The following is a 57,714-nucleotide window of genomic DNA, read 5'->3' as shown; positions in this document are numbered from 1 at the left end:
TTGATCCAAATACCCTCATTATGATCATTTCTAGTACAAGATTCATTCTCATTTTGATTGTTTTTGTACAAGATTCAATGCCAACACCAATATCACCTTGATCTCCAATGTTTTCATCAACTATTTTGTTAGATAAAAGCACTATAGACCATTTTGTACTTGTCGGATCATTGACATAGAACACTTGTTTAGCTTGAGAGGCTAGAATGAAAGGCTCATCTTTGTACCCCACCCTATTGAGATCCACTTGCAAAAATCTTGACTTATCCATTCGTATGCCATTATTATTTTCAACCCACTTGCAACCAAATACAGCAATCTGAAACTTCGCGTAATCAAACACCAAAATGCGCTCGATAACCCCAAAATATGACAAATTTGCAAATTTCGGATTTAAGTCATTCGAACTTGATATGTGCATTGCTTCAGCTACCAAGGTAACACCGCTATTTTGCATAGTACTTTTGTCATCCTGTTCTTTGGTATAAAATGTGTATCCATTAATTGCGTATGCGCTATAAGAAAACACAATTATACTTGGACCATATGCTAAACATCTCAACCTTTCTGTTACTGAAGCAGGATCTGAATGATACTTTGAATAAATATGTTCCCTAAACCACGGTATGAAACTTCGATTGTGCTCTCGTACTATCCAATTCTCATTTCTATTCGGATTTAAATCTCGGAGAACAACCTTGTGCATTTCAACATACGGCTCAACCTCAATCTCATTGTGCAGAACATACAAGTGCGCTTGATCCCGCTCGACCATTGATATTGTCACAACTTTATTTCCAATTAGCCTTTTTCCTTCTTTTTTTTCAACAATATGAGATTTGGGGAGTCCAATTGATTGAACATTTGACAAAAAATCAGTACAAAGCTCAACCGCTTCTTCAACAATGTATCGTTCGGAAATACAACCCTCCGGTCGACTTCTGTTTTTCACGTACCCTTTTAATATTTTCACATAACGTTCAGCAGGGTACATCCATCTCATATAAGCTGGTCCGCACAATTGTGTCTCTTTCACAAGATGAACGACTAGATGAACCATTATGTCAAAAAACGAGGGAGGAAAATACATTTCAAGATCACATAAAGTAACAACTATCTCTTTTTGCAATGTTGGTAAGATCGAGGGATCGATCACCTTACTACAAATTGACCTGAAGAAAAAACACAGTTTAGTTATTGTGCTTCTTACTTTTCTGGCAGAATAGAATGTATACCTATTGGTAAAAGATGTTCCATTATAACATGGCAATCACGCGTCTTCAAACTCTTTAACTTGGGGTCTTTCATGGACACAAGTGTTCTAATATCTGAAGAGTAGCCTTCTGGAACTTTAACTTCACTGAGGAACTTACACAATGTTTTCTTCTCCTTTCAAAATAGAGTGTAAACAGGAGTTGGCAGATATGTTCGTCTTCCTTTCGTCACGGGTCCCAATTCAGTTCTCATTCCCATGTTTACCATGTCCTTCCTAATGCTAAGGCCATCCTTAGACTTTCCTTGTATATTGAGTAACGTACCTATAATGCTGTCAAATACATTTTTTTCAATATGCATAACATCCAGGAAATGTCTTACGTACAACGACTTCCAATATGGAAGTTCAAAAAAAATTGACTTCTTCTTCCACCCACCCTTGACAAGTGAATGTGCAAAAGGCTTGCCAAACTGAGTGCTCACATCTTTCACCTTTTCAAAAATTTGATCACCTGACAAAAAAGGCGGGGTTGTACGATGTTCGGCCTTCCCATTGAATGCTTTTCTCCACCCACAGTAGTGATGATTAGAATTTAAGAATCTACAATGGCCGAGAAAGACATTCTTCTGACAAAGATCTAATCGTGTCGTATCGGTTTCATCTTCACAAACAGGACACGCTTTTTGACCTTTATTGCTGTACCCGGATAGATTTCCGTATGCTGGAAAATCATTAATTGTTCCAAACAACATCGCCCTCAAGTTGAAACTTTCTTTCCTATACCCATCGTAAACCTCCACACCGTTCTCCCACAAAAACTTTAAATCTTCGATTAAGGGTGCCAAGTATATGTCTATGTCATTCCCTGGTTGTTTAGGCCCAGAAATTAACATAGATAACATCATGTACTTACGCTTCATACATAGCCACAGAGGTAGGTTATAAATCATAAGAATCACAGGCCAGGTGCTATGCGAGATACTTTGAATACCATGCAGGTTCATTCTATCAGTAGACAATGACAAGCGAAGGTTTCTTGCTTCTTTTCCAAAATCAGGATAATCACTGTCAACTTTCATCCACTGTGATGAGTCTTCCGGATGTTGCAACTTTCCATCAATAATTCTTTCATCTGCATGCCAAGTCAAGTGTCTTGAATCGGTTTCACTATAATACATGCGTCTAAATCTCGGAATTATAGGAAAATACCATAAGACTTTGGCCGGAGACAACTTTTTCTTATATCGCGGGGCACCACATTTAGGACACTCATTCAACGCTGCATACTCGTTTAGAAACAAAACGCAATCATTTGGACATGCATATCGCCCTCAAGTTGAAACTTTCTTTTCTATACCCATCGTAAACCTCCACACCGTTCTCCCACAAAAACTTTAAATCTTCGATTAAGGGTGCCAAGTATACGTCTATGTCATTCCCTGGTTGTTTAGGCCCATAAATTAACATAGATAACATCATGTACTTACGCTTCATACATAGCCACAGAGGTAGGTTATAAATCATAAGAATCACAGGCCAGGTGCTATGCGAGATACTTTGAATACCATGCAGGTTCATTCTATCAGTAGACAATGACAAGCGAAGGTTTCTTGCTTCTTTTCCAAAATCAGGATAATCACTGTCAACTTTCATCCACTGTGATGAGTCTTCCGGATGTTGCAACTTTCCATCAATAATTCTTTCATCTGCATGCCAAGTCAAGTGTCTTGAATCGGTTTCACTATAATACATGCGTCTAAATCTCGGAATTATAGGAAAATACCATAAGACTTTGGCCGGAGACAACTTTTTCTTATATCGCGGGGCACCACATTTAGGACACTCATTCAACGCTGCATACTCGTTTAGAAACAAAACGCAATCATTTGGACATGCATATCGCCCTCAAGTTGAAACTTTCTTTTCTATACCCATCGTAAACCTCCACACCGTTCTCCCACAAAAACTTTAAATCTTCGATTAAGGGTGCCAAGTATACGTCTATGTCATTCCCTGGTTGTTTAGGCCCATAAATTAACATAGATAACATCATGTACTTACGCTTCATACATAGCCACAGAGGTAGGTTATAAATCATAAGAATCACAGGCCAGGTGCTATGCGAGATACTTTGAATACCATGCAGGTTCATTCTATCAGTAGACAATGACAAGCGAAGGTTTCTTGCTTCTTTTCCAAAATCAGGATAATCACTGTCAACTTTCATCCACTGTGATGAGTCTTCCGGATGTTGCAACTTTCCATCAATAATTCTTTCATCTGCATGCCAAGTCAAGTGTCTTGAATCGGTTTCACTATAATACATGCGTCTAAATCTCGGAATTATAGGAAAATACCATAAGACTTTGGCCGGAGACAACTTTTTCTTATATCGCGGGGCACCGCATTTAGGACACTCATTCAACGCTGCATACTCGTTTCGAAACAAAACGCAATCATTTGGACATGCATGTATCTTATCATAGCTCATGCCAATAGAGGACAACATCTTTTTGGCCTCATACGTTCGATTGGGAAGAACATTATCATCTGGTAGCATATCTTTCATAAGGGCTAATAACTCTGTGAAACTTTTATCCGACCATCCATTGTCCGCTTTAAGTTGTACGACTTTAACACCACAGACAATCTTGTGAATTTTGTACAACCATCATACAACGGTTTCTCTGCATCGCTTACCAACCTCTCGAACATTTTGGGACAATCCTCAAGATCTTCTTCAAGCGCTTCTGCAATCTCTTCGACTCGATCATAATCGTATGTGTCTGTGCAATCGTCGTTTGAAGCATACTTCGTATTACACCTCGACTCAACATTCCCGTTACTTTTCTCACCATGCATTGTCCAACATGTATAACTTCTATCAATTCCAAACCGTAGTAAATGCGATGCCAACTGATTCCCGTCAACCTTAGCCCCAAAACAGCAACCCAAGCAAGGACACGCCATTCGAATCGGGTCTTCAGCGTGCGCAACCGCAAACTTAACGAATTCCCATACCCCTTTCTCGTACTCTTTCGACAATCGGTTTGAATTCATCCATGTTTTATCCATGTCTTAATTAAGCTAAACAAATGCTTTTGCTTCTTGGTTTCTCTATCAGGTACTAAGGAATTCTGTCAAGATAAGAAATAGCCATCATCATTATGTCTTGATCAGAATACCTAATGAGATCCTATAAAGTGTGAATAATAGAAATAAATCTTGTCAAACCACTCAAGTCTTGAAATAGAATGTTATGCAACTATAGTACAAAAATATACTACTGTGAATAAGCAACACTTAAGCAATACCTAATGAGATCCTATAGCTTTCATATTGGTTAAGTTGGTAGTTAGCTAAAGGTAGGAAGTTATAGTTGTCTCGATTGTTTGAGTCTCTAAAAGAAGACAGTACCTTATTTCAGCCTACCCCAGATTTCTTAAAGAAGACATTACCTTATTTCAAGGTAATATAAGTCCACAAACCAAAAAACTGATTGAGAGACACTAAATTGAAATTAAATAGAACCATAAACAATAAACTATAAGCAGAAAACAACAAACTATAAGCAAGAAGAAAGGGCTAGTAACCTGAGTTGGACTTGATGTGGGAGACGGGTAGGTTTGAATCGGCGTTGTACAAGTAGAAACCAGAGGCTTCAAAGTAACTGTAAAATTAAACACACACGATGCAATTAAATACACCACTACTAACACAATATCAAAAAAACCCCAATCTAGAACTCAATTTTTTAAAATGATATGAAATCAATTATCAATTAGCTAGTAACTACAAACACCCGAATTTACAAAACCGAAATGCTCAAATATGTTCTAGACTCAATTAGCTAGAACTCGATTTTTGAAAAATGCAGTAAGTAGTTCATATGTTCTAGACTTTTCGAATTTACAAAACCAAAATGCTCAAATATTTGGTTCTAGAAAAGTATGCTTAAAATGATTTTATTACGTGTTAGATTGAACATATTAAAGTTAGTTTCTATACTGCAAAATATCTAGATGCTTTGGCTAGAGTTTTCCTTTCAACATATTATAACCTCCTCCTTAAACTTGAGACCGGTACACAATTAGAACTTATCAAATTCAAGAAAATCACACTGTTTCATAAACCTTTTATTGCAAATAAAATTCTGAATATGCCTGGGTATGAGACAGCAATTTTGATCCTCACAGACTGTAAAATCTATCAAAACATATCCCACAGACCCTAATATACAAACAAAGCAAAACTTACAAGGCTTTGACTATTTCAACTATTTCAACTATTTCAATATTTCAATATTAGAAACTTGTAATACATTTAGTTTTTATATTCTAATTTTATACGTTGTTTTTTTATTTCAGGTGATTCCGACATCATTAAGTCAATTCCCGAGCATTGAGTAATTTTGTCTATGCAATTTGTTTCATTGCGTTGAACAGAGCAAACAAAGCAAAACTCAGCAAAACAATGTATCAAAACATATCCCACAGACCCTAATATACAAACAAAGCAAAACAGGGTTTGAAACCTCACTCTCATCTTTGCTACCTCACTTTCATCTTCAACCTCACATCAGAATTAGGGTTTCAAATAACAACAAAATAGTGAAAGATGATAGAAGATTTACCTCCAAACGAATTCAAAGTTGTTGTTTTTGAGAGGAGATGTTGAGAACGAACGGCGCCGGCTGTGAAGGAAGAAGAAAACGAACGGCTACGGCGAACAGAAGGCAAAAAGAACGATGAAGAACGAACGACGACGGCCCTGTGGAGGTTGGCGGCATCGGCGTCTTGTGAAGAACAGTGACGGCGTCTTTGTGAAGAAAAACAGTGCAACGACAAGAAGAAACAATGAAGAATAATGAAAGACAAAACGCGTTTGTTTTAATTTGTTTTAAAAAATTTAATTTTAAAATGAGCTACTAAAGCGCTTTTCAAAAGCGCTTTCATAGGTACCCTATACCAGCGCTTTTATAAAGCGCTTTCTTATTGTGCCATATACCAGCGCTTTTAGAAAGCGCTCTCGTACCCACCCTTTAACAGCGCTTTTTAGAAAGCGCTCTCGTACCCCCCCCCCTTTACCAGCGCTTTTTAGAAAGCGCTCTCGTACCCCCCCCTTTACCAGCGCTTTTTAGAAAGCGCTCTCGTACCCCCCCTTACCAGCGCTTTTTTCCCTTGTTTTTAAGTTTTGTTTTACGCAACCTATAGCAGCGCTTTTCCCAAAAGCGCTTTCGTAGATGCGCTGCTAAAAGACAAATTTGTTGTAGTGACATTTTTTAAAATTTAGTTTGGAATTGCATTTTCATACTAACCCGATGCGAATTGTGGCTATTTTAATATACTGTTACGTCTGTTTCAAATGCCACAATTGACCAAAAACAAAATTGTGGCATTAATTTGTTAGCGTTTCAAAGGATTAAAACTCTATATTGATTTAATCATAATTTATTAGGCCTTAGGACAGGACCGGAACATTTTTCATCAACCAAACCAATATAAAAAAAATCAATTAAATTCCTTATAGAAAATATCGACTAAGTTAGATCCATCAACTGATTCTAACTAATTTAATGTGCCAATATTTCTAACACTACAAGAAAATTGACTTTTCGTGACACTCATAATTCGTCACTAAAAGTCAAATATCTGTAGGTAGAAATATAAAAAACTTTTAGTGACACCTCCTTTTAGCGTCGACTTTAAGGGGGTGTGTTGTGATGCTAAACTGATTGTCACTATAACTTTTAGTGACAGACAATATAAAACGTTTGTCACTATATCTTATACTAGTTTAATAAGTAGCAAAAGTTATACCTACGACTTTGTGGGTGTCACTAAAGCTTATATAAATATAATTTTAATATTTTTAAATTTTATTTTTAAAATACAATAAATTCAAAATTTATTTTTTAATATTATTATTATTAAAATAAAATTATTCACTAAACATACTTTACAATACATTCTCAACTATGACAAAACTAAATAACTTAATCTAAACATTTATGCAAATTTTTATTAAATTCAAACATTAAGATTCATTTCATATAATGTAAATTAGAACTACTTACAAAAAAAAATTATATACTTAAAATTTTACAATCGAACTTTTCATGTTCTTATTTTTTAGATTCTTACAATTTGGACTTAGCAATTTCTATATAGTCTCACCAAGCAAGTCACCATAACCAACAATTCTTGAATCATGTCTCCAAAGCTCACTCAAAAATAATAATCCTTGTTGAAACATAATGGACACCTAAATGTTGAGGCACGAGACTCTTGGCACTGTTAAAAATCTGTGGCCAAGGCTCCCTCTTGAAGTCAACTACTCCCCTCAAAATCGCCAAAGCAACCTCTTGTTCAGTCTCTGAAATCAAAAACCAATCCAAAAATCTTAGCACACACAAATAACCAGTTAACTAGTAAGTATGATTATATATGATTATCAGCACTCATAATTTATTGCAATTTCCATCAACTCGTCGCTAAAACCACTTGAAAATTAATATCACCATCTAATTAAATTGTGCTTCCCTTCCATATAAGAACAAACCTTCGAGAAATCCTGAAATATTCTTGGTGGATTATACAAAAAAGCAATAGCAAGCCTTTCTAGATAATTTTTTACGGTCATCAGTGAGCGAAATAGTAAAATTTCAAATCTAATTTTATACTAGATTGGAACAGGGGTGGATGCGGCTTGGTTTTAGCACCTAAATTTAAATTGATTTTCATTCCTTAACTTGAGTAATAATTTGTTTGCAAAATGTGAATAATATCACGAGCAGTTTTAATAGCAATGTTTGTGCTAAATGAAAATCCTGTGAAGTCTATCAACCATGACATTTGTTCTTGACCATCAGAAAGATTAACTACAACATTTTCCAACAGATAGACTAAATGCTTGATATTATTTTCTGCTGATGTTGTGTTCTGACAGAAGGAAACAAATTGAACAGAGTAAGTTAACCTGTTATGTACAGAGAAGCCTTCATAATTAACTACATATATAGCCTTAATAACAATGAATGTACATCTTAGTTCAAACCTGCATCCCTGGTCTCATAATAAGTACTCTCATAATAAGTATTGTCCTCCCAAGTCTATCATGAAAGTTAGCTCAGGAAACTTTCCCCGTCTCGCCCTCATGTGCTACTGCAGCCTGAATTTAGAAAACCATTTAGTCTGATGATGACTTCATTAAGTCCTAGCAGGCTTCGTAGATATTAAACTCATGCAGAAACACGCCATCCTAAATGTATTCATTAAAACATACTCCATTATGCATCAAATTGAACTAAAGCACCAACCTGGATAATGATATTGGCACACTCATATTATCCATCAAATTGAACTAAAGCACCAACCTGGATAATGATCCTGGCACACTCATTGCAACGAAACATAGTCACATACAACCACTGCATTGATCAAAAAAAGAAAATAGGAAATTTCTTTTAGATGCTAACAGGTATAAGCAGTACATGCTATATGTGTGCTAATGGCATAGCCCAGGGTGAAAGTTGCAAAAGCAACGTGATAAATAAAGTATCATTGAAAAAACTATCCATTGTAAGAGGTTCTTAGGGAGAAAAACACATCTTTCGTGATCGATATATCTAAAAATATACATCAACTATCCGTACGTAAATTAGTCTACATTTAAAAAGAAAAGATTGAGGAAAACCTCTACAATGGCAACAAGAGAAGCAACAATCATTGTGAAAATATCACCGGCGTTAAAAGAAGGGGTTCCCCATTGCAACTAATTCAGGAGACTTATCCTGCACAAATGTGCAAAAACCTAATTAAAATGGTTACTATCTATTGTAAGAGGTGCAAAACTATTAAGGACTGACCAACGAGCTGCAGTGATCAACCCAGACCGGTCAGTGCAGCAACTGAATTGAGTCAATTGTGGTTTTTATTATATGCACCAGCCGCGGTAAAAATTTTAGCAAATAGCCATGAAATTCCAATTGTAACTATGATTGCAACGTGGTTGACGCCTTTTGATCCCATCTTTTGTGGAATGTACTGCAAGGAGATTCGATTACCGAAAGTTTCGTTAAATGATCAATTTAAAATGTTGAGCTATTTCAAAATGACAAAAGCAAATATCAAAGAATAACACAATATATCCACAATTACAAATGGAATACCCACCAATGATATTAGGAACATACAGGTAGACAGATGATTTATTGGATCTTGGTGCAGGTTTTTTGGCCATTGAAGCTTCTTCTTATACTCTAAAACTTTCCTATAAAGAATATGGAATTTCCAATCAAATGCTTACCTGCACAAATAATTTCCAATAAAAAATCCAAGCTACACAGTCCCATCACATTTCATGCATATGTAAGAAAACCCATAACAGAAACACTCATCAACAGAGCATGTTAATAACTGCTAAATTTATCAGCTATATTTGATAATTAAAAATACGATGCAAAAAGGTCATTGTAACATGGAATCTTTAAATTATCTAATGCTATGTCATCAATAGTACCGCTATGGCGCTCAATGGATATTTATCATTACCGCAACAAGAGTACAATCGGAAGAGCCACTAACAAGAAGATATGGTGCATGATCACTCCAAGCAACTCTGAATGCATTTAAGGAAATGTCAATCCTCATCGCCTCAGTTGAATTTTATTTGGCCACAAATCACGCAAACACATGATGGACAAAATCAGTCACCATCAGGGACATCCTATAAAGGAAAAACGAATTCCAATTATTGGTGCGGAAGAATTAAACTGAAGTAAAAATGAGAATAATAAATATACCATGTACTAGAATGAAAATGGTTAACCTACCTCCACACCAAGGCACGTCGCCATGACAGAAGCACATGTTCTATCAGTCAACTTGCTTCAATGTGAAATTTAAAAAAGAAAGCCTAAAAGCGAATAAAATCAATATATGAATATCCCTTTAATTGAATACACATACCAAAATTACCGAACAAAATTCCGAAATTCAATTCAAACTCGTTCAAAATTACAACTAACGGTCAAAAGGAGCACACTCTAGGAAGTTCATGATGAACAATGTTCAACAAGTTGAATTTGACGAAAATAATCGTAGGTAAAACCCTAGTTTTCTGTCTTTGATAAACGAATATCCCTGTAAGATAAAAGCAATCGAAGATTAAGAACATTTCAAAACAATTCATGAAACGAAATGATAACTATATAAAATCAGTGACGACGAATTGTAACAAAATTCAGTGACGAGAACAAGATTAGAAATGAAAGTACTATGTGTTGAAATGAGAGAAATCAGAGAAAAATTGAAAATAGGTAAGAATGATTGAATTACCGAAGAGAAAGAAGATGAAAATTGGTTGGTTTGTTGACGCTTTGGGAAGATCGCAGACGAATTTTCGATGTTAGGGTTTGAAAGTTGGGGGAAATAAAATGGTTTCGAAACGGTGAAAATGGATGTTCTGTGTTTTGATTAAAAGATTAGATAGATCAATATATGTGGATGAGGGGGATCTTAAACTTAGTTTGCAAAAATTTAAGTGTTAATTTTTTAATTAGTATGTAATTAGTAAAGTTAAGTTTTGAGAGTGAAAAAAAAGTTAAGTTTTGTGTTTTTTAGTGAAAATAATAATTTTATAACTTTTATTAAAATGTTATTTGTTCATAATATAAAAAGTGGTAGAAAAAATTTATGGAAAAAGTTATACAAGTGTAGGTAAATGTAACATCTAGTGACAAAAATCTAGACGTCACTAAATATGAGTGTCACAGTAGGTCCTTTTTCTTGTAGTGTAATCATGTGAAACCATGTAGAATTAGAAGGCATTAAATGGAAGCTGGAAAGGGACAACCCCTGATTACTTTTCCACACCATCATTTAAATTCATGTCCAACATTTTTAGTGAATAACCACACATCCCAGCAAAAAAAATCCAACACCCACATATTATTTCAAAAAAGATATTGGCGGTGTGATGTGAACGAAAAGCAAGACAAACATATAACACAAAGCAATCAAAGGTTTATGTTGCACAAGGGAAGTATTGTATATTTTGTGAAACAAAGGTGCATGGAATCCATCATGTTCTACAATAATACTGTGTTTGGGAAACTGCCACAATTCTCTACTTTTTTTTTTTAAATTGTGGCATTTGAAACCGGCGTAAGAGCACCCTGAAACCGCCATAACTTGCATCGGGTATTCGAAAACGCATATTCGAACTAACCTTTTTAAGAATTCAGATTTGCATTTCTGGTTTGGTCTATGGATAGGCGAACAAATTTTGTGTTTCAAGTTTCCGGATTTATTTGAAATCTCTTCTAATAAGTTCTGTACAGTGGCTGATTTGGTTTCTTGGGAGGATGATGAGGCTGTATGGCAAACAGCCAGTATTTTCTGTGCTGCATTTTTGGAGCTGTTACCCGCGGCCAGCAGCACCATCAAAGATTAGTGGCTGCAGCTGCTGGCCCTGCTGCAGTCGGTCAACCTAGAGAAGGAAGGAGTTGACGAATTCCGGTGGAGATTGAATCCGGACAGGTGTTTCTCGGTGGCTAGCGTTTCAATGTTGCTGGCTGATAGTAAAGAGATGTCGTGGATGCCCTCTATGGTGAAGTTATTAAAGATTTTTTGTAATTCGTTTGTCCCGTTCAAAACTCAGATTTTTATGTGGAGGGTGTGTATCAATAGACTACCTACAAAAGACTCTTTGAGTAAAAGAGGAGTTCTTGATATTTCTTCTAACCTTCTTTGCGACTTTTGCAAGATTCATTTGGAGACTTCTACTCATTTGTTTTTTCTATGTAATGTGGCGAAGGCTTTTTGGAGGTGGATCTATCTTTGGTTAGGGGAGGATCTCCCTTTCACGTTAGCGGAGTTTTTGGATTTCGGTATAATTCAAGAGAAGGTGAAAAATGTGAAAGCTAGGAAGAAAATTAACTCTATTTGGATTGCTACTGTTTGGAGTCTTTGGATCATGAGAAATGCCATGATTTTTGACAACGTTGCTTATAGTTTCGATAAGATGTGTTTCAATGTTATGTTTCTTTCTTGGAGTTGGTTAGCTTCTTATAATCCGCTTTTGTCGTGTAGTTTTTATGACTGCTATAAATTACCATTGGATTGTTTCAATTCTTTATAGGTTGTCCGGCTTGTAAGGGTTGCACCCCTAGTGCGAGTTCTTATAATCAACTTTTTGATGCTTTCGGATATATATATCTGAACTCAAGAGGGCATTTTCAATATTTCGTCAAGGGCCTAGTAGAAATTGCAAGGATGAAAATATTTAATTAATATTATGTGGTTATTTTGGTTTTAAAAAAATACTTTATCATAGACGAAAAAAATTATTAATTTCTTCAATAATGGTGAATAGTAAAGTTCTTGAAACTTTTGATTGTCAACAGAACACTTTCACATATTAGCACAAACTCGCCAAATATTATATACTATGGGCCTTTATAATATAGACTTAACAAGCTGACTGAGCGGGTGTAGGCTGTTGGTCCAGGGTTCGATCCTTGGCAGCAGCAATGTAGTATTTTCTTTGTAAACAAGTTGGTGGTACTTATAAACCATCAACTTTTTGTTAAAAAAAAAAAAAATATAGACTTAACACGTTCTTATAGAAAAATCCTATAAGATGGAAAAAGTTTTAAAACTAATTTAAATAGAAATTATATTAAAAAATTAATTTAAAATAGGAAAATTATATAACATAGAAAGTTATTTCAAAAAATTAATTTAAGATAGGAAATTATATAAGAGGGGGGAATTAATTTAAAAGGGAAAAATGAAATAAGATAGAAAAAATATAAAAACATTAAATTTCGTTAGAAAATTACGTAAGGTAGAAAAATTATTTTAAAATTTTAACGTTAAAGTAATAATATCTCTAAATTGTTTCCTTACTTGCACCTTCTTTTGCTGATATTTATATTCATTCTGCTCTCTTTAGTTTTAGCCAATTTCATATCATTTCAGTTGTCTCTAATCCAAGCCAGTACGAGGAAGCCAATTTCAAATCATTTCTGTTGTCTCTAGTCCAAGCCAGTACGAGGAAGAAAATCACAAAGGAAGGTGCTTGTATCTACATTGGTTATGGTATGCAACATTTTATTTTGCACCTATATTTTGTTCTGATCTGAGTAGTTTCAATTTCTTTGATTTTAAAAAGAATATATAATATATATTGACATCATTAATATGTATATTTTTATTACATGCATGCTTACTGATCATGTCGCAGGAGTTGTAGACTGAGAAGAACAAATATTACTCTGATCAGGGAGCTTATCATCTTCAACAACTCACACTAATAATTCATTATATCTCTAACTTTGTCTCTCGTTTCATTGAAATGGCTGCTTTTCTTCCACCTGGTGTTGTTTTCATTCCTAATGATGAGATTCTTATTGGCTATTACCTTGCCAACAAAAATAATGAAGACCTCCATATTTTCAATGGCGCTCACATGATTAAAGAGATGAACCTATATGAGTCTGATCCCTTCGAATTGTCTCCCGCGTCATCCTATTCAATCTACAATGGTAGGCACTGGCACTGGTATTGTTTTACTGCAAAAATTAACGAGGAAAGAAGATATTGCAAGACCGGATTTTGGAAGAAGAAAGGAAATGTTTGTAATATTACTAATGCAGATAACGTAGTTTTAGGAACTAAAACTCTCTTTGTTTTCTATCTTGGAAAATCCCCGAATGATTCAGAAAAAACTAATTGGACTATGTATGAATATGCTTTGGTAGACAATCCGCAGGTATGATATTTGGGAAAACTAACTCTTTTTTTACTTTTGTAACTTTTGTTAACTTCTAACAACTTTCAATTAAATATTTTGCAGGATGGTTTTGTTCTTTGTAGAATATTTGATTGCCCAATAGAGATGAACGTGGATAATGAATTTGGGCCTTTATCTGATGTTGATGAAACTGATTGTGATGAAAGTTATAATGAGCTTGAGAAATTCTCCGTATGAATGCATTCAAAGAGAGATATGTTGTAGTTGAATAAAAGCATGGCTTTCCAATTTGTTTTTGTGGATTTTAAGTAATAATAAATATCTAAATTATTACACAGTTCTAAACTATTCAGTTGTAATCTCTATTGTATATTTTATTCTTCTTTTGCATTTTTTTTTATATTTTTTTCTTGTTTATGTTTATATTTTGATAGTTGCAACTTATTTCTTTGACACTTTCTACACTTATTTTACTTTGGGATCTAAAATTTTACTTTGGAGTCTAAAATTTATGAATTGTCTATCAGCAATATCGAATACCATATAATAAATACCATATAATAAGGTTGTCAAAATTTTATATCATTCAAATGTAAATTTTATTCTCATTTTTATATCTTCAATAAATAAATCATTTCCTACATTTCTCACGAGTATCTGATTACAAGACGCATAGTTTGGCCACTTGATACACACCCACTTTTAAAGAGTTAAAGACTAAACCCGTCTCGCTCTTTTCAAAAAAATGATTAAACTGGTGAGCTGGATGAATTTCCAATCTTTCCGAAAGTGTTTGAATACAGGCGGTATAGCTTGGACATTTGACAATTATATCCGTATAAAATCAATTCAACTCCTCAAACTTCTTTTTTTGCCCTTACGCAACTCTAGAAAACCTTTTTAGAAACGAGTATGCTTTATCCATTTCAAAGTGAATAAACAAAGGCTTCAGCCTCCAAGAGTGAGCAACAAGCAAATGTTTAATCAAGAAGACCTCTTGGAGACATGACTGGTCCAGCATTCGACCAAACTTGTATAAATCTATGGTTCAATATTTCTAACCCTATCCTTTTTTTTTTGTAATATATTTTCATTATTTTACTTCAAGTGCAAATTACTCACTTAAAATTACTAATATGATCTTAATCGAGAAAGATATAAAATTAGTCACAAATTTTGAATACTGCATTTCACCCCTCCGCGTGCTTAAAGTCACTTGTTCAACAAGTGGCATCAGAGCCTAACTTTTGTTAAGGACTAATATCCTCCGGAGGAAAAATGTCTTTAAGATATTCACTAAAAAAACCTACATCCTTCATGGAGAAGGGAATTGTTTGAGGAAAGAGTAAATGAAATTTTTCATAGAAGGGACGGATCGTGATATGTGGAAATCTTTGAAAGAATTACCATTTGTCCCTTCATTACTCGAATCATGCCTATTTGTGACTCGAATTAGAGTCATAAAAATGCATGATTGATCCCTTGATTCAAATTTCAAACCCTTTGATTTGTATCAATAAACTAGAATCCGGATCTTTCACAATAATTCAACACATAAGCTTCAAAGATCACACATTTTCATTATAAAACATTATGGTATCAACTAAACACAATTATGGTCATCATATCATAAATTTATCATAGAAAACATGTTATCACAATCAACAATCACACGGTTTCATGTGTTATAAACAATCATGCCTAAATATAGCCAAAATTTGTAACACAAAAAACTCAACATTTTAACACCAAAATCTTTAGGACACGCATGATTAAGGTTTGTGTAATCAATACACATTATCCAAATGATCGGGGCCTTTTAAATAAGAACATAATTAGACAGCCATTTAACATACTTTACTTCTAAAATAAAGTTGGCGCCTAATAGACCTCCCACTATTTTCTCAGTAGCTTCAGATTTTTCAAGAGATTGTTTTCTTTGTCATTTGGATATGTACTTGGACCCGACGTCTAGGTTCAATTGGTGACAAGCCACTTGTGGATCAATATCGGGGATTTCGTGTGGGGAGATAGCGAAGATGTCGGCCTCTTTGTTGATGCGATAAAGCAGCAAGCAAAAGATTTAGAAGTATTTCGGGTTTTATAGAATAAATGGAAATTTGATATTGAAAGGATATAATATTCGATAATATTTTTCAAAACACTAGGTTTGTTTGCAAAACAGAAGCCAAGGCAGGAAAAGAAAGAAAAGCAATAGAAGGAAGCTGAAGCCATCTACGTGGCGCGTTGTATGACCAGCAGAGCAAAATGGTAATTTTCAAATCAATAAACTATCTTATATGTTAGATGATAGAGAGATGCTCTTTCATACTCTCTATTTTTGGAGTCAATGTGAACTTCTCTCGTTATCCAAAAACAATTAGTGCATCCGACCGCTAAGATCCATGGAAGACAAAATAATTAAATTTAAGCATAATTCAGAATCTTTCTGCTTAGTTTTCTATACATGTTACAACGAATTTTCACATTATGTATGATTCTCTCACTCAGAGTACGATCTATGCTTTTCTGCGAAAAACACATATCATTTTTGCCACGCCAAATCTCGTAAATTGTCTCAGCTAGGGCTATCTTTCAAACTATATTTCTTTCCTTACATCTACTACGCCAAAAAGGCCTTTAGACAGCGCACCTTAGACAGCGCTTTTATACAAAAGCGCTGCTATAAGTAAAATAAAAATTAAAACACGGAAATTGTATACAAAAATGAGTAAAAGCGCTGCTAAAAACCCGACCTTAGACAGCGCTTCTGAAAAGCGCTGCTAAAAGGGTTGCTTTAAAAAGCGCTTTTTAAAAAGCGCTGGTAAAAAACCACATTAGCCAGCACTTCTAAATAGCGCTGTCTAAAGTCAAATAAATTTTAAAAAAATATATCTTAAAAGCGCTGCCTAAACAGTGAAGTAAACAAAAGACCTTATAAACGAGGTCGTTGAAATTGTCATTTCTCTGCGAACAAAAAATAGGAAAACCAAACCCAAAAAAATATTTCAACAACTCTAAGAAGCTTCTTCCAAGATCTGATCAGATCTATTCAAACCCTCCTTCTCTCTCTCTCTCTCTCTCTCTCTCTCTCTCTCTCTCTCTCTCCACTTTCTCTCTCTAATTGTTTCTCTCTCTAACTCTATCTCTCTACAATTCACCGATCAACTTCTCCGTTTCTGAAATCGCTTTCACCATCGCCGCCGGTTAGGGTTTCATCAACTTCTCCTCGAAATGTGTGGGATCCAGACACACGGTTCGTACATGATGGGGATTAGGGTTCCGATGAGTAAGTACGTGATGGGGATTCATAAGGCCATTGTTGAAGTTATGGGTGCGTGTTTGAAGGAGATGAGGAAGACGAATAAGGTTGATGTTTGTTCATTGCTGTTCGTTCTTTCATTGCATCTGTATTATTCTATTTGAAGTATCTTTAATTATTGCATTTGATATAGGTTTCAAAAGGTTTTGTTAAATTCTGCAGAATTTCTTATTGGTTTGATTTTGATATTGCAGTAGGGTTTACGGCATGATGAAAGAAGGGAGCGGAAATCGGATTTTGAGAATTCCGAAGACGATAGGAGGACGAGAATTGGGAGTTTGAAAAAGTAAGCGATTAATGCTTCCAGTAAGTTTCGGCATTCTCTCAGGAAGAAAAGCCGGAGAAAGAATGCGAGCCGGAGTAATTCGCTTGCCATTGAGGATGTTCGAGATGTTAAGGAGCTGCAAGCTGTGGATGCTTTTCGACATTTTCTTATTTTGGAGAATTTGTTGCCGCCTAGACACGATGACTATCATACTTTATTGAGGTTACTGAGATTTTTTGATTCATTGTTGATTTAACTATGTGAATTGGATGAGATAGATTATCATATATAAATTGCCTCTTTTTCTCTACTAGTTTAGTTATAGAGATTGCAGTGATCTTTACTAATGCATGGTTAATGATTTCGTCATTGATTTAGTCATCTATGTAGTTTGGTTTGAATCACAACATTCATACTTCAAATTACACATACAAGATATGGCATTTTGTGCTTTGCATAGAGGGTATCTTAGCATGTTTAAACTGGAGATTTTACAGATGACATGTTTAACTTGGATTATAATTTAAAATTTGAATTACCTGACTTTATTGCAGATTTTTGAAAGCAAGAAAGTTTGACGTCGAGAAGGCAAAGCACATGTGGGCTAACATGATCCAATGGAGGAAAGAGTATGGTACTGATACAATTATGGAGGTGAGTAATCCAATCTAAAAATATATCCAACCTTTTTTTGTTGGGTTTTATTCTTTGGTTAATCGTGTTTAAATTGATCCTCCATATGTTTTAGTCTTCTTGAAATTGTTGTTCATACTTTCCCTCCTTTGATTTCCTCTAGGATTTTGAGTTCAGTGAGTTTGATGAAGTCCTACAATACTATCCACATGGTTATCATGGCGTTGATAAGGAAGGAAGACCTATTTATATTGAGAGGCTAGGTAAAGTTGATCCCAATAAGCTTATGCAAGTAACTACCATGGAAAGGTATTTAAAATACCATGTACAGGGTTTTGAGAAAACGTTTGCTGTTAAGTTTCCTGCTTGTTCTATTGCTGCAAAGAGACACAATGATTCAAGTACAACCATTTTGGATGTTCATGGTGTGGTATGTTTATTGTCTAAATGATCTTGACTTGAAAATTTTCTTGGCACCGATTTGACTTAAATTTAGTCAATAACTGGTTTGCATTATTCTTCCTTATGCTCTGTAGGGTTTCAAAAACTTCTCAAAGACCGCAAGGGATCTCATCATGCGGCTGCAGAAAATTGATGGTGACTACTATCCTGAAGTATGTTGTTTTCATCATGAGTTTTTTTTTATAGTTTTCAATTCTTTGTGGTTTCTGAATTTATTGTTCTATTAGCTCTTCTAACTTGTTGTAAATGATTCAATGCAGACATTATGCTGAATGTTCATAATCAATGTTGGACCTGGTTTCAAGCTTCTTTGGAACACAATGAAAACATTTCTTGATCCCAAAACTAGTTCAAAGATAAACGTATGTATTAATTATTGAGTTATTAGTTATGTTTGTTTATTTTTGAAGTACTTCCATCAAATAATAATATTTCACAGTTGATAGACTATATATATGGGATTAATTAAATAATTTAATGTTCAATTAGGTTCTAGGAAACAAGTTCCAGAATAAGTTATTTGAAATTATTGACGTCAGGTAACTATACATTGATGTTCTTAATCATGTTATTTCTCAGTCAACTTGTATTATCAATAAGACATTCTCACTATCTTTGTGATTTTCAATGAGCTGCCAGATTTTCTTGGTGGTAGTTGTACTTGCGCAGAACAAGGCGGTTGTATGAGGTCTGATAAAGGACCATGGCAAGATCCAAACATTATGAAGGTTTGATTATGTAAATATTAGGCTTTGTTTTTACCAAAATATATATGCTAGTTATCTTGTTTTTGCTTCTGCTATCGCATCTCAGCTAAGACAGTTTTATGAATGCAGATGGTTCTAAATGGGGAAATACAATGCTCTAGACAAATAGTAACTGTTACTAATGATGAGGGGCGAGTAATTGAATGTGATAAGGTGTCTTATCCAATGGTATAGTTTCTAATACCATCTTAGTTACTTCATAAATTAATAGCAGAAGAATTCAAAGTTTAGGCTTTGTTTTAGGCTTTGTTTTTACCAAAATATATATGCTAGTTGACTGGACCATAGAGAAACTATACATTTGACTGGGCGAGTAATTGATTAGATATTAATTTGGATTTTTCAATTATATATTTGACTGGATCATAGAGAAGAATTCAAAGTTTTCATTTACTTTCCGACACAATCTTTTAAGAATTTGTCATCAATTAACTTTTTTTGTTTGTTGGCTGTTGGTAGGTGGGAAAAGGATTGTGTAAAGATGATAAAGCACACAAATTAGCACTTAGACATTGGCTTGAAGCTGTAAGTTCATATCTCTAATTATTGACTTTAATTAAGAAGCTGGTTAAATTAAAACAAAATTAACATTCATTCACATTTATTTATCAAATTAATCTCATTAATTGAAAATTAAAATTTTCTTGTAATTTGCAGATTGATCCTCGACATCGATATGGACACAACTTGCACTTATACTATAATGTTTGGTTTCATAGCCAGAGCACTCAACCTTTTTTCTACTGGTAAAATTTTTAAACCATTCTAATTCAAATACTAAATCATGTATTAACATTTAACATAACTTTGATCATTGATTTTATAATTTGATTTTGTGACATAAAGGTTGGATGTTGGAGATGGAAAAGAAGTAAATCGCGACGAATGTCCAAGAATTGATTTACAGAAGCTGTTTATAAAATACCTTGGACCAGTAAGTGCTTTCACTTTCATCTAATACAAACACATAATATATAATTTGATTGGACTTTATATTATAATTTTTTCATATTGATCATGATGGAATTCAATCCAAGTACTATGTAATTTGGTCAATTATAGAGTGCAAGTGGTGCATCTTAGGACTTAATTATATTAAATTAAATTTGTGTTTAGTGTGTTCAATGCAATAAACCATACTTTATGAATATAATATTTGAGCAGCCACTAAAATATTCTCTCTATTATAAGTGGTTTAACTTATTTTTTTTTGGTTACTTATGCAGAAAGAAAGGGAGGTTTATGAAGTGATTATGGAGGAAGGAAAGTTTGTTTATAGAAAAAGCATGAACTTTGTACACACTTGTGAAGGATCTAAGTGGATATTTGGTCTACCTTCATAGGATATTTCCAGGTAGTTTTACTTAATTTGGCTTCAATCACAATAATATCAGGTCCTATATTGGATGACATATTTGATTTATCTACATAGATTATTTAGTGATATGTAGGCCGTTTGAAATACATTCGTGGCAAATGTAGAATGGTTTTATGGACACTAATGCAGAATGTTTTTCACCTTTATATTATTTTGTTTTTGGTTTTTTTTTTATTCTGTTTTGTGATTGTAATGGTTTGATGCAATTGCAGGACATTGAATGGTAAAAAGGTTACAGTTGCTGGCAAGAAGAAAAAGTAGATATTTAGCATCCTTTTGACTTGTGTAAAAAAATAACAATGTTTTGGATGATGCAATTGTTTTCATTGAATTGGATGTAATTTTGTTGTTTATTAGTATATATATATATATATATATATATATATATATATATATATATATATATATATATATATATATATATATATATATATATATATATATATATATATATATATATATATATATATATATCTTAGCATCTTAGCATATAAAAAATACAAAGTTTATTAGTATATATATATTCTTAGCATCTTAGCTCTGAAAAATAGAGTTTTTTGTGGTTGTTTATATGGTGTTGGGTTTGATGTTTATATTTGAAATTTGTAATGCTAATTACAGGTGCAAAATGTGGTGAAAACCTAGGGCAAGCCTTTTTTAAATAGATACATTTTAAAATTTCGTGGACATTAGACAACGCTTTAAAAGAGAAGCGCTGCCTAAAAGCTCTTTAAAAATTTTGTTCAGAAAAGCGCTGCCTAAAGAGGGCCTTTAACAGCGCTTTTAAGACAAAAGCGCTGGCTAAAGTTGGCCTTTAGCAGCGCTTTTAAGAGGCTTTTTCTTAAACATTGTTTCAGAAAAGCGCTGTCTAAAGGGAGCCGTTAGCAGCGCTTTTAAGAGGCTTTTTCTTAAACATTGTTTTAGAAAAGCGCTGTCTAAAGGGAGCCGTTAGCAGCGCTTTTAATAAAAAAGCGCTGTCTAAAGGGGGCCTTTAGCAGCGCTTTATAGGTAAAAGTGCTGGCTAAAGGGTGCCTTTAGCAGCGCTTTTAAGGTGAAAAAAAGCGCTGCCTTTACCTACGGCAGCGGGGGAATAGACAGCGCTTTAAAGCGCTGCCTAAAGCCAAAAAAATCGCTGTCTTTTTCCTTGTTTGGCGTATGTTTATATATATAGGGAGTGACTATGATGGAAACATTTTTATTTGATAAAATTTTAATACTAATTTTAATAATTCATAAATTTAATTCTTTTATTCTTGCTAATAATGAGTTGTCATGTCTCATACGTTAATATTTAATATATATTTTAAGTTAAGTATATTTTAGATTTTTTTTAATAGATATACTTTTTTAAATCAATTTTTTATAAAAAAAAAATCAACTTTCAATTCATTTAAAATTATTTTTATCAAGTTTAACCCTGCTTTTTTTTAACGTATTTTCACATTGCATTTCTAAGTATTTTTGTATGGGATATTATTGAAATAATTTTAAAATTTCATTAGTTTAATATATTAATTATTTAATATTTAATCTTTATTAATCTATTTATAGGTTTAAATTTAAGAAGAAACTATTAAAAAATTAATGATTAATTTATTAAGTAAAAAAACTATTTGAAGTATTAAAAATAAAATAATATTAAAAAAAAGATAATAAATTTTTAATTAAAATATCAAATTATCAAAATTCATAAGAAAAATCAACAATAAAAATTCATATTTAGAAGAAATATAACTTATTATCTTCTTCTTCTTCTTTTAAAAATTTAGGTTGTTTTTTTCTCAATATATTATATTACCATAATCATTAAAATTAAGCTACGCAATTTATTGTATCAAATTAAGCTATAAAATTCGTGGAGACTTTTAATATTTTATTTATAAGTTGTTGGTACCAAATATTCTTAATTATTATGATAATCATAAATTTATTCAAAATATTACAGGAAATACAATGTGAAAATCACTTACAAAAATTAAATAACAATTACCTAAAAATAATTTATATAAAAAATTAGAGACGTAATATATAATGCATATTTTTTAATATTTCATGTAATAGTTTGAATAAATTTATGATTATTATAATAGAAATTATTTGGTACCAGTAATTTGGTAATAGAATATTAAAAACTTGTGGTAATAAATAGAAACAAGATTATATTTGATAATAAATATTTTTTAAAAATTTATTTTTAATGCTTTGGTAATATAATATATTAAGAAAAAAATCATAATTTGAAAAAAAGAAAATAATGACAATGATAAAATATACTGTTTTTCTTCTAAATATAAATTTTTAATATACATCGTACACATTACATTCATCTCTCCTATTTTCTTTCATTATACTTTCTTTTTCTTTCCAAAAACACCAGTAGTACTGATGGTAAATTTAACATTTCAAAGACGTTCTTTTCAATGAGATACATTTTTCGTAGTCGACATTTGCACATGTATATCGGATAAATCCAACAAAGCTTAACCAAATCCTCTTGTATTGATCACCTGGCAACGTAATAAATTCAGTGAGGAAATTATTCTTTGGCAAAAAAATTGATTAAATAAGATTTTTCTTGTATTGAAATACCAATAGTTAAAAAGTTTTTTTTTTTAATCCAACAAAAAGGAAATCCAATCATTTAATTCAAATAAATGTATCGTTTTAAGTTCAAAAAAAAGAAGAGAATTTTAATAACTTAACTTCTATAAATTCTAAACCATAAAGTAATTTACTTATATATCTTTATCTTAAAATGTTGTTTTTTTCAAAATAAGAAACATATAGTAAAGAGAATTCATTATTGGGATTTAATAAAACCAACAAAATTTAAAACTGACGTCAAAGCTACTTTACACGATTTCCTTTCATGCAAAATTTCAAATATTCAAATATAAATCAAATCCCCACTCATGTTTTTCGACGTTAAAGTAATAATATCACTAAACATATTGCAAGTATTTATATTCATTCTGCTCTCCTTATTTTTAGCCAATTTCAAATTATTTCTTTTGTCTCTAATCCAAGCCAGTACGAGTAAGAAAATAATTAACATAGGAAGGTGCTTGTATCTACATTGGTTATGGTGAGCAACATTTTATTTTGCATCTATATTTTGTTCTGATCTTGGTAGTATCGATTTCTTTGATTTTAAAACAATGTATAATATATTCATTGAGATCATTAATATGTACTCCCTCCGTCCCAAATTATAAGAGAAATTCACTTTTTAGATTCATTGAATAATTAATGTATCAGGTCAATATATAGACCAGATACATTATAATATATTCATTAATTATTTAACGGATGTCGCAACTTTCCATCAATAATTCTTTCATCTGCATGCCAAGTCAAGTGTCTTGAATCGGTCTCACTACGATACATGCGTCTAAATCTCGGAATTATAGGAAAATACCATAAGACTTTAGCAGGAGACAACTTTTTCTTATATCGAGGGGCACCACATTTAGGACACTCATTCAACGCTGCATACTCGTTTCGAAACAAAACGCAATCGTTTGGACATGCATGTATCTTATCATAGCTCATGCCAATAGAGGACAACATCTTTTTGATTTTAAAACAATATATAATATATTCATTGAGATCCTTAATATGTATACTTTTAACGATCATGTTGCAGGAGTTGTAGACTGAGATGAACAAATATTAATTGGAGTATCGGACCTGCTCTGATCAGGGAGTTTATGATCTTCAACAACTCACACTAAGAATTCATAATAACTCTAACTTTGTCTCTCGTTTCATTGAAATGGCTGCTTTTCTTCCACCTGGTGTTGTTTTCATTCCTAATGATGAGATTCTTATTGGCTATTACCTTGCCAACAAAAATAACGAAGACCTCCATATTTTCAATGGCTCACACATGATTAAAGATATGAACCTATATGACTCTGATCCCTTTGAATTGTCGTCATCCTACTCAATCTACAATGGTAGGCACTGGCACTGGTATTGTTTTACTGCAAAAATTAACGAGGAAAGAAGACATTGCAAGACCGGGTTTTGAAAAAAGAAAGGAAATGTTCGTAATATTACTAATACAGATAACGTAGTTTTAGGAACTAAAACTCTCTTTGTTTTTTATCTTGGAAAATCTCCAAATGATTCAGAAAGAACTAATTGGACTATGTATGAATATGCTTTGGCAGACAATCCGCAAGTATGATATTTGGGAAAACTAACTCTTTTCTTTGTTTGGTAACATTTGTTTTTTTTTTTTAATAATCAATGGTATATTATAATTTGTACTCAAGGTACACCCAACAATACATTTACAGAAGCAAAAGATATATCCTTCAAGGACAGAAGCAACAGCATATGCAACCTATCAACAGAAATCTATAGGAGAGTGAAACCAATCATACCAGTTAGATTTGTTAACTTCTAACGAATTTCAATTAATTATTTTGCAGGCTCGTTTTGTTTTTGTAGAGTATTTGATTGCCCAATAGAGATGGACGTGGATAATGAGTTTGGGCTATCTGATGTTGATGAAACTGATTGTGATGAAAGTGATAATCAGCTTGAGAAATTCTACATATGAATGCATTCAAAGAGAGATATGTTGTAGTTGAATAAAAGCATGGCATTCAGTTTGTTTTTATATGATTTTTATAATGTTTTGTGGATTTTGAGTAATAATAAATTTGTCAATTATGACATAAAGTTTTTGGATTATTCAATTGTGATCGCTATTATAGTATATTTTATTCTTCTTTTGCAAATTTTTTTTTTCTTTTTTTTTTCCTTTTTGTTTATGTTTGATTGTTGCAACTTATTTCTCTGATACTTTCTACACTTATTTTACTTTGGGGTCTAAAATTTATGAATTCCCTATCAGCAATATTGAATACCATATATTAAAGTTGTCAAAAATTTATACCATTCAAAAGTAAATTTTAGTTTAATTTTTATATCTTAAATGAATAAATGTAAAAATATACTTTTTTTTCATATAAATATTTAATAAAAAAGTTACCTATTTTTAGTTTAAGGTTTAATTTGGTTTTGCTGTTTAATTTTCTTCTTTATGCCTTTAGATCTTTTGTAGCCTTATGGCATTTATTGTGATTCATGACTATTTTTGTTGTATTTTGGTTATTCTTTACCCCAGTTTTTTTAATAAATTATTATTTTCCCTTAAAAAGAAAACATAGAATTTTAGATAATTTATGTGAGACTTATGCAATATAAACAGAAGATACTGATGATCAAATATGAAAATATAAAATTTTAACTCCCATAAAAACTAACCCAGTATTAATAATAAAACCAAAAAAAAATATTGTGAATTTTATTTTATGATGAAGGAAAGACTTAATTCTATTGAGTCGCAAAAAGGAAAATATTTTTCATTGACAATTTTAAATGGAAAATATTAGTCAAGGAATTTTCTTTATGGATTGATGGTTGTTGATTACATGGATTCATGAATTTGATTTTGTAATACCCTAATCTTCTAATCATATATCATCACATCTTCACTAATACAAAAACGCGTAAACAACAACGTCATGGTCACCACAGTTCTTCATTACACCATGGTAACATCACTAAAATAAAGCACTACTATATTATTTTTGTTTTTTTATTAATTATAAAAGCAGGATAATATTGGTTAATTATAAAAAAAATTAACAACGGTTATAGTCATAACCGTTATTATAATATCTCGCGCGCTGTCTAGAAAAAAATAATTATCAAAACGGCGTAGCTGGAAATCAAACCCAAGACCATTAATTTTATCACAACGGTCTTTTGGAAAATCGTTGTAATATTGTTACCCTAAGATTTTCGACTTACTAATAATGGCAATTGGTCTTTAAAAATGGGCAGAAGTATCAAACATTCTCTCAGTCGAGACAGTTCGACTAAGAAGTGTTTTTTAGTCGAGACTGTTCGACTAAAAGTTTGTAGTTGCCATGGTCGTTCGACTAAAGTATGCAATGACTTATGCGTTTTTGCAAAGTTTTGAGTCAAGGTCGGAAGATATTAGCAGTTGAAGATGACGGTTTTCAGCAGTTCCTGAAGGACACATGGAGCGTTCACAGACGAAGATGTTGCATGTAGTGGACACGTGTTGGCTAGTAATTAGTCGACCGTTAGTAGTAGTTATTTTATTTTACTATTTAAGCAAGTTCAGATGAAGAGTCTAGGGTCCGCATTTTTTACATAACACAAGAAAACTCAATCTCTGTACAAAATGAGTAACGAGTGCAACTTTGGAATGTATGCAATCATTTCTTTTATGCTTTACTTTCAGTGCACATTTACTGCATTTTATAGTCTTTATTTACTTTTAAAACTTTAATTTCAGTGTGTTCTTTTACTTTATGTTTATTACTGCATTTAATGCAAGTTAAATTCACATAAACAACAAAGAAAAGCAATTAGTCCTGGAATATTCTAGTTGATTCCGCAGAAGTAACCTTTAAAAAGGAAACTAGCGATTGTTTACCATTTTTCTGGGTAAACAAATTGGCACGCCCAGTGGGACACGTCAATTGCTATTTGTTTTATTTTGTATTTTTGTTGTTGAAAACTATGTATGATATTAAGAAGTGGTAGACAATTAACCAATATGTCTGATGGTACTAATTCTGACCCTTCTAGAAATCAAGAAGTTGTTCCGACTAGAACAACACCACAAAATGCTGCAATTTTGTCCCCAACTAGGACAACAAATGTCGGCGGATCGACGGTAGCAGCCAAGGTGTCATCTGGTCGCCGTTCAATCCGGCAAGACCATTTCAAGGGGTAATACCTCCATCAGGTTTTAATCCTCAATATGGAATGCCTACGTCGATGATGCATGGTTTGCAAACTAGCCCTTCATCATATTCTGATAATATGATGGCGATAGGCACATCATTAAATCCAAGAGGTCGACCTATAGGGATGGGCTATATACCCCAAACTTCGCCATCCCTAAATACTACGTCGATGTTGTCAATCAGATAGCAGATAGACGAAAGTTACCATGAAATGGTGAATGCCCTTACACAACAAATGGGGACTATATTCACTCCCATGATAACTAATACAAACCAGAGTTATGAAATATTGGCTGGACAAATGGCTAGGATAGCAGATTTCTTTGGGGCACCCCCACAGCCAAACCGACCTACTCCCCATGTGTCGAATGCAAGAGCAGTCGAAACACCAGGAAATGGGTTTAGAATTGAGGCTCAAAGACGAACCACAGAAAGGGATGAAGGGGAACATATTGAAGAAAATATCCCTAGGGTAGTACAAAGGCATCAAGATGCTGATCAAGTTCTTAGAACTGTCCAACAGGATGCTCATTTCATAATCATGTTGTGGGTTGTATCCCTTATGGTGGTGGGACAGCGGTAGCTAATTCCCATTGTGTGGAACTGGTGAGAGAAGTAGCCGAATCTTTATGGTGGTGGATCGGTGAGATGGGTTATCCCGTGTTTGGTACCACATGCATTTAGTTGCATTGCATTAGGTTGTTGTGTATAATTGTAACATGAATGGAAGTTGTCCAATGTTATAATTTGTGTGTATTTTGGTATGAATGTTGCTATATTATCTGAATGTAATTGACTTGGGTGAATAATGTATGGATGAAGTTGTATTGTTTATATACCCATAACATTTGTTAATGCGAATGAAACTCACCCTTACTGTTGTTATTTTTCAGATTGAGGAGTAGCTTGTGTACTTGGTGAGGATTAGCTCGTCAAGTAGTTCGTTAGAGTCAGTTGGGTCTGTGTCATGCTCTGGTCGTGTAACACCGGGAACGTTATTTTAGAATTGGCTGATAAACTTCTGTTTTGTTTATGGTTTATGGTTGAATTATGAGTCTTCGACTCCAGATGTTTGATTATTCAGTTGTTAAGAATATTCCGCTGTGTTAAAATGCTACCTGAATAATTTTTGGTTTATCGTTCCTTTATGGCATGACATTGAATATTGTTTATTTTGTTGGCGTTGTAATACTCTTCTTCATGTTTTACTCTGATTTTAATGTTAATTTCCGCGGGGTTTAGAAGGGTGTTACATTAAAGGCTGGAAAAGCTAGGGTTAGTAAGTATCATAAGAAAGAAAGAGTAGCTTATGTTACTACCAATGAGTTTGACTCTGATAGTGATAGTGATTATGAGGAAAGTGAGGTCAATGTGGCTGAATTAAAGCCAAGACCACCATATGTTTGTAAATTACTTAAACCCTCAAAAGATAAAAATCTTGTCGAAAGCAAGAATGAAAAGTTTTCTAATAAAACATATGCGTTTGATATAACGAAATGTGATGAAATATTTGATTTGTTAGTAACTGATGGGAAAATCATAGTACTCCCAGGACTTAAAAACCCTCCTCTTGAACAAAAGAAAAAGAGAGGATTCTGTAAATTTCATAATTTCTTGGGTCATAAAACATCTCAATGTGTCCTTTTCAGGGATTTGGTGCAAAAAGCTTTGAAAGAAGGAAGACTTCAGGTTGGTGAAAAGCCAAAGTCATCAATGCAAGTCGATGTTGATACTTTGTTGGTCGGAGAGGCCAACTATACTGAGCTTTTTGATGTGATGATGGTCGATGCTGCTGATGGTTTCGACGAGAAGAAAGATGTTGCTACTGATGGTAAAGTCTTGAACATGGTTTACCCTCAACCAAAGGAATGCCTTTTGAAGTTCCTTGAGAGGTGTCACAATAACAATTCTCAGGTTGGATTGTGTCCAAGGTGTGATGTTGTCTTTAATGTTGATGCTGCAAACAAGGTGAGAGTTGATCCTCGTCAAGGAAATACTCGTCAGTTTGTGTATGCAGGAGAAGGCAGTGGTCGAAAGAATGAGAACTACTGGAAGAAGTTCGAAAATCCAAAGACTTTTCGACCTAAGACAGATGTACCCCAAGATAGGTGGGTGAAACCTATTAATTTCAGGGGAGGTAAGCACCCAAAATGGAAGATTCAAGGTGTTGGCGCAAATGCTGAAGGCTCCAGAACCGATAGTGGGTCGAAAAGAAAAGATTACATATCCCCAAATTATAAGGGAAAAAACCCCATGACTATAACTCAATGGAGACGTTATCAGGGAAGCCATAAGAATGCGCAGGAGGGCTCAAAGATGGTGTAGGCAGGCTTCTCCCCTTACCAACCGAAGCCTTTTCATAGGAAATTGATTGAGGAACAAGCCAAGGTAGCGAATGAACGACTTGCTGCAGGAATGATTCTGGGAAAAAAAATCATCAAAGAGTTGGTTGATGACCATACTCCAAGTCCCAGTACTGGGAAGGAAGCTGAATATTCTCCATTGTCGGATGAAGAGGTCGATGATAACTTTGATGTGGAGTCAGATGAGTTGTTAATTGATTGTGGAATTGTATCAATACTCCCAGCAGAGTTCGACAGAATATCTGAAGCGACAGAGAATGAAGATGACTTTTACCCAGAAGAAAATGTTGAAGAAACACCTGTGTGCTATTATGTAATGGGAAAAGGAGTAGTAGAAGATCAAAGGGTTGTGTTTGAAAAGCCAAGTCGAGGAATGATGTATCATCTGAAACCTTTATTCATAAGGGCGAAGATAGATGGTGTTCTAATAAATAAAGTGTTTGTTGATGGTGGAGCTGCTGTAAATTTAATGCCTCATTCTTCACTTCAGAAAGTAGGAAAATCTTACAAAGATTTAAGGCCTCATAATATGGTGCCGTCTAATTATGAGGGAAAAACTAGTGGAATACTTGGATTAGTTCAAGTGAATTTGGCTGTAGGTTCTACTACTAGGCAAACTATTTTTATGGTGATTGCATCCCAAGCCAATTTTAAGTTATTATTGGGTCGAGAATGGATACATGGCATAGGAGAAGTTCCTTCTACTTTGCATCAGCGTGTGGCTATTTGGAGGCCAGATGGTATTGTTGAAAATGTTGAAGCAGATCACAGTTATTATAAAATTGATAATGGTCGAAAGCATTTTGACCAGCATCTAGCGAATGTAGCTCCTTGTTACAAAGCAGAAGAAGTGTATTCTTCTGACGAAAGTGTGTCTAAGTATATGAACTTAGACCCAAATTATGGTTTTATTTGGAATAAAGAAGATCTCAATGAGCCATTGAATGAAGAAGGTCCACCTCAGCAGGGGACCGCAGTCAAGAATAATGACTACTGAGTCAGAATACCTGGCTCGAATAACGGCTTATTTGGCCGAAAACAAAATAAAAACGGCATTGGAATCCGAATTGGAGGAAAATATGTCTTTTGAAGCCATGATAGTGAAAAGTGAAAATGACCAAGTAGTTGATCCCCAAGTCGAAAGATTTGATGGGATATATGATGACGAACCCTTGGGTTTTGAAATGGATCCTAAGGGTCAGTAAAAATAATGCAAGGCCAAGATCCTCTTGAAGAAATTGACTTAGGTGATGAAAAACTAAAAGACCTACGTATGTGAGTGCGAAGCTTGGAAATGATATGAAAACCAAGTTGGTTCGACTCTTGAAACAATATAAAGATTGTTTTGCGTGGGATTACAATGAAATGCCTGGTTTAAGTCGAAACGTGGTAGAACATCAATTGCCTTTGAACCCAGGAAAGAAACCCATCAAGCAGCTTCCTAGAAGGTTTGCGCCAGAGATTATGGAAAAGAAAAAATGGAAATAAGAACGTTTGAGGGTTTTGGGAAAGAAGAAATGCTTTGAAGGACAGAAAATGTGAAGGAAAATAATGAAGAAAAGGGGGGGTTATATATATATACTAAGTGTATAATGACGTCACTGAAAGAAGTTGGTAAATCAAAGGGTCGTGTCAAAAGGTCTTGGAAACTGACACAAGAAAGTGGGGAGCAGTTTTTTTTTTTACAAAAAGAGGGACATAGCCCGGGGGAAAATTACCCACCAATTGAAACCTAAGTTAAGTAAAACAAAGGGTTTTTGTCAAACTCATAAAAATTACAATTGGTATGGGGAATATTCCCAATAAAAGACCATCTCCACACAAGAGCCTTGCAATTCCAAACGACATCCCGAGAATTCCACGGTAAATTCTTAAAAATCACACCATTCCTACTAAGCCAAATACTCCAAACAATTGCCAACCACAAACATCCCACCTTGCCTTTGCTAACTTTCTTCGATCTACAAAAAGATCTCCAAGTCCAAAAACTCTCCTTAAAATCCACCTCTTTATAGCCCACTACCTAGAATTTAGGTAATAATTAGCGCCTAGGAATTTGTAATATAATCATGGCATTAATGAGGTTAAGAAAGTCGAAACCTAGAAGAAGACAAAACGCCATCTTTCTCCTTGCAATATCAGTCGAAAGAGGCTGTTTGGGGGGCAATTTGTTACCCTAAGATTTTCGACTTACAAATAATGGTAATTGGTCTTTAAAAATGGGCAGAAGTATCAAACATTCTCTCAGTCGAGACAGTTCGACTAATAAGTGTTTTTCAGTCGAGACTGTTCGACTAAAAGTTTGTAGTTGCCATGGTCTTTCGACTAAAGTATGCAATGAGTTATGCGTTTTTGCCAAGTTTTGAGTCAAGGTCGGAAGATATCAGAAGTTGAAGATGACGGTTTTCAGCCATTCCTGAAGGACACATGGAGCGTTCACAGACGAAGATGTTGCATGTAGTGGACACGTGTTGGCTAGTAATTAGTCGACCGTTAGTAGTAGTTATTTTATTTTACTATTTAAGCAAGTTTAGATGAAGAGTCTAGGGTCCGCATTTTTTACATAACACAAGAAAACTCAATCTCTGTGCAAAATGAGTAACGAGTGCAACTTTGGAATGTATGTATGCGTACCAATTTAAGTTTATGCAATCATTTCTTTTATGCTTTACTTTCAGTGCACATTTACTGCATTCTATAGTCTTTATTTATTTTTAAAGCTTTAATTTTAGCGTGTTCTTTTACTTTATGTTTATTACGGCATTTAATGCAAGTTAAATTTACATAAACAACAAAGAAAAACAATTAGTCCTGGAATATTCTAGTTGATTCCGCAGAAGTAACCTTTAAAAAGGAAACTAGCGATTGTTTACCATTTTTCTGGGTAAACAAATATGGAGCGCGCTTTCCATTTTATAACAACGGCTAATGGGTCGTGATTGTAAGTATCATATATTCAATGACACTCTACATAACAACGTCTCGGCCCGCGTTGTTATATATCGTTCCCAACCGTTGTTAATTGGGTTTTCTGTAGTAGTGCTTTGATGAATTAATAGTGGTTAACGAAGAGGATTAAGAGTTTAGAAACCCTAGTGGCATTATTAGGGAATTTGATTCAAGACCAAGGGCATATATGTAATACCATACTCCTCCTATATAAGCTCAATTTTTTGCATTTTCCCTCATTTACTCTTGAATTACTCGTTCTAAAAATTAGATTCTAAAGTGAGGGGAGGAGAGGTGAGGCAAATTTCTTAGAGGAAGAAAAAGTAAGACTATGATCAAGTCTCACCAATCTTCAATTGCATTCTGTGTAATTTCTTAGTTGCTTGAAGATCAAGGCTCGGGTAATGTTTATTACAACACTTTAGCTTCTCCTTCATTCTCAATTGCGAATTCATTAAGTTCTAAGGAGGGGTTTCACTAAGTTTTGACAAAATAAATTTACTATGGTTTACGCCACAATTCATCTTTAAATTAAGTTCTCGATATTTTTATTATAATCATATTGATCACAATATCTCTATTGTAATCTTGGTCAAGTTGACTTATATCTCAGATTTCTTAAACATAAAGAACTATAATTTCGAAGAAATAAAAATAAAAATAAATATATGTGGTCGTGAGTTTACAAGTATTACTCAATAAAGGATGTAAACGATTATAAGCATATATAAACTTGGTTACGTAATGACACCTCTTAGCATGGGTGGATCTACAGCCCAGCGAGCCCGGACACGCGCCCGGGCTCAACCATTCCTTTCATTGAATATTCCCCACCTAATAGTCGATTTTTAGACAACACCAGGGGAAAAATTAGTAATTCTTAGACAAAATTAATAAAAATAGGGTGTGAAATTTTTGGACAAAATCAAGGGCAAATTTTTTAAACAAAATCAAGGGAAAAATTAGTAGAAACAGGGTGTAAAATTAGTAAAAGTAGAGTGTAAAAGTTTTGCTCATACTCCCTAAAATTTATGGCTCCACCACTGCCTCTTGGTGTGTTAATTCATGGAGTGATTACTTCATGGGAACTCCTAAAAGAGTTACTAACTTGAAAGGTACGAATAAGTGTACATGTTACACAATGTATAAATTGTCGAAACAAACACTAGGATAAACATAAAACTCTTAAGATGTGTAAGTGTATAGGACTTATACGATTGCCACAATACCTCACTTTCAAGGAGGATGAGGGTGTCACAATGCATAAATCTTTTAGGGACATACTCGTATAAGGATGGGGCAAGAAACTCATAGCATTGTGGATCTGACCTACGATATGGGGAGTCATTGAGTGTTGCACGAATTATGCGTTGATACAACAACATTCATTGGCTAATTTACATTGAAACTTTCAAGGTCACAATCTTCAAATTTTCGGGGGACATACTCATATTAGGGGTGTTCAAAAATATAGTTAACAGAATTGTATACTTAAACTGAATTATATTGAACCATAAAAAAACTAAACCATTTAAATGATTAATGAACTGAACCATTTAATTTAAGCAATCCAATTCAGTTTAAAATCGATTTAGAACCAATTTCATTTTAGAAACTGATTTAATTAGTTTGTCAAAATAGAATAAAAAAATTAAGTACAAAAATTCTAAAAATAAAACTCAATTTTCTGTAATATCGTAGAAAACTTGATTTTTTTTGTTTTACCGTTTTAAAAACTCAATTTTCAGTATTATTGTAAAAAAAAACTCAATTTTCTGTATTTATCATAAAAAAAACTGGATCATATGTATCAAAATAAAAAATCTCAATTTTCTATATTTGCGTAAAAAAATTATTTTTGTCTAACCGTAAGAAAACTTGACTTACTGTATTAACGTAAAAATGTAATTTTCTGTATTTCAATAAACAAATCTCTATTTTATGATTTACCGTTAAAAACTCGAATTTCTATTTTCCGCAAAAAAAAAACAGAATTTTCTGTATTACTATAAAAAAAACTCGATTTTTTGTATTACTGTAAAAAATAATTTTCTATAATACCTTTAAAAATTCGATTTTTTGTATTTCTATCAAAAACTCAATTTTCAGTATTTTCATAAAAAACTCGTTTATTGTATTACCATAAAAAACTCAATTTTTTGAATTACCTTAAAAAAACTCGTTTTTCTATTTTTCCATTAAAAAACTCGACTTTTGGTATTTTTGTAAAGTAAAAAATTCATTTTTCTGTATTACCATGTGAAAACTTGATTTATTGTATTATTGTAAAAAAAACTCGACTTTTTGTATTTCAATAAAAAAAATCTCTATTTTCTTTATGACGATAAAAAACTCGAATTTATGCATTTTCGTTAAAAAAACACGATTTTCTAAGTTACTGTAAAAAAACTCAATTTTCTGTATTACCGTTTAAAACTCGATTTTTTATTTTAATGGATCCAAGTGTCATCCCTACTCATAATAAACGAAATTATATGAATGTATTAAGACAGAAAATCAAGTTTTTACGATAATATAGAAAATCGTGTTTTTTATAAGACAGAAAATCGAGTTTTTAACGGTATTAAATAAAATCTAGTTTTTTCAAAAATATGAAAAATTAAATTTTAACGGTAATACCCAAAATCGAGTTTTTATTTACAGAAAATAGAGTTTTTTAAAGAAATATAGGAAATCGAGTTTTCAACGGTACAACAGAAAATCAAGTTGTTTACGGTAATATTGCAAATCGATTTTTCGATAATACAAAAATCGAGTTTTCTTGGAAATATTAGATTTTAAAATAAATGGTGGAGATTATGTGTCATTCTTTTTTTCTCTCTCCTCCATTTATTTTAATAATGGATGATGGAGGAGAGACAAATAAAAATCTTATTATGGGCGATTTAAAATTGCCACCTTCCTCACTAAGAGCAGATTGAAGCTTACGTGACATAATTCTTCTACCCTCGAAACATATACTCCCACTGAAAATTTAAATCTCTAAATTTTTATCTTAATTTGTCTCCAATTCAATGGCCATTACTTCGAAAAGGAATTGCATTTGTGTGGTAAGCTTCATGTTTGCTACTATTTCATAGTCACAAAAAAGACAATTTTTCAATAGACCTCATGAATTTCTTAGCTACCACGCGAATTTCCAATTTTACCCTCTCTTCCATAGATGCAAATCCAAAAGCATCTTTTTTTTTTCAAAAAATTGGTTTCATTTCGTAGATACATATACGGAAGCGTTAAAACACATAGTATTCTATAGTTTAAAATCAACTTATTTCATTTCAGCAATCCTTCCGTAGATGCATCTACGGAACGTGTTGAAAATAGAGTGTTCTATAGATATACCTACGGAACAGTCAGCTATTAGTTTCAAATCATGTTCATTCAAATCCAAAACTCAATTTTTAAAATTCTGGTATAGCAAACCCAGATTTCGGATAAACATGTCGAGACATCAGGTTTGTTATCAACAACATATGCAAGATAAAGACAGTTAAATTAGTTACTGAAAAGTAAAGTGCACACAAGAGTTGTTTACCCAATTCGTTCTAACTACCTACTCTGGGGGAATACCAAGTCGGGAAGGAAATCCACTATTAGTAGTATCAATTCAGAGCTAAACTACCCCGTTTACAACTCTTAACTTAATCGCTACCCAATGCAATCTCTACCTAGGTCCTCCCTAGATATGGAATATCTCCATTCCACTTCCAATCACCTCAGTGATGTTGTACAGTTTCTAGTCCCTGGAGTTTTACTAACGGCTTAATTTCCACCATCATGTATCCACAGAATAGAAGACACACTTCCATGATGAAGTGACACACTCCTATGTCGGGCAAGAAACCGCACTTCCCTCCATACTCAGCCTTGACTCTATACTAAAAACACCATCTTGGAGTTGTTTAAAAGCTTCCTCCAAGAACAATACTCAACTCATTACCTAAAGGCTTTTGAGTGAGAACAAGGTGACCATCCCATAAAGCGGGTGGTTTCACCTACCAACACAACTCTTATAATTTTACATATTGGTTGCCATTTTTTTCTAGGTCACAATGTTTCTATTTTTAACCTATTACCCAACTGGAATTGGGCTTCCAAAAGATTCTCCTACAAAATATGTCTTCAATCAAATCTTCCTAATAAATCTCCAAAATTAGAAAGTCTTCATTAAAATATATTCTGATTTGATTCTTTCAGATCTTTCATGCGCCACCTATGATTGCATAATATTGGTTAGTAATATTCTGCATTGTTGTTAATTTCTGAGTCAGATTCAATCAACAGTTATGATTCATGCGTGATGTCGAATGGCTTGTATAGGACATCTTCTTCGACATGTTGTCCAGATGTTGAAACAAATCAACTCAACATGTTGCTTTGTCAAATAGAACTTCCACCTGCTTTCTCTTACAAGTTATATATATCATATTTAACTAATTGCTACTATATTAATTTTACCAAACAATTTCTATTACAAAAATATAAAATTAAAGTAATTCATTTTAAGGCACTAGTAAATGGTATACAAAAAAATACACCGTATAAATAATGTCGGTCATAATGTTGAATACATCATCAAAGTAACATACATAAATGAAATAAAAATACAGAAATCAAAAAAACCACAGGCATCACTACTGTGTGTGTCGAACATCATCCTGTGTCTCTCCTCTTCCTCTTGCCCCGCCTCCTCCTTTGTGTCCACCACGCCATCCAATGGCTCTGCCTCTAGCGCCAAGTTCCCCACCAGTCCTAGCACGATATCTACGGTACACAAATGTCTCATGTGCCAGCCTAATCATAACATCCACCACACGCCTCTGCTCAGACCCCTCAGGGAATAAACCATCTGCAATGGCTACCAGGCCCGTGTCAGCTATTGGACGACACCGAGGAAGAAGATCCTGAGTGTGGTCCAACTCAGCCGGATGATTCCGCAGAATCTCCTCGTAGGCTGGTCTGGAAAGATCTCCATGTGCAGCGAGAAACATGTACGGGTGTGACACTGTGTAGTACTAGGTGATGTACCACTCAGCGCAGCTCTAGTCGCTCTCTGTTCTCTTCACCTGAGCCTCCTCAAGAACCATGTGATGCTCCCAGTCTGCAAAAACTTCATCTAACTGTCGACAGGTCATGACGATTGGAGCGGGGACACTAGGGTCGCGAGGTATCGTCTGTGTGTAGCCAAACTGACGCATTAAGCACTCTGGAAGATAATGTACGATAATGGTCGAGCTGGCGGTGATAAGTGCCAATTTTTCGTTTGATAAGTTTGATTGGAATTTTGTGTTTCAAGTTTTGTGAGTTGATCACTCCCTTAGGTTTGGGCAAGTTTTTATTTTGATTAGCCTTAGGAATTATCCCTTGTTTGTTAACCAAGCCACATTACAACCTTGAAAAGTCCTTGTGATTCTTGCCTTTGTGTTTTCAATATGATTTTTGGATGGTTGCATAATTTTATCTTTTGTTTGCAAGATTGTTGGATAAGTGAAAATACCCCCACTTTTGTGTGTTTTTCATCTATCGGACATTGTGTGCTAGGTGTGATTCATTTGTGAACTAGTGTTGTTTTAGAATGTTTGGTATATTCTTTGTATTTAGCATTTGTGTCATGTATATGTTGTCGTCGTAGTTAGTGGTAAGTATGTTTCTTTGTGTGTACTGTTGTTCATTTGAGCCATGCATTTGTTTCCGTTTTTCAAAACAATTTGTTGTGTAATTGCTTGGATGTTGCTTTTGTTTCCTTGAGTTATTTGATTCTTGTTTAGGGACAAACAAGTTCAAGTTGGGGAGAGTTTGATAAGTGTCAACTTATCGTGTTTTTGCGTAAATTTCGTTGAATAATCCTCCATTTTGTGTGTAAATACGTTTAGTTTGTTTATACTCATGTTTTGATTAATTTGTGTATCATTTGATAGTTTTCTATTCATTTTGTAGGTATTAATGCGTATTTGGAACATGAGCAATAAAGTGTCGAAGACACCGCTTCAAACGCACGATTTTGAGCAATTCGTCAATGAATAAGGCTTAAAACAAATTTGATAAAAGTAATCAATTTTGTTGATATTTAGTCATTGTTAGATAGGAAATTGAATAAGCTTTCCAACGCTTCGAACCGATCGCAAATCAGAATTACGGTTCTCAAGTTATGGCCGAAATACTGCAAAATTTACTGCTGTAGTACGTGCAACACCATTTATACTTTTATATTATTCTAAGTTTTACAAATTCAAGTCATTTACATACATTTCTTTTTTGAGTCATCTTCTTTACATTTATCATCGAAGTCTTTTAAATCTCTTGTTCGAATTTTCATATTTACATACTGTATTGCCTTTACATTAATTTCGCATTCGAAGTATTCCTTTAGAATGTGAACTCAGTCATAAAATTAGAAACTTTTAGACACATGTCCTAGGATCAATCTAGTCGATCCTGCAAGTTACCAAAGTACATTTAATAATTTAGAAGACTGGTGGTTGTTTACCAAAAATCACTGTAAACAGGTTATTATTAAGCAAATTCAGAAATTCATGAAAAAAAGTAATAAGTAATAACAAAAGAAAATTTGCTGCTCTCTCCCAAATATGCATGATCTGCATACCATATCAACATGGATACGTCTATGGGGAGCCCTGGGTATCAGATAGGCTCCGGCACTAGATCATCCTCGTGCAGCTCCGGAGGTGGCACAGTAGATCCTGCATCGGTCGTCACTGGCACAAGCACAGGAGTAGAAATAGAAGAAGTGCCCCGACGACGTTTGCGGAGGGTGGCATCTGTGAGGAATCCTCAAGATTATCCTGAGGCCTCCTTGGTGTAGTAGTAGATGAGGAAGGCCTCTCAAGTGGAACGTGCGTAGAAAGCCCCTCAACTGGGACAGGTGGAGAAGGCCCTGCTTGAGGGGATGTATCAGGTGCATCTACTTCAGAGGCAGCTCCATCAGTGACCTAAGATACTACATGCACCCGTTTACACCGCACTGATGTATGCTTTGCAGTCCTTCCATGAATATCCCTATCCGGGCCGTGGTCCATAATGTCTGCATTGTGTACAAATAGCATCGAGTTAGATATTATGTGTTTATAAATAAACAAGAATTTATAAATAAACAAGAAAAGACAAAAAATACTCTTCGGTAGATGCATCTACGGAAGTATCTTAGTTTCAAAAAACTATGGTGCTTCCGTAGATGCATCTACGGAATGCCCTAACGTTCATCTTTTTCGTAGATGCATGTACGAAAGATTCTGAAACTCAGAAACTCAACAATGGCGTAAGGCCACTGTTCAAGCACTCAAAAACTTCATTTTTGTGGCTTGGTCAACCGTTGTATACATCAAACATCACCTACATTGTCTCTAAATTATATTTCTATAACTACCCAATCATTTATACACCTAAATATCGAATTCTAACTCGATTATACAAACGCTCAAAAATAAGTCAAAAAGTCAAAAACTAGCCGATTAAATATGGTTTTGAACTTGAAGGAATGCGTTGATAGTTGATGTTGACAATGTCGGCCGAACTCAGGAAAAAGAAATGCACTATTGGAGAAGTTTGATTTTTGGGGTTGAGAGAGTAGTTGAGAGAGTATGAGTTTGAGAAGATGAAAAGTGAAAAATGAGGGAGGGGAAAGGTCTGGCGTCAGTTTAACGCCAAATGCTTCCATAGATACATCTACAAAAGTAGAGGAACAATTTTGTCAAATGAGTGGTGGGTGAGAGATCCATGAGATGTAGTTAGAAATTTTCAAAAACAATGAAGATATTTAGATTTACAATTAGTATGACATGATCAAAGAGATGGGTCGGTAAGAGTGTGGCTCTTTTGAATTTACTCCATCATCATCCTATACCTAAGTCATTTTTACCTATATTTCGGTAATATCATTTTCTTCAATTTTTTGTGTTACATTTACAATAATATACACAAAAATAAGTACGGTCTAATATTTGATTTCAAAAAATAAAATAAAAACTCAAACAAAATCTAAACAACTAATTAAAATAATATTTTCCACGTTATTATGAATTATGATTTCTCAAAATGGAAACGGTTTTTTCTTTTTGACTCAAAATAGAAATTGGCATTCTTTGATAATTCAATAAGGAAATTGTTAGCAAGATACCTGAATTAGATTTCCCAAAAAAGGAAACGGTTTTTTCTTCTTTATACTTTGAATAGTGGTTGTCAAACCCAATTATATATATTTCACCCTACTTGTTAATCCATAAACCTCTTATTAAAACCTATTGTTGCAATAGTTCACAGTCTCTTTCGCAGTCTCGATTAATTTGCAATGGGCGCTTTGCTTCTACCTGGTGTTGTATTCATCCCCTCTGATCTGGTTCTTGTTGGCTATTACCTTGCCAACAAAAACAATGAAGAGCTACATGATTTCAATGGCTCATACATCATCAAAGAAATGAACTTGTATGAGTTTGACCCCTTTGAATTGCCTCATGCATCATCCTTTAAATTCAACAATCGGAGGCACTGGTACTATTTTATTTCAAAAATTGACGAAGAGAGGAGGCATTGTAAGACCGGTTTCTGGAAGAAGAAGGGAAAGGTTTGTGAAATTACTAATGGTGGTAACACACTTTTGGGAATGAAAGCTCTCTTTGTTTTTTATCTCGGAAAATCTCCAAATGATGCTGAAAGAACTAACTGGACTATGTATGAGTATACCTTGGCGGATAAACCTCATGTAAGGGGTTAATGAAAACAAGTTATTCGTTTTTTTATTTATCGTGTTTTTAAGAACTTGATGTATATGCGGATAATTCCTAACTGATTTTTTTTCAATGATTATACAGGCTCCTTTTGTTGTTTGTCGTATTTTTGAATGCCCTCCAGAGATTGATGTGGATTATGAGTTCGGGCCTATATCTGATGTTGATGAAACTGATATTGATGAGGCTGATATCGATGAAAGTGATGTTTAGAATGATGATTTTTTATTATGAATGTGTTAAGAAAGAGTCTTATTGTAGTTTAATAAAATGATTGTTTTAGTAGAACTTTACGGAAAAGTTTAGTCTATGTAGACGAACCAAATTAATAAGAAAACATTTTCTAGTTTTTGTTTTATTATAATTTATTCGATTGAGTATGTGTATCCTTATACATATCAATTATTGTTTGATATTTAGTATCAAGTAAATTAACAGTTAATTACGTTATATTGAAATCCTAGTTTTTTTTTTTTCTTTCTATCTACACATTCATATCTTTATATGATACATCTAGAGGTTATTTCGATTTTATGTAAAGTCCCTACTTTAACCTTGTCGAGTCCCCAATGTATAAAAAATTGTAATTTTTTTAAAAAATTTAATGTGGTTCTTATTAAGTTTTTTAATTTAGAGTAATGATTAATTTCTGCATTTTGGTAAAGTTTAGCTTTTGGATCTTGGATCTTATTTGACTTTTGGGTCTTAGAATTTTTAAGTTGAAATTTATGTTGATCGATTCATGGGACTCTTTATTAGAATTTATGTTTTTACTTTCCCGTCTCATTACCTACTTCTAAGTTATTATTTTCTCCTCTTTGTTTGTATCTTTGAAAAACACCTACTCAATGTAGTATAAATTGAACTAAAAAAAAAACAATATCTTCACTACTATCAAAATAAGACTTTAGACAACACTTTTAATCTTAGACAACTCTTTAAAGTGTTGTTTATTCTGGCATTGTACATCATTTATTTTTAATATAAAAGTATTGACTTAAAGTTCTCTTCAGACAGCATTTTTTGCTAAAAATATTGGCGTAAATCTTCTTAAGACATCGCTTTATGATAAAAGCGTTGGCGTAAGGCCTCATTAGACAGCGTTTTTTAATAAAAGCATTGACTTAAATGCTTTTTAGACAAAAGATGAAAAACACATGTGCATAGTAATACATAGAATTGAAGTTTAAACATGTTACATATCAATAAACTTACAGAGATCACTTCTTTTGCCGTAAAGGTAATATTTTGTAATATTAACTTTATATTAGTATATCTCTAGCATAATGTAAGTTGAATGTTGTGATACATAAGAAGTGACTTTAGTGAATCTAAAATTTAACGTTGGTTATATTTGAAGAAGAAAATCTGAATGTGATGGCAATCTATCATTATACTTTTAGTAATTAAATTTGTTGTCTTAAATAGTTTTTAACTTAATGCATTTCCATTTAGAAGGTTGTAGTAAAGATTCAGAATACTTGAGGAAAATATCAAATAATATTAAAGCTATCAAAACCTGACAAATTTCATAGAAACGGAATGGAAAATGCATATTTTTGTTCAAATAATTTTAGGGTTTCAAAATATTATTTTGTCACGATTTTATAGTTTTCAGCAATCATGTCTGTCAAGTTTTGGTGAATTAGATGTCATAGATGAGAAAGAGATGTACTCATTTATTTTTTCAAAGGTTTTTATTTAATGTTCCATTGATGAGAAATGTTAATTCAACCATCTGTCTAGAAACCTCATAAGTTTAATGATACTTTTGTTTTTAAATAGGAAACTGTTTAAAAACTCTGAAGGGAATTCAATTAATTTAATTTAATAAAATGCATATTTCTTAGAAGTTTCTATAAGACATTTTAACTAATAGTCATGGTACAGCAATCATAATTCAGATTCAAGTTACCAAGAAAGAATATTAGTTGAGGCTAGTTTCATCGGTGAATACTAAATATAGTAGCTTCGTATAATTCGTGATGAAATATATAAATTCTATGCTTTACTCGAATTTCATTATTCTAATAAACTTTCTCTTGAAGTTTTATGTTGAGTTATGTATTCAAATAATTATTAAGAGTGGTTTTGGAAAAATGTTCAAACACATGAGTTTAAAAGTTTATGAAGTTTTCGATATCTGATGATCAGGAAGCTTATTAACATCAACAACTCAACTTGAACATTTCCACTGATTTTTCGTGTCACATCATCAAATTAATACATACAACTTTATATTTACAAAAACTACAAGAAGCTGGTGATATGCAAGAAGACATTGAGGTTGTAACACCTCTAGAAATACTCGATTTACCTGCGAAATTTCCTGCGAAAAATTTTCCGCAAGTATTTCTCGAATTTTCCTGGGAATCACTACAACGCGCAAGGCTTTTAAAAGCGCTTTTTTTGGCCTTTAACGGCGCTTTAAAGCGCTGCCAAAGCCAGCGCTGGCATAGGCTACGAAAGCGCTTTTAAAAGCGCTCTGGTAGGCCCCCCCTATAAGAGCGCTTTTCTGGAAAAAGCGCTCTTGTAGGCCCCCCTTTAAGAGCGCTTTTCAGGAAAAAGCGCTCTAGTAGGCACCCCTATAAGAGCGCTTTTTTCAAAAGCGCTTTCGTATGTTGCGTTTTTTTTTTATGCTTTTTATTATTTCTAAACCTGCACTTTTGGCAGCAATATTTTAGAACCTGTAATTTACTATTTTTTGGCAGTATTTTTTCATGAACCTATAATTTATCATTTCAAATCGATATATACCATTATAATCGATATCGATTATATACAAAAAAGTATTATATTATATACCATTAATGTAAATCAAAATACATATATACATATTTCTAAACCAAAACAACTAAACCAATTCACATATTTCTAAACCAAAACAACTAAATGGGAAACAACTTCCGAGTTCTTATGCAACCAATGTACGCTTCCTGTATTATCTGGAGCTATGTTGTATTGATGCTTTAGTGGAGAACCAGTAGTCACCTGAGCTATGTTGTATTGTGTCATAGAATATGAATCAAATAACTGTACCCCGAACGATCCTGCCACAGAAGACTTCGGGGTACATTACTTGATTCTTATTCTGTGGAACATAATCGGCAGGGGCACATTGTGTTCTATCCTTTACCAGTCCATCCACTGTTTGAAGCTCAACCTACAATAGAAAAACGTGATTATTTACACAACATTCACATTCTCAATATTTTCTCTATCAACCAAAAATTTCCTCATCTCCGAACAAAAGACAAAATAGTTAATAAAAATAGTGCTATACCAGAACAAAAACCAATTTATAAGAAATCAATTAACACCACATGCACATAAAAATAGTTTTTGATAAAAGAACAAGTCAATTGAGCCAACAACCAAAAACCCTAAAAAAAATCAGCCGTAGAGCCGTAGAGCCAACAACCAAAAACCCTAAAAAAAATTATGTTCATCATCTTCGAAAAACCTCTCCAGAAACTGTAAATACATTGTTCATATTCATCCAACAACAATCACAATACACAGCCGCAAACACTAACCAAAACCCTAATTGTTCATCTTTCTCATACACGCAAACCATTCATCAGAAACAAAACCATTCACAAATCATCATCAAACATAACCAGATAAATATTCATCAAACCCAAACATTTGTTCATCACTTTCCTAATCAAACAAACCCTTCAGAAATTTGAGAGAGGAAGAGAGAATAAGAAATAAACTCAGAAAGGTCTCACCCAATTTTGGTTTGTAGATTCAGAATCGAAACCGAACTCAGCAACAACACGAACCTCAACTCACCATAAACTCGTGTGTTTTGGATCTGAAAGGAAGAAGAACGACGGAGGTTGCTAGGGTTTCGGAGAGAGGACGGCGGAGCAACGAAGGAAGAAGAAAGATCTGAAACAAAACGCGTGTGTTTGTAAAATATATAATTTTTTAAATGGGCTACCAGAGCGCTTTTCAAAAGCGCTTTAATAACACCCCCTACCAGAGCGCTTTTATCCCAAAAGCGCTTTCGTAGCACCCACCCTATAAGAGCGCTTTTAAAAGCGCTTTCATAACCCCCCTACCAGAGCGCTTTTTAAAAGCGCTCTCATACCCCCCCCCCCCCCTACCAGAGCGCTTTTTAAAAGCGCTCTCATAACTCCCCCTACCAGAGCGCTTTTTTTGCATCATTTTTCCTTGTTTATAAATTTTCCTGCAGATCAAGAATTGGCAGAAAAATCCGCGGAAATACCAGCGGATTTTGCTGCGGAATATAAATTTCAAACAAAAAACCAAACTATTATACAAAATCCGCAGGTAGTTTCGCAGGAAAGTTTCCTGTGGACTTTTCTGCAGATATCTATTATACTAAAACCAAACTATAATACAAACTCCGCAGGTAATTTCGCAGGTAATTCCGCAGGAAAGTTTTCTGTGGATTTTGCTACAGATTAAACATATTTAAATGTTTTCATTAAATAATAGTAATTTTTGTTTAAATTTTTTTAAAAAATTAATCATTATTTTTTCTATTTTATTAATTATTTTTATGGTGATTTTATTTAGTTTAATTATCAATGTGTATTTTAGTAGATTTTTAGTTTTAATTTCAATTTTAGTTTTTAATGAAACAAAAGGTATGAAAATTTGTATTTATATTTATGTAATTCTTCAATTTGTTGTAGTTTAAGGAAGTATAAATTATAGTTTAAAAAATATATGGTAAAAATTGAACTATAATAAGTATCATTTAAGTTTTGGAAGCAAAAATTGAACTCCCAACCTAACACATTTTAAACCCATGATTCTACCACTAAAACATTATCCTTAATTGTTATTTCTCTAAAACAAAATTTATATATACTCTTAGATTGTTTTACTTTATTGAATAATAAAACAAAATCAATTGAAATTAACTTGAACGTAAAACAAAAAGCGCGATTGTACAGAAAACCTAGAAACGCTCCACCGATTGAAAATTCACAACCACCGATTGAAGATTCACAACCACCGATAGAAGATTCACAGCCACAGAAAACCTAGATTCACAACCATGGATTGAAGATTCACAACCACCAATTGAAGATTCACATCCACAGAAGTTATTCTCGTCGTTCTTCTGAGTACGTAGACGACGGTGATTCTCGCCGTTCTTCTCGCACGCTCTATTAATTGAACTTTTGTTGTTTCGACATGACTGTTGTAAAAATATCTTGCACACATAGTGTTTTATAAAAGCTCTCAACCAAGTCCTTTCTTTTTCTTTTGATACCTGGATTTTTTTGTTGTTGTTATTATTTGTTGAAGGTGATGGTTGTTAATTAACAGTAGTTTGTTTTGTTTGAAAAAAGAGAAAACTCATGTGAGGAAGATGATGGTATGAGATATGGTTTATGTGAGTATTGGTGTGGGGGCTGTGTTCAAAGTAGAGGAGAAGTGATTTGTGTTGAACAACAACTGCAAGTTGTTTTTCACAGTTTCAATTGCCTTCACCGAGTTTTTTTTGGTTAGTTTTTGTGTGTGGGTTTTGGTTAGTCTTAAATATCCTAAGAAACATGAAGGATATTTATCTGCCGGTGCCAGAATGTTTTTGTTTCTAACAAATGATTCACCTCAATGCTTATTATTTTGTCATGTCTTCTGACAGGGATATATTCGAGACTCCGCATTTGAACCGCGTCGTTGGATTGCTCCTGGACAAGACTCTATACATACTGCTGCTTGTTAATTTAGAGGTATCTCATGATCTTTCATATTGTTATATAATATTTTGTATCATCATAATATTTTGACATTTGTTGCTCCATGTATATTTCTAGTCCAAATAAGAAAATATTGGTTCCTATATATTACAGTGACCAATAATATGACTGTCTTTCTAGAGTAATTGTAAACAAGGGGTGGTCACTGTGCTTTGGCATTATGTACCAAAAATGATTCATGACAAGTCTTCTATGTTTTGTGCTTTTGTCTTCATATTAGAAGCCATTTTTTCTTGTTCATTGGTGGACTTGGTTTTAAATGGATTGACTTTTAGGGGAGTTTGTTTTGTTAAATTGATTACTTGCTACTTCATTTAGAAAAAAAAAAACAAGGCTTTTTCATTTTCTATAGGTGTTTTTGAAGCTAGAAAAAACATAAACTAATTTCAACTTATGTTAAGAATGGTGAATTGAAGTAGAAACAAATGGCTGCAGATTTAATAATTGTTAGTGCTTGTTAGCATCTCAAAACGTTGCTAGCATTCTCAGCAAATAATTTTGTGAGCTTTAATAGAGCGTTTAAACAATAGTGTTTCGATATAAAGCTAGAAGTAAAAACGTTACTAGCATACGCTTATGGTAGTTTTTGTCGGGTCATATTAGTTGCAAACTCAAAAAAGGAATATTGATCATCTATTATGAGTGGTAATATTGATTTTCTATGTTATGGTTTTATTCATATAGTTGTGTTCTTTGCTGTCTTTAAATCTTCAATGATTTTCTTGTTGGCTGGAAACTAACAAGATATATTTTAGGCCAGTATTTTCTTTTTACTTTAACTAGTGGTTCCACTTTGTAACTATCTTTTATTTTTGTGTTATTCTTATCTTACACTCTTATGAGCAGTGTTTTAAAAACCGGACCGGACCGGCCGGTCGGACCGGTCGAACCGGGAACCGGCCAGATAACCGGTCTGGTTCAATAGTCGGATCGGATATGCCATCAAACCGGTGGAAACCGGTGAAAACCGAAAACCGGTGGTTTAATTTCTTTTTTTTTGTTTTTTTTTTTAAACTTTTTTTTAAACTTTTTTTTAAAACTTTTTTTTAACATTTTTTTTAAACTTTTTTTTATTTTTTTTTTAATATATTTAGTAGTGTATTCCTTAAATAGCATTCTCACATAGTTTTTTTCGTTAGTGACAAATTAAAAACTTTATTGTCTATTTGTTATCTTTGCTAATAAATTTTCTTAAATAGCATAAACATATTGAATTTTATTTGATTTTCTTTTAAGGAGGATCCTATTTTGAATTAAATTTGGTACATATTGGAGTTATTTTGTTATAAACTATTCAATTAGATTATGTTGTAATTAGACTTTGTTTAGATTATGTTGTAATTAGACTTTGTTTGCAATTAGACTTTGTAATTTTTTACTATTTTGTTATGTGTGATACCTTTATTTAAAATTTGAATTTAAGTTATGAAATTGTGAATTTATGATATGATATTTTTAAAAAATTTAAAAGCTAGTTATATTTTTTTAGAGATTGAATCATCGGGTTCGACCGGTTTTATACCTATATAATGACAGGTCTATTCAACCGAGTTATCCGGTTTAATCCGGTTTGGTCGTGCGGTTCGACCAGTGACCCAGTGGTTCGACCGATAAATCAGTGACCCAGTATCCTCACCGGTTCAATGACCGGTCCGGTTTTTAAAACACTGCTTATGAGTTATCATTTAAGTGGGGGCTCCAAGTGATTAACAAAAGATGCTTCTATTGACTTTATATACATGTAGTGTTTTTCATATGTCCATTCCTCAGTTTCTCTAATTCCCTGTGATTTTATCAAACCATAATATATAAAGTTAATTGTTAATGAATATTAGAAAATAAATTGTTATGGGTTTTGATTTGATTTTGCAGTTGGTTGATCTCATCTCAAGTCATCTGAGTTGTTTTCTGCAAAGCATAATTCATCTCTGGTTGGACCTAATTTTGTTGTTCAAAGGCTCACTTCACCACTTCGTACAAAAAATCGGTATTCCATTTGTGCCTTATATTTACAACTAGTGAATCAGCAGTTAAAATAAAACCAAATTGTTGGAAATATATAGCCAGATTGTTGATAAATTGTTGGAAATATATAAGCCAAATTGTTGATAAATTGTTGGAACTGAAATTCTTACAGTTACAGTAGCACGTAGTTAAACAATTTCAGCTTCACGAAATCTGTATTGAAATGTATAAAAAATATTTGTCTTGGATAATTTTTGTTTAGTATTATAAAAGATAAATAGATAGAATTGGTAGCATCTCTATTTTTTAGGCTTTCAGTTGCAAAGTGAAATTTGAACAAATTGTTGTTCAAAGTGATTTGAACAAGAAGTTATATTCTCGACCCATCCCTTCTCAAATTATGGGAGGGTATGAGTTTGAGAAGATGAAAAATGAAGAATGAGGGAGGGGAAGGGTCTGGCGCCAATTTAACGTCAAATGCTTATGTAGATACATCTACGAAACAAAATAACATTAAACAACAAAAAAAGGTGTTTTAGAAGATGCATCTAGAGAAGCAAATGGACAATTTTGTCAAACCAGTGGTGGGTGAGAAATCCATGGGATGTAGTTAGAAATTTTCAAAAACAAATAAGATATTTAAATTTACAATTAGTCTGACATGATCAAAGAGATGAGTCAGTAAGAGTGTGGCTCTTTTGAATTTACTCCAGCATCATCCTATACCTAAGTCATTTTTAACTATATTTCGGTAATATCATGTTCTTCGATCTTTTGTGTTACATTTGCAATAACATACACAAAAATAAGTATGGCCTAATATTCAATTTCAGAAAAAAGATAAAAACTCAAACAAAATCTAAACCACTAATTAAAATAATATTATTTTCCATGTTAATATGAATTATGATTTCTCAAAATGGAAATTGTTTTTTCTTTTTATCCTCAAAATGGAAATTGGCATTCTTTCATAATTCAATAAGGAAACTGTTAGCAAGATACCTGAATTAGATTTCCCAAAAAAGGAAACGGTTTTTTCTTCTTTATACTCACAAAAAGTAAACGATTATGCTTTGAATAGTGGTTGTCAAACCCAATTATATACATTTCACCCTACTTGTTAATCCATAAACCTCTTATAACCATTATAAATTTCCACCCTAGTCCTTAAACTTAAAACCTATTGTTGTAATAGTTCACAGTCTCTTTCAATTTTTCTCTCGATTAATTTGCAATGGGCGCTTTGCTTCTACCTGGTCTTGTATTCATCCCCTCTGATCTGGCTCTTGTTGGCTATTACCTTGCCAACAAAAACAATGAAGAGCTACATGATTTCAATGGCTCATACATCATCAAAGAAATGAACTTGTATGAGTTTGACCCCTTTGAATCACCTCATGCATCATCCTTTCAATTCAACAATCGAAGGCACTGGTACTATTTTATTTCAAAAATTGACGAAGAGAGGAGGCATTGTAAGACTGGTTTCTGGAAGAAGAAGGGAAATGTTTGTGAAATTACTAATGGTGGTAACACACTTTTGGGAATGAAAGCTCTTTTTGTTTTTTATCTCGGAAAATCTCCAAACGATGCTGAAAGAACTAACTGGACTATGTATGAGTATACCTTGGCGGATAAACCTCATGTAAGGAGTTTATGAAAACAAGTTATTCATTTTGTTGTTTATCGTGTTTTTAAAAACTTGATTTATATGCGGATAATTCCTAACTGATTTTTTTTCAATGATTATACAGGCTCCTTTTGTTGTTTGTCGTATTTTTGAATGCCCTCCAGAGATTGATGTGGATTATGAGTTCGGGCCTATATCTGATGTTGATGAAACTGATATTGATGAGGCTGATATCGATGAAAGTGATGTTTAGAATGATGATTTTTTATTATGAATGTGTTAAGAAAGAGTCTTATTGTAGTTTAATAAAATGATTGTTTTAGTAGAACTTTACGGAAAAGTTTAGTCTATGTAGACGAACCAAATTAATAAGAAAACATTTTCTAGTTTTTGTTTTATTATAATTTATTCGATTGAGTATGTGTATCCTTATACATATCAATTATTGTTTGATATTTAGTATCAAGTAAATTAACAGTTAATTACGTTATATTGAAATCCTAGTTTTTTTTTTCTTTCTATCTACACATTCATATCTTTATATGATACATCTAGAGGTTATTTCGATTTTATGTAAAGTCCCTAGTTACTTTAACCTTGTCGAGTCCCCAATGTATAAAAAATTGTAATTTTTTAAAAAAATTTAATGTGGTTCTTATTAAGTTTTTTAATTTAGAGTAATGATTAATTTCTGCATTTTGGTAAAGTTTAGCTTTTGGATCTTGGATCTTATTTGACTTTTGGGTCTTAGAATTTTTAAGTTGAAATTTATGTTGATCGATTCATGGGACTCTTTATTAGAATTTATGTTTTTACTTTCCCATCTCATTACCTACTTCTATGTTATTATTTTCTCCTCTTTGTTTGTATCTTTGAAAAACACCTACTCAATGTAGTATAAATTGAACTAAAAAAACAATATCTTCACTACTATCAAAATAAGACTTTAGACAACACTTTTAATCTTAGACAACTCTTTAAAGTGTTGTTTATTCTGGCGTTGTACATCATTTATTTTTAATATAAAAGTATTGACTTAAAGTTCTCTTCAGACAGCATTTCTTGTTAAAAATATTGGCGTAAATCTTCTTAAGACATCGCTTTATGATAAAAGCGTTGGCGTAAGGCATCATTAAACAGCGTTTTTTTAATAAAAGCATTGACTTAAATAATTTTTAGACAAAAGATGAAAAACACATGTGCATAGTAATACATAGAGTTGAAGTTTAAACATGTTACATATCAATACAGATATCACTTCTTTTGACGTAAAGGTAATATTTTGTAATATTAACTTTATATTAGTTCTCCTATATCTCTAGCATACTGTAAGTTGAATGTTGTGATACATAAGAAATGACTTTAGTGAATCTAAAATTTAACGTTGGTTATATTTGAAGAAAAAAATCTGAATGTGATGGCAATCTATCATTATATTTTTAGTAATTAAATTTGTTGTCTTAAATAGTTTTTAACTTAATGCATTTCCATTTAGAAGGTTGTAGTAAAGATTCAGAATACTTGAGGAAAATATCAAATAATATTAAAGCCATCAAAACCTGACAAATTTCATAGAAACAGAATGAAAAATGCATATTTTTGTTCAAATAATTTTAGGGTTTCAAAATACCATTTTGTCACGATTTTATAGTTTTCAACAATCATGTCTGTCAAGTTTTGGTGAATTAGATGTCATAGATGAGAAAGAGATGTTCTCATTTATTTTTTCAAAAAATATTATTATTAATTAAATTCAAAGGTTTTTATTTAATGTTCCATTGATGAGAAATGTTAATTCGACCATCTGTCTAGAAGCCTCATAAGTTTAATGATACTTTTGTTTTTAAATAGGAAACTGTTTAAAAACTCTGAAGGGAATTCAATTAATTTAATTTAATAAAATGCATATTTCTTAGAAGTTTCTATAAGACATTTTAACTAATAGTCATGGTACAGCAATCATAATTCAGATTCAAGTTACCAAGAAAGAATATTAGTTGAGGCTAGTTTCATCGGTGAATACTAAATATAGTAGCTTCGTATAGTTCGTGATGAAATATATAAATTCTATGCTTTACTCGAATTTCATTATTCTAATAAACTTTCTTTTGAAGTTTTATGTTGAGTTATGTATTCAAATAATTATTAAGAGTGGTTTTGGAAAAATGTTCAAACACATGAGTTTAAAAGTTTATGAAGTTTTCGATATCTGATGATCAGGAAGCTTATTAACATCAACAACTCAACTTGAACATTTCCATTGATTTTTCGTGTCACATCATCAAATTAATACATACAACTTTATATTTACATAAACTACAAGAAGCTGGTGATATGCAAGAAGACATTGAGGTTGCAACAACTCTAGAAATACTCGATTTACCTGCGAAATTTCCTGCGGAAAATTTTCCGCAAGTATTTCTCGAATTTTCCTGGGAATTTACTAAATAAAATAAATTTTCCTGCAGATCAAGAATTGGCAGAAAAATCCGCAGAAATACCAGCGGATTTTGCTGCGGAATATAAATTTCAAACAAAAAACCAAACTATTATACAAAATCCGCAGATAGTTTCGCAGGAAAGTTTCCTGTGGACTTTTCTGCAGATATCTATTTTATTAAAACCAAACTATAATACAAACTCCGCAGGTAATTTCGCAGGTAATTCCGCAGGAAAGTTTTCTGTGGATTTTGCTACAGATTAAACATATTTAAATGTTTTCATTAAATAATAGTAATTTTTGTTTAAATTTTTTAAAAAAATTAATCATTATTTTTTCTATTTTATTAATTATTTTTATGGTGATTTTATTTAGTTTAATTATCAATGTGTATTTTAGTAGATTTTTAGTTTTAATTTCAATTTTAGTTTTTAATGAAACAAAAGGTATGAAAATTTGTATTTATATTTATGTAATTCTTCAATTTGTTGTAGTTTAAGGAAGTATAAATTATAGTTTAAAAAATATATGGTAAAAATTGAACTGTAATAAGTATCATTTAAGTTTTGGAAGCAAAAATCGAACTCCCAACCTAACACATTTTAAACCCATGATTCTACCACTAAAACATTATCCTTAATTGTTATTTCTCTAAAACAAGATTTATATATACTCTTAGATTGTTTTACTTTATTGAATAATAAAACAAAATCAATTGAAATTAACTTGAACGTAAAACAAAAAGTGCGATTGTACAGAAAACCTAGAAACGCTCCACCGATTGAAAATTCACAACCACCGATTGAAGATTCACAACCACCGATAGAAGATTCACAACCACAGAAAACCTAGATTCACAACCATGGATTGAAGATTCACAACCACCAATTGAAGATTCACATCCACAGAAGTTATTCTCGTCGTTCTTCTGAGTACGTAGACGACGGTGGTTCTCGCCGTTCTTCTCGCACGCTCTATTAATTGAACTTTTGTTGTTTCGACATGACTGTTGTAAAAATATCTTGCACACATAGTGTTTTATAAAAGCTCTCAACCAAGTCCTTTCTTTTTCTTTTGACACTGGATTTTTGTGTTGTTGTTATTATTTGTTGAAGGTGATGGTTGTTAGTTAACAGTAGTTTGTTTTGTTTGAAAAAAGAGAAAACTCGTGTGAGGAAGATGATGGTATGAGATATGGTTTATGTGAGTATTGATGTGGGGGATGTGTTCAAAGTAGAGGAGAAGTGATTTGTGTTGAACAACAACTGCAGGTTGTTTTTCCCGGTTTCAATTGCCTTCACTGAGTTTTTTTTTTGGTTAGATTTTGTGTGTGAAAATAGGTGTCAGAAGGGTTTTGGTTAGTCTTAAATATCCTAAGAAACATGAAGGATATATATCTGCCGGTGCCAAAATGTTTTTATTTCTAACAAATAATTCACCTCAATGCTTATTATTTTGTCATGTCTTCTGACAGGGATATATTCGAGACTCCGCATTTGAACCGCATCGCTGGATTGCTCCTGGACAAGACTCTATACATACTGCTGCTTGTTAATTTAGAGGTATCTCATGATCTTTCATATTGTTATATAATATTTTGTATCATCATAATATTTTGACATTTGTTGCTCCATGTATATTTCTAGTCCAAATAAGAAAATATTGGTTCCTATATATTACAGTGACCAATAATATGACTGTCTTTCTAGAGTAATTGTGCTTTGGCATTATGTACCAAAAATAATTCATGACAAGTCTTCTATGTTTTGTGCTTTTGTCTTCATATTAGAAGCCATTTTTTTCTTGTTCATTGGTGGACTTGGTTTTAAATGGATTGACTTTTAGGGGAGTTTGTTTTGTTAAATTGATTACTTGCTACTTCATTTAGAAAAAAAAACAAGGCTTTTTCATTTTCTATAGGTGTTTTTGAAGCTAGAAAAAACATAAACTAATTTCAACTTATGTTAAGAATGGTGAATTGAAGTAGAAACAAATGGCTACAAATTTAATAATTGTTAGTGCTTGTTAGCATCTCAAAACGTTGCTAGCATTCTCAGCAAATAATTTTGTGAGCTTTAATAGAGCGTTTAAACAATAGTGTTTCGATATAAAGCTAGAAGTAAAAATGTTACTAGCATACGCTTATGGTAGTTTTTGTCGGGTCATATTAGTTGCAAACTCAAAAAAAGGAATATTGATCATCTAGTATGAGTGGTAATATTGATTTTCTATGTTATGATTTTATTCATCTAGTTGTGTTCTTTACTGTCTTTAAATCTTCAATGATTTTCTTGTTGCCTGGCAACTAACAAGATATATTATGGGCCAGTATTTTCTTTTTACTTTAACTAGTGGTTCCACTTTGTAACTATCTTTTATTTTTGTGTTATTCTTATCTTACACTCTTATGAGTTATCATTTAAGTGCGGGCTCCAAGTGATTCACAAAAGATGCTTCTATTGACTTTATATACATGCAGTGTTTTTCATATGTCCATTCACCACTTTAAGTCAATATTTGTGCTTAAAATGTCTCTTTTTCATGTTTTACCATCACAAATTGGTAGTCGCAGAAATTGCCCACATCATACGCACACATTTGAATGAGGGAAAACCATCATGGAAGAAATTATCAATTGATCAAAGAGATTCTTTCTTTGACTTATTTCAGGTAATCTAAATATTTCCTAAACATATCTTGGTTGGTGCATTTGTATTAGACTTCTGGCTATTAGTTTGAGTCAATTAGGAAGGTTAGAAAAAATGAAAACCAATTGACATTTATTCATCAATGCCTCAGACAGAATGTAACGACCGTTTTCTTTAATTATTTATTTATGTGAGTTAAGTGAATTAATTGTGAATTATGTGTTAATGATATGCTTAATTGATTTTATGTTGTTTTATTTTGGAATTGTTAGTATATAATATAAGATAGTAAGTATTATTGATTATTGGGCCTAAGTTGATATTAGTAAGTGAGGGGTGTTAATTAGAGCCCATTAGTAATTTAAGATAGTAAGGGTTTAACAAAACAAGGGTTTTAGGGGTTTTAGACTTAGAAGCTCATTTTGACAAAGTTGTGAAAGAAGAGAAGAGTAGAGTGAAGAGAAAGAGGGGAATCTCATATTGAAGATAGAGTTGTCTTCAATCCAAACCTAAGGTAAGGGTGGGATCCTTTCATGCTAAAGGGATGTATGATGATGTTTTGGGTGGGGTTTTGATTATATGTTGTTATCCATGAATGTGTAGAAATTGAATAGAGATTGTTAGAGATTATAATTGACTTCTATGAAATTGTGAATCTAAGCATGATTGAAGATGTATTGATGTTAGAAGACCCATAATAGGTGTTATAATTGTGTCTATAACATGTATTCGATTGACATTCGTGATGCTTGGTGTTTTCCAACTTGATTGGGTTGAGTTTGGGGGTTTTTGGATGGGTTTCGTATGCTGTTTTCTGTGTTTGGAATTTCTGAAATCGCTCTGTTTGCGCCGCGAACCCTTGTTTGCGCCGCAAACCCTGTTGGCAGAAACTTGGGAATTTCTGAAATCGCTCTGTTTGCGCCGCGAACCCTTGTTTGCGCCGCAAACCCTGTTGGCAGAAACTTGGGAATTTTTGGATTCGCTCAGTTTGCGCCGCAAACTCTGTTTGCGCCGCGAACCCTGTTTTGCTGAATTTTTTCTAAACTTTGAAATGCTGTATCTTTTGAACCATAACTCCTTTTTAAGTGCCGTTTGGACCTACGTGAAGCCCTAATTGATGTCTTTCCATTGAATATGCTTAGTATAACTTTGGAAACTCTTGGAATCTCCTTGAATTGGATTTTGTTGACATTGGATATCCGGAATTGATTATGTCGTTTAAGTTGATCATGTCGTATACGTAGATTATGTTGTTTGAGTCGATTATGTCGTTAAGTGTGATTGTGAATGTGCATCATTGAGTCACATTCATTTCATTGTTTGAGACGGCCCTAGTGGCAATTGTTTGAGACGGCCCTTGTGGCGAATGTTTGAGACGGCCCAATGGCAATTGTTTGAGACGGGAGTTTTACTCCAATGGTACCACATGCATTTGCATTGTTCGAGTTGCATAGGTAAAGTCGTATGATGAGTCGTATTTGGATATTTGTGTGTGCATAACATGAAGGTTATCTTGTGTCGGTTTGATGGTTGTTTCGTTGAACATATGTAATAATCGACTACGTATGCCTTAATTGAGATTGATATTATTGTTGTGAATGATGTGAA

General features: G+C 33.0%; 3 protein-coding genes, 1 long non-coding RNA gene and 1 pseudogene across 4 annotated transcripts; all 5 read left to right on the top strand.

Annotated features, from left to right (window-relative positions):
- Positions 1-13,576: 13,576 nt before the first annotated feature.
- Positions 13,577-14,212, top strand: LOC131638861 (NAC domain-containing protein 40-like). The gene is made up of 2 exons (XM_058909406.1): positions 13,577-13,993; positions 14,078-14,212. Exons 1-2 carry the CDS (start codon positions 13,577-13,579, stop codon positions 14,210-14,212), a joined length of 552 nt encoding a protein of 183 aa, XP_058765389.1.
- Positions 14,213-17,087: 2,875 nt separating this feature from the next.
- LOC131638872 (phosphatidylinositol/phosphatidylcholine transfer protein SFH6-like) lies at positions 17,088-21,163 on the top strand (annotated as a pseudogene).
- A 20,077-nt stretch (positions 21,164-41,240) lies between these two features.
- Positions 41,241-41,889, top strand: LOC131638860 (NAC domain-containing protein 40-like). The gene is made up of 2 exons (XM_058909404.1): positions 41,241-41,651; positions 41,761-41,889. Exons 1-2 carry the CDS (start codon positions 41,241-41,243, stop codon positions 41,887-41,889), a joined length of 540 nt encoding a protein of 179 aa, XP_058765387.1.
- A 4,685-nt stretch (positions 41,890-46,574) lies between these two features.
- LOC131638871 (uncharacterized) lies at positions 46,575-49,763 on the top strand. The gene is made up of 3 exons (XR_009294788.1): positions 46,575-46,798; positions 47,309-47,396; positions 49,296-49,763. It is a non-coding gene; the product is annotated as an uncharacterized LOC131638871 (long non-coding RNA).
- An 859-nt stretch (positions 49,764-50,622) lies between these two features.
- Positions 50,623-51,271, top strand: LOC131638858 (NAC domain-containing protein 40-like). The gene is made up of 2 exons (XM_058909402.1): positions 50,623-51,033; positions 51,143-51,271. Exons 1-2 carry the CDS (start codon positions 50,623-50,625, stop codon positions 51,269-51,271), a joined length of 540 nt encoding a protein of 179 aa, XP_058765385.1.
- The last annotated feature ends 6,443 nt before the right edge of the window (positions 51,272-57,714 follow it).

Source organism: Vicia villosa, unplaced genomic scaffold (assembly GCF_029867415.1).
Source record: "Vicia villosa cultivar HV-30 ecotype Madison, WI unplaced genomic scaffold, Vvil1.0 ctg.002453F_1_1, whole genome shotgun sequence".
Classification (NCBI taxonomy): domain Eukaryota; kingdom Viridiplantae; phylum Streptophyta; class Magnoliopsida; order Fabales; family Fabaceae; genus Vicia; species Vicia villosa.
Note: the sequence above shows the minus strand (reverse complement) of the source record. Positions and strands in the feature narration are given on the sequence as shown.

Excerpts from the sequence above, each read along its gene's own strand:
- LOC131638860 (XM_058909404.1), top strand. The coding sequence starts at position 41,241 with ATGGGCGCTTTGCTTCTACCTGGTGTTGTATTCATCCCCTCTGATCTG. Across the intron at positions 41,652-41,760 it reads CCTTGGCGGATAAACCTCAT|GCTCCTTTTGTTGTTTGTCG; the intron begins GTAAGGGGTTAA and ends ATGATTATACAG.
- LOC131638861 (XM_058909406.1), top strand. The coding sequence starts at position 13,577 with ATGGCTGCTTTTCTTCCACCTGGTGTTGTTTTCATTCCTAATGATGAG. Across the intron at positions 13,994-14,077 it reads CTTTGGTAGACAATCCGCAG|GATGGTTTTGTTCTTTGTAG; the intron begins GTATGATATTTG and ends AATATTTTGCAG.
- LOC131638858 (XM_058909402.1), top strand. The coding sequence starts at position 50,623 with ATGGGCGCTTTGCTTCTACCTGGTCTTGTATTCATCCCCTCTGATCTG. Across the intron at positions 51,034-51,142 it reads CCTTGGCGGATAAACCTCAT|GCTCCTTTTGTTGTTTGTCG; the intron begins GTAAGGAGTTTA and ends ATGATTATACAG.